This window comes from Vitis riparia, chromosome 12 (genome assembly GCF_004353265.1).
Source record: "Vitis riparia cultivar Riparia Gloire de Montpellier isolate 1030 chromosome 12, EGFV_Vit.rip_1.0, whole genome shotgun sequence".
NCBI classification, from domain to species: Eukaryota; Viridiplantae; Streptophyta; class Magnoliopsida; order Vitales; family Vitaceae; genus Vitis; species Vitis riparia.
In genome coordinates, this window is record NC_048442.1 from 1,939,468 (window position 1) to 2,011,556 (window position 72,089).

The following is a 72,089-nucleotide window of genomic DNA, read 5'->3' on the forward strand; positions in this document are numbered from 1 at the left end:
GTTATGTAAATCAATATAGATTTTATTCAAATATAATTATATTTAGCTTAAACTTGTAAAAAAAACATGTTGGGTTTGAGTCATGCTAGAAAATCGTATCAAACTTTGACACTCTTAATTTAAACTTATATTTGATGTAGTTAAAAATAAAATTTTATGTTTTGATTATCGTTGTTATATTATAATTTCATATTTTTACACTAAGACCATATTTGGTTGACTCTTTTTTTTCATCATTTTTACATGAGGTATGTTAATCTCATGTTAAAAAATAGGATATGCATATCTCATGTATCATAAATTTATTTATTTTTTTATCAATTTTTCATTTTTTTAATATTCATTTTACAAAATAAATTTTTATTATAAATTAAATATATGCTTAAAAAAGAAAAACTAAAAAAATATTTATAAAATAATATTAATATATGATATATAAATTTTTTTTATATATTGAATAACATAATGTAATTTTTTTATTTATACAATTCAAATATTTTTATCATGAATATTGTTAAATATAGGAGAAATGCCTTTTTTTTTTAATAAAAAATATTGGAATATGATATAATTTTTATTTTAAACATTGAAAATCATATATAGTCTATATTATTTTTTTATTCATTCCACATATTAAATATAAACATAATCTAATATAACATATCTCATCGGATATACTACCTTAAAATATCATATCTTATCGAAAATCATATCTTATGGTATGTATTTTCTATCTAATGAGATATAATATCCTATGATATACATATTCTATCCCATCCTACCGCCAACTAAATGTAGCTCAAGAGTAAAAGTTGTTATACAAATATTCTAGTTAACTACTAAAAATAAATTATAACTATATTCTAATTAAACCTATAATACATAAGTTGTTACACATGAAAGTCAAATGATAAATCAAGATTATAGTAAATGAAATAAATGGGACAAAAAATGACATGTGTTGGCAAGGCATGTAGGTACACATTGCTTTAAAGCCGCTATTCTCTCTTTGTGTGTGGGTACCAACAATTGATAACGACTCTAAGATACAACCACAATCGACTCACAATAGTGGAAGACTTTTTAAGTCATCCTCAATCAAGTTGTCTTATATATATACATACTCTTCGAATAAAGAGAAATTATTATCTTAGCGGAGTTACTTATTTAGATAAAGAATTATATTTTCATTGCATAGTACTTATACAAGCATACTTGTAAATTCAAAAATAATGGATACAATTAAAAATAAATATATAAAAGACTCTGAAAAAGAAAAGTAGATTACTAAGTGTAAAAGACAGAAAGGTTGATGTGATACTAAAACTTAATATCATAAAAAATAAAAAGGTTTCAAGTATACCATGAATTCGAGAAAGAGCGAAATTAAACAAATTTGAAGGTATAAAAAGCCACTTGATACTATATTATGAATTTTTTATTGCTATTTTTTTCATGGACATCATCGATTATTAATTTATATTTCCTTTGACACTTAAGGATTATATATTTTCTATTTAATAAAATTTAAATTTGAAAGCAATTGGAATTTTTAAAATCATTTAAGAATTAGAGTTTTGAAAATTAAATTGAGGAATTGGAACTTTAGAAATTAAATTTGAAAGAAATTAGCAAATTATTTGAGAATTAGAGTTTTGAAAATTAAATTATGAAAATTGAAAACTTGGAAATTATTTAAAAATGGAAGTTTTGAAAATTGGATTGAAGAATTATTTGAAGATGAGAATTTTTAAAAATAAATAAATAAATAAAATAATAGTAATAACGAAAATAATAATGATTAAATAAATAAATGTGAAAAATGGAATTTTGGAGTTTGGAAACTAGAATTTTGAGGAATTATTTTAAGATGGAGTTTTCAAAAATAAATAAATAAAATAATCATAACGAAAATAATAATGATTAAATAAACAAATGTGAAAATTGAAATTTTGGAAATTTAAAATTAAATTTGGAAATCGGAATTTCGGAGGATTATTTGAATGGAATTTTAAATAAAATGATAATAATAATAATAATAATAATAATAATAATAATTAAATAAATAAATGTGAAAAAAGGAATTTTGGAAATTGGAAATTAAATTTGGAAATCGGAATTTTGAGAAATTATTTAAAAATGGAACTTTAAAAATGAATGAATAAATAAATAAAATAGTAATAACAATAATGAAAGTAATAACGATTAAATAAATAAACGTGAAAAATGGGATTTTGAAGATTGTAAATTAAATTTGGAAATCGGAATTTCGAATAATTATTTAGAGATGGAATTTTAAAAATAAGTAAATAAATAAATCAACGAAATAATAATGATTAAATAAATAAATATGAAGATTGGAATTTTGAAAGTTAGAAATTAAATTTGGAAATCAGAATTCTGAAGAATTATTTAAAGACTAAATTTTAAAATAAATCAATAGAATAATAACAATAACAAAAATAATAATGATTAAATAAATAAATGTGGAAATTGAAATTTTGGAAATTGGAAATTAAATTTGAAAACCAAAAATTTTAAAGAATTATTTAAAGATGGAATTTTAAAAAAATAAACAAATAGAATAATAATAATAACGAAAATAATAATAATGATTAAATAAATGAATGTAAAAATTGAAATTTTGGTAATTGAAAATTAAATTTGGAAATCGGAATTTTGAAGAATTATTTAAAGATGGAATTTTAAAAATAAATAAATAAATAAAATAATAATAACTAAAATAATAATGATCAAATAAATAAATGTGAAAATTGGAATTTTGGGAATTGGAAATTAAATTAGGAAATTGGAATTTTGAAGAATTATTTAAAGATGGAATTTTTAAAAATTAAATTTGAAAATAATTAAAGTTCGGAAAGTTAAAATTCTGAAAATTAAACTTAAAAAATGGCATTTTGGAAAAATTAAATTAAAAATTGGAGTTTTGGAAAAATTTTGAAAATTGAAATCTTCAAAATTAAATTTAAAAATTGAAATTTTGATGAATTATTTGATGATGGAATTTAAATAAACAAAAAAAATAATAACGAAAATAATTATAATTGAATAAATAGATGTGAAGAATGGAGTTATGGAAAACTATCCTAAGATTAAAATTTTGAAATTTTTTTTTTTTTTTTTTATCAAAAGTTGGAGAAAACTAAGGAAATAATATATATATATATATATAAAGGACTTGGTCTAGGCACATTCACCACCATGCACGTTAAACCCCACAAACCCATTTTTATATGGAACACAAACACTACATGCTACCATCTCATCACCTAACCTCCATATTCACCACCATGCAAGTTAAACCCTTCCCTTTGTTTCAAACTTCTCCCCACCCTCTAGATTCCCTCACCTCCATTCCTGTGAACATGACTAAGAAATGGCTATACAAAGAAAAATGAAAACATGGGTGGTGACAAGCATGAGTGGATATGAAATATATGGATATCCTTGGTGGAATGGATAGTGGATTAGTGGGAGGCGGCAAGGGAAGTGGGTTTAATGAAGGATGGAAATATGACAGTGAGGGAAAATGGGTGTAGGGTTATGGGTATGAAATGGATAGAGGGTGACGGGTATGATAATGTAGAGGGAATGAAGGCATTGAGGATACGGGAATGGTGAGGAATGCATGGTTCGGGTGTGCATGAGTGTGAAATTGGTATGGTGGGTATGGGGATGTAGGCATGGTGACGGGTGCAATGGAATTTGAGGGATGGAATGAGATGGTGGAAACATTTGTAAGGGTTAGTGTGGCCATGCATGGCCATACAAACGCGCGAGGCATGAGTTTAATGAGCATTTGGAAAACGAATACGTGGTGTAGAGAGAGGAATGGGGATAGGTGAGAGATGAGGATGGCCATGCATGGAGGGAATGAGTGTTGAGTAGATGGTGGGTAGTGAGAGGAATGGGTAGTGAGTGAAAAATGGGTACGTGATGTAAAGAGAGAAAAGGGGATAGGTGAGAGAGATGAGGATGACCATGCATGGGGAAAATGAGTGTTGAGTAGAGGGCGGGTAGTGAGAGAAAGTGAGAGGAATGGGTACGTGGTGTAAAGAGAGAAACGGGTATGAAGATGTGAGTGGAAGTGTCCATGGGGGATGGCCATGCATGCATGATTCCCATGCATGTGGATAGATGACTTTGGGATGCCTGCTGCTTTGAACTCTTCCATGCAAAGTATCCGATGCAATCAAGTTTTGCTCAAGTTCCTGAAGCAGAGGCTCAATCCTTGAAGATGATGGCTCACCAACATACAAACCATCCCATAAGAAGCATTCTGAGACCATTGGATGACTCGAAATGTCCAAAAACACTAAGTACTAGACCGAAAACCTCTCATGGGCCCTCTTTCCATTTCTCCATTGTATCAATAAAATGACAAGCGCAATGAGGCAAAAATACAGCAGATGCGGAATGAGTGCATAGAACCGAGCACAAATGAAAGAAACACAAAGTGATAACCAAGTATCATACTAAGCCATGTTTCATGTTAAAATCAATGGGCTAAAGCATAGGTGAGTGAATCCGAAGTGGTCTTAAGGGAGAAACAGAGAATAAAACAAAGCTCACCATGAAACACAACGAACTAAAGGCAAAATCAGATTATGCGTAAAGGGGATCAGAGAAACGAGAGATGAAACAAATAACAATCCAAGAAATCAGCCGAGATGAATGTATGAACCTCTGATATTCATACCCAAAATCAACAAGCAGCATGTAGGCCTCCAATAGCCATACCCAAGCATACAACAAATTACATAAGTAGCAAATGAAAGAAACCAGTAAAGGAGAAGGGGTGTTACCGTGAAGAATTTACCTCCAGGAAAAATGTTGACAGATGAATCCTTTCTCCTCTCTTTCTCTCGACGCTCCTTTTCTCTCAATTGTTTTCTTTCTTTCGTTTTTTTTTCCCTCATTTTCTCTAGGTATCTCTCTAAGTGTCTCGCCTCCCAAAAACCTGTTTGCTCCTCATGTCCCCCCTGAAGCTCTTAGCTGGTATCCCGCTTTAGCTCGCTTCTCCTCCAAGCTATGTCTATCTCTAAGCTACCCCTAGACGATCACCTCAAGTTGCCACCATAGTCTTCTTTGGTTGCCCAAGAACTACTCCTCCTCAGTGTGGCAAAAAAAAAAAAAAAGAACCCATACTACCTAAAGGGGTCTACAACTATCTTAAAATATCATGTCCATAAGATATGTATATTTAAAAATATCATATCCTATTTGTTGTTACACAATCTGAGCAGGTAGTCTCGTCTAGTTGCCACGAGCTGGATGAAGGAGACGACCAACAATTCCATCTAAGTCCCTCAAGATGCAAACAACTATAATCCTTGCACAAAAGGTTGTCCTGGCATGCCCCTCTAATGCTAAAGTCAGTAAGTGGTTTAAGTAAGTAAAGGAATTTTGCAAAAAGAAAGTTCCTACCATTTGTAGAGTCCACATAGTTATTTATACATTTTAAGTTGTAACGTCTTTCCAAGTGTCTTAATAGCACCTTAATTGCGCTTGATTGGATTAATTGTGTTTGATTGTGCGATATTATGACATTGATTGCCAATGCATGACGTCTATGTTGTCATGATAAGCCGTTGAGAATAGAATGTTTTCCACAGTTAATATGGAGTATGCTTGGAGCATAATTTGTGCATTAATGAGTGTGTAAATGCATGATGGACAGTCAAGCCTTAATCATGTTATATCCATGTAGGATGTATCTATCTGACTTACTTTGAAACGGATCAGTTACTCGGCCTAAGGGTTGTTGGGTCATTTAGTTGAGGGTGGTTTCCCAAATGGCTCCTCTAACCAAATGATCGTGAAAGAGTGGTGGACTTCAGGACGACCTTGCATAGAGGGTCTCACACTATTGAAAATCATATCTTATAATATGTATTTCCTATTTAACGAGATATGATATCTCATAATATACATATATTTTTCTTATCTTGTATGTAGCTCAAAAGTAAAAGTTGTTGTACAAATATTCTATTTTAACATGGAACCAATTTTTTTGTTTTGTTTTGTTTTTTTGTTAAGAATAAGGAAATTTAAGTGAGTTATCATCTAGTTAACTACTAAAAATAAATTATAACTATATTCTAATTAAATCTATAATACATAAGTTGTTACACACGAAAGTCAAATGATAAATAAAAATTATAGTAAATGGAATAAATGGAAATTAAAAAAAAATTATTTCTTACACAGAAGCTAGGAACATCGAAATGGTGAAAGCTTGTATTACACTAAAACACTTTACAAAGCTAGAAAACTCTCAAATGCATGGTATCTTTTGACTAAATGAGGTTGTTTTCTAGTTATACGCTCATGGAATCCTAAAGTTTTTTCCATTAATTTAGAATTTTTTAGAATTCCTTACATAAATTCTATTTCCAAGTTATGCACAAGAGATTGTATAATTCACTAGAAATTTCTACATTTTCCATCTTCTTCCATTTATTTGTGAAGATGTGTGAATGTTTTCAAATTTCTCTAGAATTCTTTACATTTTTCCTCTAATAGAATTAGAGACATACACGTGACTCCAAATGTTTTATAAGCATTTGTTCCTTATAAAGGTTCAAGTAAGAGATTATTTGAATAGATAGTGTGAGATTGTGGTAAAGAAACCATTTCTATTTGAAACAGGAAAAGATAGAGAGAAGAATAAGAAAAAAAAAAGAAGAAAGAACATAACCTTGGTCCACATTGAGATAATAAAAAGTGAAAGGAGTACCATAAAGGGATGATTTAACATATCTAAATTCCTATAGAATCACATGCTTATTTTAAAATAAAGGGAGAATTATGTTTAAGGCGGTAGGGCTTGAAAATTGTTGTAAAGGGGTTACACTTTATATAATTAGTGTGGCAAGTTACAAGATGTTATAAAATTGTTGTAAAGGATGTAAGCCTAGTTTATTAGTAATAAATGCCCAAAATATCCTTAAAGCATTTTCTTTAGAAAATGTGCAATTAAGTACTCATGTCTTTTTTTAAAAACGACAATTAAGTACCCATGATAATTAATATATTAAAAATTTAAGAAAATTTTAAAATTAATAAATAAAATAAATTTATTTAACTACTAAAAATAAATTATAACTATATTCTAATTAAATCTATAATACATAAGTTGTTACACACGAAAGTCAAATGATAAATCAAGATTATAGTAAATGAAATAAATGGGAAAAAAAATGACGTGTGTTAGCAAGGCATGTAAGTACACATTGCTTTAAAGTCGTTATTCTCTCTTTGTGTGTGGGTACCAACAATTGATAACGACTCTAAGATACAACCACAATCGACTCACAATAGTGGAAGACTTTTTAAGTCATCCTCAATCAAGTTGTCTTATATCTATATATATATATATATACCTTTCGAATAAAGAGAAATTATTATCTTAGCGAAGTTATTGATTTATTAATAAATGAATATTTAGTAATTTAGATAAAGAATTATATTTTCACTGCATAGTATTTATACAAGCATACTTATAAATTAAAAAATAATAGATACGACTATGAAAGTAAATATTTAAAAGCTTAAAAGACTCTAAAAGATGAAAGTTGATTATTAATCGTAAAAGATAGAAAGACTGATGTGATGTTAAAACTTTAATGTCATAAAAAATAAAAAAGTTTCAAGGATGCCATGAATTTGAGAAAGAGTTAAATTGAGAAAAATTGAAGTTATAAAAAGCCACTTAATATTGCATTATGAATTTTTTTTTTTTTGCTATTTTTTCCATGGACTTCATCCATTATTAATTTATATTTCCTTGGGCTTTTAAGGATTTTTTAAAAAGTTATTATCTTAATTATCTAACAAGATTATTAATTTAATATACTAACATGAGCTACGACCAATGGCTTTTATTATTTAAGAGAAATTATTAATTTATCGAACAATTATTTTTTATGATTTCATTGTAAAATAGAAACAATAAAAGAGAAATTAGAAAACTTGGTTGGTGGTTGTTTTCAAAAATAGTTCTGAAAAATAGTTTTTAAGAACAATTTTTAAAAAATATTCTTTAATGTTTTGTAAAACAAAAGTCTATTTGGAAATTTAAAATGTTTTTAACATGTTTTTAATATTTTAAAATATGTTTTAAAAATAATTTTTATATCTAATGTTTTATTTTAAATTATTCTACATATTTGTATGATTATTTTTTAAAACAACATTTGGAAAACAAGTAAAAATAGTATAAAACAACTAGAATGATATTTTTCGAAAATACCATGTTTTCTATCCTTAAGACTAGAAAATTTAAAATTATTTTTAATTGTCAAATATATTTTTTTTTAACGAACAGAAAACTATTTTCAAAAACAGTTATCAAACAACCTCTAAATCTTTTTAATTTGTTAAGGAGAATAAGACCTAAATTTTTTAAAAATTTACAAGAGTCACCCCTTAAAACCCATCATAAAATCCCACCAAATGATTAGTAAACATATTTAGGATTTATAAACTCAAAGATGATTAACTAAATAAAATCTTCAACCAATGATTAGTAAGCGTATATAGGCTTTATAAACTCAAAGATGATTAAATAAATAAAATATTCAATTAAAATATCCTACTCATTAACATAGTATTTTCCAAACATTCAAATTCTAGTCACGGTCACTTCCAATGATGGGAAATTCTCCTACGTGGAAATGATTGCCCAATGCTTAAAAGTTAATCTCCAACAATAAGAAAAAAATAATAATTAAGACCCCTTTTAAAAATTTAAAAGTAATCTAGTGAAAACATAAATTTTAAAAATGTACCATTAAACCATTATAAAAAAAAATTTAGAGCCAAACTTTTTGAAACAATTTTTAAGGATTTTTTAAAAAGGTTTTCTTATATTTTATCGGAATAAAAGTTTATTTAAAAATTTAGAATATTATCTACGTATTTTTTATATTTTCAAATGTTTTTAAAGAATACCGATTTACTTTTAATAATTTTCCATGTTTGTACCATTATTATTGAAAAATAGTCCCTAAAAAATAAAATAAATCAAAATAATTAAAACATGTCATAAAAATATCATAATTGTAGAACAAGTTCTTAAAAACATATTTTTTTCTTTTCATTTTATTTAATTACCAAACATAATCCCCCATTTTGTTATGGTCAAATTCTAGCTTTTTTGAAATAACTTTTTTTAAAAAAAAAATATTAATTTCATAAATATTTGTCTATAATGTCTTGATATGTTAAAAGCATTACCAAAGAAAGGAAACATTTTCTTTAGATCATTACTTCTACAAGAAGCACTTGGACCCGCATGATCATTACTTTCACTAGGAGTAATTGGACCCACATGAAGATGCCGTTTGGCAAATTAAATATTTTAAATGACAAAAATGTTGGAAATCAAGCCCACGTCGCCTTCCATCCTGTGCGTTCCTCCCCATATTTAGCATCCTCTGTTTACTTCCCTAAATTAGTGAAATATACTACCTTTATTATAATTGATTTAGGAGTAATTCTAGCAAGGTAGTTTATTCACTTTCCATGTAAGAGTTTATTCTCTTTCCATGTAATAGTTTATTCACTTTCCATGTAAGAGTTTATTCTCTTTCCATGTAAGGGAAATTCCGTCCGGTGATAGTATACCAGTCCGAAATTGTCTCATATCTGTAGGCTATTTATTTATGCTTTCTTTCATTGTAATAAGAGTATCATAGAATGAATTGAGTCTATGTTCCTCCATAGTTAGTCTTCAAATTCTTCATGGTATCAGAGCATGTTTAATCCTGTCTCATCGTCTTCATCTTTAGTCAGTTTTTTTTCTACTCAATTCTATTCTTCTAGGTTATGCCTAAATACGGTCCAGCCTTTGGAATGGCTACCAACTCATCATCCTCTACTTCTGATATCATCATCTCATCGTCTTCATCCTCTCATCAAATGGAAACCTCTCATCTGCCAATCACAGCCCATAAACTGAATGGGCAAAATTATTTGCAATGGTCTCAATCCATATTAATGTTTATACGGGGAAAGGAGAAAGATGACTACATCACCGGAGCTTCGGCGGCACCAGAAACCACAGCATCAACCTACAAGAAGTGGATAGCAGAAAATAATATGGTCATGTCCTGGCTAGTCAACTCTATGACCCCTGACATTGGTGAAAATTTTCTGTCATTTGATACTGCCAAAGAAATCTGGGACATTGCAAAAGAAACTTTCTCAGACAAGGAAAACACATCAGAAATCATCCAGATTGAAGGCATCCTCCACGATTTGCGTCAAGGAAACCTTACGGTAACTGAATATTTCAATACTCTTACTCGTCTATGGCGTCAACTTGATACGTTTGAGGTTCATAACTGGAATTGTGTTACAGATGGTTTGTTGTATAAAAAGATTGTCGAAGGGAAACGTGTGTTTAAATTTTTGTTAGGTTTGAACAAAAATCTTGATGAAATCAGAGGAAGAATCATGGGAGTAAAACCTCTACCTAGCCTCAGAGAGGCATTCTCTGAAGTGCGTCGTGAAGAAAGTCGGAAAAATCTCATGATGGGATCCCATCAACAACTGAATATGGCAGAAAGCTCGGCTCTTAAGACTCAATTCGCTCCTTTTGACAACCGTCAAAAAATTAAAGGAGGTAGACCTTGGTGTGATCATTGCAGAAAGCCGGGACACTCAAGAGAAACTTGCTGGAAGATTCATGGAAAGCCAGTAGATTGGAAGCCACGTCAACCACTTGAGAAAGAAGGACGAGGCAATCATGTGGCTACCGATGAACAATCGCCACAACCTGAAGCTAGCCCTTTTAATAAGGAGCAAATGGAGATGCTTCAGAAACTACTGTCTCCTCTTTTGTCAGTACAGTCACAAACTGGCTCATCTTCCAACCAGCTCATTGGTTCCGGAACCTTGACTCACAAAGGTAATTTTTTGAGTGCCTTTACTGTTGGTAAGAAACGTAAAAAACCTTGGATCGTGGACTCAGGAGCATCTGATCATATGACGGGAGATGCGACAATTTTTGATACATATAGCTCATGTCCAAATAATTTAACAGTCCGAATAGCAGATGGTTCACTATCAAAGGTTGCCGGAACAGGTTCAGTTGTGCTATCAAGGGATCTTACTCTCAACTCTGTTCTCCTTGTTCCTAACTTGGACTGTAATCTATTGTCAATTAGTAAACTCACTAAGGAAAAGAGGTGTATTACTAATTTTTCCTCCACTCACTGTGAATTTCAGGATTTGGATTCGGGGAAGACGATTGGCAATGCTGAGGAATGCTCTGGACTCTACATCCTTAAGGAGCTCCATGATCCACAAGAACAACCTCAAATGGCAGTTGGTAGTAATTCTTTTTCGGTTTCATGTCAAAATAACGATAGTGCAATTATGTTGTGGCACTATCGCTTAGGTCATCCAAATGTTATGTATCTCAAGCATTTATTTCCTTCATTATTTCATAAAAATCCAAAATCCTTTGAGTGCGAAATCTGTCAATTATCAAAGCAAGTCCGGTCTCATTTTCCCATTCAACCCTATAAAGAGTCTAGTCCATTCTCAATGATTCATAGCGATATCTGGGGTCCGTCAAGAATAAAAGATGTAACTGGTACTAGGTGGTTTGTCTCATTCATAGATGATCACACTAGATTAACTTGGGTATTCCTCATGAAAGAAAAATCTGAAACGAGTCAAATTTTCAAAAATTTTAAAAATATGATTCAGACCCAATTCCAGTCAAAAATACAAATTCTAAAGTCTGATAATGCTAGGGATTATTTCAACTCCATTCTAGGAGAATTTCTAGCACAAGAAGGGATAGTTCACTTAAGTTCATGTGTTGATACCCCACAACAAAACGGAATCGCTGAAAGGAAAAATAGGCATTTGTTAGAGGTGGCTAGATCACTAATGTTCTCCATGAATGTTCCAAAATTATTCTGGGGGCAAGCTGTCCTTACGGCAGCCTACCTCATCAATAGGATGCCGTCTAGGGTACTAAAATTCCAAACACCTTGTCAAACACTCCTAAAATCCTTTCCGACTACTCGTCTCATCTCCACCGTCCCACCCAAAATTTTCGGGTGCTCTGTTTTTGTTCATATCAATCAACAACATCGAAGTAAACTTGATCCTAGGTCACTCAAGTGCATCTTTCTTGGGTATTCTTCAAATCAAAAAGGGTATAAGTGTTACTCTCCGGTCACAAGAAAATTCTACAATTCAATGGATGTCACATTTTTTGAAACCCAGCCTTACTATCCCAAAAACGATATTCAGGGGGAGAATTCAACTCAGGAATATCAATTTTGGGATCTTGAGTCATTCAGTGAGCCACCCATCATCACTGAAAATCACATTCCTCCAGAGTCATTTAATCAGCCCGAGTCCATTGTTGACTTGTGGGATAAGGAGCACATCCAAGAGGAAACGGAGGAAGGAGCACTTTCTCAACAAACCCATGAGGCTGAACCGGGTCCTAATCCAAGCAAACTTCCAGGTAACAACGCTCCTGATGGTACTGTTGATTCCGAGTTAGAAAATGATATTCTTAATATGCCCATAGCTTGGAGGAAAGGAATTCGATCATGCACTCAGCATCCCATTGGAAATTTTATTTCTTATGATAAGCTATCACCTACGTTTCGTGCATTCACTTCTAGCATCACAGAGATACAAGTTCCTCGGAATATTCAGGAAGCTTTCAAGTATCCTAAGTGGAAGGCGGCAGTCGATGAGGAAGTTCGGGCGCTGGAAAAGAATGGTACGTGGGAAATTACTGACCTCCCAAGAGGTAAGAAACTAGTTGGGTGTAAGTGGATTTTCACAGTAAAGTACAAGGCAGATGGTAATGTGGACAGGTATAAGGCTCGGTTGGTTGCCAAAGGATTCACCCAATCCTATGGCATTGACTATCAAGAAACTTTTGCTCCAGTTGCCAAGCTCAATACTGTTCGTGTACTTTTATCCTTGGCAGTTAATCTCGATTGGTCACTTCACCAACTTGATGTGAAGAATGCCTTCCTCAATGGTGACTTAGAGGAAGAAGTTTACATGGACATTCCTGCTGGACTTGAGACGACATCAAACTTCAACAAGGTTTGCAGACTCCGAAAATCCTTGTATGGTCTCAAACAATCTCCCAGGGCCTGGTTTGAACGGTTCACTAAGGTAGTGAAAGGGTACGGATTCGTTCAATGTCAATCTGATCACACATTATTTGTGAAACACTTCCCAGAAGGGAAGCTGGCAATTATCATTGTATATGTGGACGACATAATTTTGACAGGTGATCATGAAGAGAAAATTGACTTACTTAAAAAATTACTGACAAAGGAATTTGAGATCAAGGATCTTGGAAACCTCAAGTACTTTCTCGGAATGGAGATTGCTAGGTCAAAGAAAGGTATAGCAGTCTCACAACGCAAATACGTTCTGGACTTATTGAATGAAACAGGAATGCTAGGATGCAAGCCGGCAGAAACACCTGTGGATACAACTGTCAAACTGGAAGAAAGTGATGGAAGTACGCCAGTTGATAAAGGAAGATATCAACGTCTTGTGGGGAAACTCATCTATCTTTCTCATACAAGGCCAGACATCGGCTTCTCCGTTAGTGTGGTAAGTCAATTCATGAATAATCCAACCGAAAAACACATGACTGCTGTGATCAGAATATTGAGGTACCTCAAGATGACACCAGGAAAGGGTCTCTTCTTTCAAAGAACAACAAAGAAAGAGATTGAGATTTTTTCAGATGCAGATTGGGCAGGTTCAGTGACTGATCGGAGATCAACTTCAGGCTATTGTTCATTTGTTTGGGGGAACTTGGTTACATGGCGAAGCAAGAAACAGTCAGTGGTAGCTCGTAGCAGTGCTGAGGCAGAATTTCGTGCTATGGCACAAGGTATCTGCGAGGGAATCTGGTTGAACAGGCTGTTAGAAGAATTACGGGTTCCATTGAAGCATCCCATGATGTTATACTGCGACAATCAAGCTGCCATCAGTATCGCTAAGAATCCGGTTCATCATGATCGAACTAAACACGTGGAGATAGATCGACACTTTATCAAGGAAAAGATTGAAGAAGGAGTTTTCAAAGTCAGCTACACTCCGACAAACTGTCAAACGGCTGACATTCTCACAAAAGCTCTTGCTCGAGTTAACTTCGAAGATCTGACAGGAAAACTTGGAATGATCAACATCTACAACGCGGCTTGAGGGGGAGTGTTGGAAATCAAGCCCACGTCGCCTTCCATCCTGTGCGTTCCTCCCCATATTTAGCATCCTCTGTTTACTTCCCTAAATTAGTGAAATATACTACCTTTATTATAATTGATTTAGGAGTAATTCTAGCAAGGTAGTTTATTCACTTTCCATGTAAGAGTTTATTCTCTTTCCATGTAATAGTTTATTCACTTTCCATGTAAGAGTTTATTCTCTTTCCATGTAAGGGAAATTCCGTCCGGTGATAGTATACCAGTCCGAAATTGTCTCATATCTGTAGGCTATTTATTTATGCTTTCTTTCATTGTAATAAGAGTATCATAGAATGAATTGAGTCTATGTTCCTCCATAGTTAGTCTTCAAATTCTTCAAAAAATATTACAAATTTCAATATTTTTTTTCTTATTTTAATCATGAAAATTCATGAGATTATTTGTCTTTTCCAAATTTAATTATATGTTAGCCAAATGCTCTAAAATTTTAAAATCATTTTTCTTTTTTAAAATTAATTTATTAAAAAGAATAAAATAATTTCATGCTTTTACTTAAAAAATAATATATTTTGGACATAAATACCCTTTATCATTTTACATATTTACATATGAGTTTTAAAAAAAATGATTATTTTTACTAGAAAAAAAAATGAGCATTTTTTTTAAAAAAGATTTAAGAAAATGATGAAGGATTAAATTTTAAAATTTAGATTTTTAAATATCATTTTAATCAAATAACCTTTTAAAAAATAAATGTAATATTAATTTAGAATTACTAAAATATGACATTTTTATTCATATTTTTAGAAAAAAAAATTAAAAATATTAACATGACATTAAAAAAATATGTACTTTAAAATAAATATATTTCTAATAATTTAGAGCACGCTTTAGGGATATTCTCTTAAAAGTATATATAGTTTTTTTAATATTTGAAGAAAAAGACTTTTTACACATTATAAAAAAAAGTTAGAAATACTTTTTAAATTATCACCAAATTGTTACGGATTATTTGTAGACTTATAGTGGTTGTCACATGGGCCGTGTCGTAGCGATGGAACTCCGTAGTCGTGACAAAACACACCCTTCAACTATAATTTTATATTAAATTTATAATTTTCAAAAAATTTATTTTAATAGGTTACTTTCCAAGATTTTTTCCCTCATTAAATAAAAAATTAAAAAATTAAAAAATAAATATTTTTAATAATAAATTAAATAACACCACGAATAACCGCTTGGTCTTATAGCCGACTAAGATTTTAAAGATAAGTAACGGTGGGGTCCACTACGTCGTAGCCGTAGAGAGCGAGTACAATTTTTATTATACTCTCGAGGTTACACCCCCGCAACTCTGCCACGACGACCTACATCCTCCGTGTAAGTCGTCGACTCTCATTCGAGTAATTATCATCTACACGCGAGTCCATCTTCTTCTTACTATCACGCTTTAATGGGTTATACTTTTTAGACATTACTGTTACCCTTATGTAAGGTACCACTATGGAAAGAAGGGAATCTTTTGGAGGAGAAGCACTAGATTATGCCTTTCTTATAGTATCAGGTCATAAGCAACAAGCAATATCCAAACTGGCCTCTAAAGAATTTGTCCACTGTTTGGTGCGCCGGAAAATTTTTAAAATTTTCTTTCGCTTTCTTTTACTTTCTCGCTTTTTTCTTTGCTTCGATTTCCTTTCTTATTTTCTCTATTTAGCTTTTTGTTATCCCTTGCTTTATTCGCAGACTACTTGTGATTGAAAAAGTTACTCTTTTCGTTCTTCTTACCTTTTTGAGCTTCCCTCGGATGCTTTGGTGAAGATGAAGACACTGAGTTGTGTAAGCTCTCTCTCTTTTTTTTCCTCTCTCTATCTATCATCGGTTTTTCTCTCTAGATGTTATTCAAGTTTGGTTGAAAGTTCTTGGCTTTTGTGATGATTGCTTGTGTTTTTTTTTAATCAGTTTTGGAGTGGTTTTTCATGCTTTTTTCTGTTTGTTTGTTTGGATGAATTTGTATTTGGAAGACATGATTCTGATTGCTTCAGTTTGGAGTTTGTAACGGCATGTTGGCTCTGGTTCTGGAAATTGTTTCTCTGTTTCTATGAAACGAAGAGCTGGAAGTTGATTGGGAGGATTTTTTTTTTTTTTTCCGGGAAATGTTTTCTGGTTTTTGTTTTCGGAGATGAACTCGGCTTTTAGGTGAGAAATGGTGAGTTTGGTTTCAGTTTTCAGTTCGAGAAAGACGAAACGGCGGAAAACAGAGTGTTTTGAATGCTTCAGGTCACAGATTGAATTCCTTAGTTTGTCTGATGTTTTTCTATGGTAATTTTTAAATTTAAATTTAAATTATTTATTATTGCTATTATTATTTTTTAAAGGGCGTGTTTGGGGAAGCTTTGTCCTCTTTCTTTCTCCTTTCTGAAACGAAGAGATGAAAATTCTATTGGCGTTGATTTGGTTTGGTTTGATTTGATTTTTTTTTTTTTTTTGCAGATTTTCTGAAATTTGTTGTGGAAGTTTTCCGAAATCCAGACTGTCCTCCATGAAATTTGTTTTCTTCTTTTTCTTTTTTTAAAATTTTTTTATGTCTCTGTTAAAGGGAAATGAATATGAGTTTCTTTAGAAGACTGGTTGAACCCCATTTTAGAAAACAGTGCAAATATACTGTCTGTATTTGGTTGTTGAGAAATCAGAGGAGACGGAAACGAGTGTGGAATATGAAAATAAAATAGATAAATTGATTAAGACTTGTATCAATGATTTGGGCTTGCTCACTCGAGTTTTTTTGCTACTTCAAGTTGATTTTCCTTTTCTTCCGTAGTTTTCTCAGCAACCAAACAGTAGCATATTCTTCCAGGATGCTGAATTTCGTTTCTCAACTCTAAAGGTCATGGCGTTTTTTCATGTTGCAATTCCTTCTAAAGTCATCACCTAAGCCATTAATATCTCTACTTTCATGTTTGATATCCGGAATTTGGGATTATGCCATTTCCGAATTGGCCCCATCCTGTTAGAAACTCACTGTGGGTTTTGGGTAATTAAAATAATATGTTTATTTTATTTTATCAGAAATGAGTGGGTTTGACCATAAACATGTCTATTCCTTCATCATCAATATAATCAATTTTTAATCTTGGTCAATAAATGTTTTGTTGAATCTTATCTCAGTGTCATCTGAATTTTATATTTGATATGATTTGTTAGGATTGCAAGGATGATGATTAGAAGCATGAGCTGTGCAGATAAAATATGACTGGTCCTTCTAATACAATTTTACTTTTTTTTCTTCAGATTTCTCTGCCATCAGATCCGAAGAGTAGATCCTATCTCTGCAGTCTTTTCTTTGGAGCTTGTTTGTTTTGTGGTGTTTACTTCATTGCAAGTGAATTTACTGTCAAGGATTACAAAGAAGTACGTTTTTCTGTTTCCAAATGAAAGCATGTGATCTAAAGGTTCCTTATTTTGTTTCTTTCTTTCCCATTCATTTCTGGATGCATCCTTTGCCTTAAAGTTTTCACCAATGTCATAAATCATCTCATTTCTGCTGTCAATCGATTTTTTTGTCTCAATCAAAGCAATCATTTTTGTGGATTTAACATGGATTTCCTCCTAAACTAGAACTTGCAAGTAATACCAGAGAAGGGGAGAGGTTGAAAATGATGGAAAACTAAAAATTACTTTTCTTGTAAGTTTGTTCAATTCAATTAAGTACAGGATATTGCTGGAAGTCAAACATCAAATGATAGAGATTACTTTATGTAATCACCTTGGTGGACACATAATGGTCATTTGACCATGTGAATATGGTCTTGAAATTTGAAGTCCCATCTCAAGGTTGAGCATCTACTTCATTAAAATGGGCAATAGGATATCAGATGTCAAACATTCTCAACATTTTGGTGCTGTTGTAGATTCCCAACCTAAACCCCTTATCAGTAAACTAGAAGCATGAATCTGAGTTAATGAGCAAGTAGAAGACAAATAGACATATTTAAACCTAATACTATGTGCTTCATCCACCAAATTGATGTGTCGACAGCAAAATGGTTAACAAACTTGAAGATACAAGAAAATGGGCATCCCTTGAAACTTGCAGAATGATATTAAAACCCATGCAAGGGTGACTATTGAACTGAGATCCCACCCAACCAAGAGATCGGTCAAGAACTTCCCAAAATCTGAATAGGTCACCGTCACAATAATGATACTGAACTTGCTAAACATTAAGCTTGCCAAGAGTTGGGGAGAGAGGAGGGAGAAGAAAGAGAGAGAAGGGGGTGGGAGGTGGTGTTGAGGGGGTTGTGGACCTGAAGCTTCCACAACTGATGTTGTACTTTTTTAGAACTGTTGGAAATATTTTGCAGTCTTTATTATCCCTATGATCTCAACTCTGAGTGCTTATATTGAACAATTATGTAAATCATGTTTGCAGAGATCATCAAGATGGCAGATCAGTGTTTTTCAAAATGCACATTCTAATAGCATCCAGAATACTCAATCTAGTAAATGCAAGGTTTGTCTATTTAGAACATATATTGGCATATAACTTCACTTGAAATATTCTCTCTCTCTCTCTTTTATGCCTTTTGTGTTTATTCTTTTTTTCTTTTCTCTTAGAACCAGTGCAGGCCATCTGGGAGTGAGGCATTGCCAGAAGGAATTGTTGTCAAGACATCTAACCTGGAAGTGCAGCCCTTATGGGGTGCCACTCTGAATGGTGTATGTGAAGATTTCTAATTAGTGTTGCAATTTAAGCTACACTTTTTGCAGATAGTACCCAACTATTCTACATATAAAATTGATGGTTGTTTTCAACTTCAAGAAAATGAATAATGGTTTTCTATCACCAAATGTTCATCATTCTTTTCCTTTAGTGAGCCTTCATGAATTATCTTTACATGACATGAGTATTTTGTCAAGACAAACTAGTTCTGGAAAGAGTGTAGTCTCTATCAAATTTTCTTTTATGATTTTAAAAAGAAAACTACCTCTGTTTCATATACTTTTGACTTACAGTTACAAATTGGTATGTTGTAATCATCACATATGAATTTGTTTTTACAGTGCTAATGAGGTCAACCTCATTAAAGTAAGTCATAATTTGCGTGGTCCTTCCAATTTAATTATTTGATAATCGTTATATTTTTAATTGTATCATTTGAAATAAGCAACAGATGTTTACAAAAGAATTAAACTGATTTTGGGAAAGTCAGTGGCACTGGAAATGAAGCAAAAAAAAAGCTCAAGTTTACTTGCCAACATATTAGTTTCCATCAGTGGAAGAAAAAATTGTTTGTTGCTTCCACTAATCTCACAAAAAAAAAAAAAAAAAAAAATCTTAATGCCACTGCTCGCAGTATTGTCCACACTATTGAGGTAGTGTAATTTCTGTCACTACCTGTGATGACAGTTACACTTAGTCCAAGATTTGTATGTACACTTTCTTGCATTATTCTATTGATCTTAATGCCACTGCTTGCAGTATTGTCCATTATGATTGAGATTGGTGTAATTTCTGAGATGATAGTCACACTAATTTATAATAAAAAACCTGCATATACTTTCTTGCATTGCTCTGTTGATCTACTTGACTTTCTAGTGGATGTTTGCTTCCCTATGTTTTTGAATCAGGAAAAGTCAAGTCCTTCAAAGAGCTTGTTAGCTATGGCAGTTGGAATAAAGCAAAAAGAAATAGTGAACCAAATTGTAGAAAAGGTGATGAATGTACCACTTCTGTCCTCTTGTGTAGAGACCTTTTTCTGGCCATATGGTGATTAATATCTATGTTTTTTTGGCAGTTTATTTTAAGTAATTTCGTTGTTATGCTTTTCCATTATGATGGTGTCGTGGATGAATGGCGAGAGTTTGCATGGAGTGACCATGCCATACATGTGACTGTAGTGAATCAAACAAAATGGTAATGTATGATCCATTACAAGTTATTTTTGCCTCTGCCTGGAGTTATACATGTTTGACAATACAAGTTTTTGACATATGTGTGACAAAGAATACTCGATATAATGACACAGGTGGTTTGCAAAACGCTTCTTACATCCAGACATAGTTGCTGAATATAATTATATTTTCCTTTGGGATGAAGACCTTGGGGTTGAGAATTTTCATCCAGGACGGTAAGTATGATATCCATAAAACTTGGTTGATCAAGTTTCAAATTCATACTTCAAGCTTGGGAGTTGCCTCAAAAGCTTAAACTGTAGTATTCAAAACGTGGGACCTATTAATTGGGGAATAAACAGACAAGTGAGGTACAGGTTGGGTGCACAATCACTTAGGCTGCAGTGTTTTACTTTAGGAGTCTTCAGAATTAATGCTGGTGCTTCTTATCAACAATACCTGTTCACTGATTTCTTTGTAACTGGACATTTGTTTCTTCAACACTTCTATGAAAACAGTATGCCGACTTCTTTTAGAATATGTTGCCTCTACCTTTTTGGAACTCTTGAAAGTGCAATACTCAAGAAAATAAATTTTCAAAAGACAGACTAAGTAATGCAGATGGTCATGATTACTCAAGTCAGAGTTTATGTTTTGAACATATTAAATCCCTTGCAGATACGTATCTATTGTTGAAGATGAAGGACTTGAAATATCTCAGCCAGCCCTTGATCCTAAGAAGTCACGGGTTCATCATCAAATTACTGCACGTGTGAGGAATTCAAGAGTGCACAGGTTAGTGTTGTAACAATTTTCAGGACAAATGCAGCTTTGAACAAGGAAATTTCTTTCTGCACTTTTCTCTAGCTTACTCTATATGCATTACTTTCTTCTAGCTTAACATGTCTTGAGGATATCTATCATGCCCTTTTGGACAATTAGCATGACCAACAAAGGTCTTGTCTCTATTTTGAATTTCTTTACTATCTCATATGTTACTTATCTTGTAAAAATGGACAAATAAAAATCTCATATATTACATAAGTTGCTATTCTCTTTCTAGAGGATGTGTTCTGGTCCTTGATTTAAGCCACATATCCTAGTATTATGTGTTAGGTGGTTACTGAAACTTTTATAGTCCTTGTGGACACCTCCGCAAGAATTTTATTTTATTTCTTTTTGATATTTTTGTGTGCAACTTGATTGGTTTCTTCACTTTTTGATTTATATCTTTGGACAGAAGGACATATAAACATAGAGGCAGTGGAAGGTGTGATGACCAAAGCACAGCTCCTCCATGTGTAGGGTATGCGATCACCAGCTCTTAGCTTCTCTGTTGCTTTAGCATTTGCACTTGTTTTATTTTGTTCAATTTTTTATTTCCTGTAAAATTGCACTGTAAAAGAAGGCTCTATTATCACCAGCAATAGGAAGTTTTATTTATCAAGTTCATTAAATAAAATCTATTATGCAGTTGGGTGGAAATGATGGCACCTGTCTTCTCAAAGGCAGCCTGGCGATGTGTGTGGCATATGATCCAGGTATAGGACCTTCATTAAATTGAGTGCTCAAGTATTGTGTGGCTAATGGTTGAGGGATTTTTGCAAATTATAGCAAATGAACTAGAAGATAGTGAGGGTGGTGTTTTTCATCCCATTGATCTTATAAGGTTACATAATCAACTGATGCTAATGAGGTGTTTTAAGTTATCCCAACTCCTGGATGTCAGTTACATGGGCCTTTTTTGCCATATTAGGTTGACATCGGTCAATGTAAGTTCTTCTCTCCACAAATGAATGATCTCCACAACTTAATGATTGTTGTTATGATAATGTCCTTGTTTCCCAATATATGAGGTTTCCTACCCATATCATGAGTTGTTACCATGCTTCTCCATGTATGACAAGCTTTAATTCAACCTATTTTCAATTGAGTTAAAGTCTTGACTCTATTTGAAGTCTCAACCCTACTTGCCTAACCTTTTTGTCAACTAAAAAAGGGTGAGGGATATCTTAAATATTGTTTTGGAGGGTTAAAAATATTTAAGAAAATTTTTGAAAGGAATAATCAAGCTGATCATATTTAGGAGCCTAGTCTATCCCCCAAATGTGTGGTTGATGGGTCAATCTCAATCTGTATAAAGTGGGAGGTTCCAGGTCAGAAATTGCAATGTTTTCTGCCTTGAAGACAATTTAATCCTTCTCTAATTATTTCCACCCTTGCAGAATGAGTTGATACATGCATGGGGTGTGGATATGCAGCTTGGTTATTGTGCACAGGTAACTTGACAATTCTATAGCTTCGTTATTTAGCTCTCTTTGCCATACTGTTGACTTTTGGGCTATGATTTTTAGGGTGACCGGACAAAAAATGTTGGTGTGGTTGATTCAGAGTATGTAGTTCATTTGGCTCTCCCTACTCTTGGCGTCTTGGATGAAAACGAGGTATATTGTTCTTGTACCTATGTCAATGAGACATATCTATGGGTAGGGCTGATTTAACTGTCCAAAAGTCATGGTCGAGGTATTTAGTTTTGATGCCAGACATAAGAAAGCTTATATCTAGCTTAAATAATTGTCTATCTTGCCACTATTTGACTAAAAAATAAATCTTTTGTTATAACAAGTGTTAAGAGTGGGAAATAATACAGAGGCTTAAAGGTGGGAATCAACTTATGGTGTAATGCCTCCTTTTATATGTTCCTTCCAACTCAGACTTGGTGATGGGAAATTCTTGTGCATACGTTGTCGTGGCCCAGCAAGAGAATTAAGTTTGAAAGGGGAAGAACTGCATTACCTAAATGACATGGTTGTTTATTTGTTATGATGATGTGGGCGTGTGATTGTATATTTTTAATGCAAACAGGTTACTGAATTTAATTGAACATGGTGCTCCTGCCTGTAGTATTCATGTTGAATGTTTGGTTTGTCTCATTTTGAGCTGTCTGCTAATTCATGCAGTTACGTGGCGAAGGACATGATCATTCTTCTCAAAGGGAAAAGTTGCCAAAATCAGTAGCTTTAGTATGATTTCTGAACTTAAATTCCTTATCACTATGTTGTTTTCTCATTTAAATGAAAGCACGTCCTCTTTTAAATTTCAGGCACAATCTGAGTTCCACAAAGTTGATAATAGATCTGCAGTAAGTCCCTCAAATATTTTTATTCTGTGAAATGGTTTTTCACTAAGCACAATCTCTCTCTCTCTCTCTCTCTCTCTCTCTCTCATTCTCATTTTAAATCAGACACATCCAAATTTTATTGATGTTGTATGACTCGCATCCATGCAAGAAGTTTTACCCTTTCAGCCAGTGTTTTTACCCCCAATCACTGTCTGATTCACAGTCAGTCAGATTTATCCTTTCCATTACAATCTCACTTCTCGCAATTTGGTTTACCTGTCTCCAAATCTCTTGGGAACTATTTAGCAAGTGAATGTTGTTCTTCATGCAGGTGAGAAGAGAGTCCTTCATTGAAATGCAGATTTTCAGGAGTAGGTGGGCAAATGCAGTTAAGGAAGACAAATGTTGGGTCGATCCATATGCACAACCAGCAGAAGACATCAAACAATAGTTTCTATTTTATACAGCCTTTCCAACCAATTAAAGAGAGATCACTCTCATATACAAACCATAGAAATCTCAAATACACATCACTGTGCATACAATTTTTTTTGGGGTGGACTGCAACCTACCAAAGGAGCTGATGTCAAAAGGATCAAGTCTTACAGAGAGTCCAGTACATGAAAGAACTGACCATCACATTATGGGTAGTCATTACACTGAATATTTATTGTGCCCTAGCCAGGAATAACCACTTCGGTTTCACCTTGTAAGTATTCAATTCTTTCCCTAAATTATAGAAAGGAATTCTCCATCTACTGATGGGAAACAGTTGATATTACTGGGTTTGAGGAAACATTAGTTTAGTTTATTAATCACAGTTTTCACTGTTATAGAAGCTTCTTTTATAGCTAGGAAGTGTTGTATAATTCTTCCTCTCGGGTTTCTTAATGTATTTTGTGTATGCTGTATGTTCATGTTGCTATTCTATTTTTGGTGAAACATTTGCTTGGAACTGCCTTTGAGTTTTACAAATGGATTTTGGGTTTGATTGATGATCTCTAAAGTTAAGATTATCGCTGTTAATTTCCATAGCATTTCTGGTGAATCTTGAACTGCTATCTATGCTTTAAATTTCTTGTTTTCTGTCTTCCTGAAGTTTAGCTGAACATTATTATAGGACAAGCTACCTAAAAATTGACCCTAAAACCCTTACGACCACCAGAAAGTATAGCTGAAAATGAAGTAAACAAATAGTAATGGAAACTCTACCAAACTATCATATCCACCAACCTTCCTTTTGCTTAATCTGAAGTCTTAGCTGCTCTTTCGTTTTCTGCAATCACCCAGTGCTTTTTTCCTTTATTTCTAAGCATCACAACAGCAATCACCTCTCTTCATCTCAGCTCACTCCCTTCTTTCTGACAAAAACATAAATGTTATACATTAACCCCCAGATGCAAAGCTCCAAACTCCATCTTTCCCTTCCTCCTAGAATAGTGAAACAAGCTGCTGAATTCTCCAAACTCTCGTCCTTACCAACGACGGTTGAGGCTAGAAAACATGAGACCAAAACCTCATCGCCTCTCTAATCTTAAGATCCTCATCATTGGTGTCTTCGTCGCCTTTCTCCTCTTGTTTGTGCTGAGGTCGAGCTTTTCGTCTTCCAATTCAGATGCCTTTTTGCCGAAAGACTCAAAAATTGTAATAGGAAGAGCGGAGAATTGCTCACGAACCTGTGGAAAGATTCCTCCCTCGCTAGCCCAGGCTCTCATCCACTACACAACCTCAACGATCACGCCGCAACAAACACTCAAAGAGATCAAAGTAACCTCTAGGGTTCTACAGAAGAAGTCCCCATGCAACTTCCTGGTTTTCGGCCTAGGCCATGACAGCCTCATGTGGGCTGCACTCAACCATGGTGGCCGGACGATCTTTCTGGATGAAGACGCAGTTTGGATTGAGCAGATCAGGCGGCGGTTCCCCATGTTGGAGTCCTATCATGTAACCTATGATAGCAAGGTGAACCAGGCTGATGAGCTCATGGAGGCTGGCAAAGGACCAGAATGCACCGCCATTGTTGATGCTAGATATTCTATGTGCCAGCTTGGCCTGAAGGGCTTGCCTGGTGAGGTTTATGATATAAAATGGGACCTGATCATGGTCGATGCACCAACCGGGTACCATGATGAGGCACCGGGGAGGATGACTGCCATATACACAGCGGGGATGATGGCAAGGAACAGGGCGGACGGTGAGACCGATGTTTTTGTGCATGATGTGAATAGGGTGGTGGAGGACAAGTTTTCAAAGGAGTTTCTGTGTGATGGGTACATGAAGAAACAGGAGGGGAGGTTGAGGCACTTCACAATTCCAAGCCACAGGGATGGCATGGAGAGGCCCTTTTGCCCTTTGTGATATTTTTTCGCCTTTTTTATTGGCTATCTTTTTTTTTTTGGGTGCATGTGAGGGGGCTTGAGTGATTCATTTTTCCACGAAAATCTTGCTACTTCCAACAGGGGTGTGGGTTTTACTTTCTCTTCAACCAAACAGAAATATTTGCAGAAGGCATAAATAATTTGATTTTCATGGAAATAGAAAAACAAAACCCGAAGAAGATTAAAAAAAGTTGATTTCAGTTTAGGATTGCAACAAATAAATGGGAATGAAGGCACAAAACCGAAGAGTTGCTTATAAATGGATGGTGTAGGAAGAATGGAGACTCTGAAGTTATGTTTGGTTCAGTGAAAATGCAAATAAAGTATAATCTGGAGTGTCAAATCTTAAACAGATACAATCCCAAATAGCAAATCTCATACAAATAAAACATGCCATTTTTTAATTCTACATACAAACCTAGATTGAGGCAGTGACAAGAATCATCTCAATCAGTTTTACTATGAATTTGCTGCACTGAAGACGAAATCTGAGGAGTTAGCTGAGGATGCAAATGGAGTGTAGATTTTGTTTTATGGCATCATCTTCCCATACTAGCGCTTCCCACCATGACTGTTGTCCTTCGATGAATCTCAGTTTAAGTGCATTGGTATTACTGAAAGGCAATCTCTTCAACATGTGACATGTAGCTATCTGAATCCTTTGTAAAGAAGGCCACTCCAATGAATCATCGATCCAGATGCTTCTCAACCTTGGGAGATCAATGAGTACTAGAGTCTTCAGTCTTGGAAGTGCATTCACTTCTAGCTCAAGGTTCTCGGATTCCATTATTATTTCTTCAATTCGATTACATTCTTCCACCCTCAAGTGCTGCAGTTCAGGGAGCTGTTGAATCATGCCATTGGAAAATATCTTCTTCAACTCTGGGCATTTAGTTAATGTCAACGTGGTTAGCTGAGCTAGACTTCCATTGGGAATAGACCCTTGCCATATGCTTCTCAATTTCAAGACACTGTTGATGTGCAAAACTTCCAAGTTCTCTAGCACACTACTTGCCATTCTGTCACCACATACCATGGTTCTAATTTCATTGCATCCTTCCACTGAACAAACTAACATGTTTTTCATGTTGTTGACACCAAAATCTGATAGTGTTGAAACTCCCTTATGGTTAATTAATTTGAATGCATGTGTCATCCTTAGTACCTCCGCGATTACAGGATGCATTCCTTCACCATTGACCAATTTGAGGCAGTTATAGCTGGGATAATCAGAGGACTCGAGAATTTGAGAGTAGCTATTGCCCTGGTAACCAACACAAAATTGAAATGTGAAGCACGAATTCTTCTTCCATACTGGGCTTCTTTGAACAAACAACTTAAGGAAGTCCACTGTAGGGAAGCAAAACCGAAGAGAAGTCAACTTTTTCAAGGTAACCACCTCCTCCATGACAATCATTAAAAATTCATCCCAACATTGTTCGGATAGATCATCATCAACACAAAATTCTTCCAATGAAACAAACGCTGAGATGCTCCCCAATTGCCTTTGAGTTCGGATTCCCCTGAAAAAACTAGACAATGATATTCGCAAGCACTTCAACCATATTAAACTTCCAATTTGAAGTAAATTAAGTTTAGTTCCTCGAATATCAAGCACCTCAAGCTGCTCAAGTGCTCTCATGTTAGGTGGGAGTTGTATCAAGTGGGGGCAAGAATTTAAATAGAGCCCTCTAAGACAAATCAGATAGGATATAGATGAAGGTAATGATTCAATCCCAGTCCCATGCAAATCCAGAACTCGAAGACTACACATAGATTCAAAGAAGAACTCAGGAATAGCAATCAAACCATTATTCATCTGGAGCAACAGTGTTGAGAGATTGTGACAGTGTAGAAATTCTGGTAAAGTACATAGCTGGTTACCCATCAAAGAGATTCGACTTGCATCTTCCCACTCTTTCCTGTCTGGGAAATCTTGTAATCCCTCACATGGCTTCACCAAAAACTTGGAACCGTTGCTTTGTGATGAGATTTTAAGGGCCATTTTTCGAAGCACCTTGTTCATCTTAACACATTTCTTCTTGTCACTTCTCTCTAACAATGATACATCAATAAGAGCATCCAATATTGCATGCCCTTTGTCACGTGCATCTCTAAACACATTTGTATTGTCAACTAACTCATCTGCATCATGAATTAAACCTTCAGAATTCCAACATTCGAGCAGGTAATCAATATAAATCTCACATTCTTCAGGATACAATGCACCATACAAGAAACAATCTTTTTTATTTCCGTCCAATTCTTCGTAACAAAACTTTAAGAAATCAAGCACTTCATCCATGCCTTCAGTTTTGACACTCTCCCATCTTCGCAGACGGTTCAATCCATCCCTCCAAAGAGAAACATCTTTCCCCTTCTTTCTAAAGGTTCTCCCTATCCTGTCTATCAGCAGCGGCAAACCATCACATTCTTTAACCACTTGCTCAGCTATTGGTTTAATTAAAGGGGAAGAAATTGGATGACCGACTTTTTCCTGGAACATGTTCCAAGCATCAGCAGGTGACAATCGCTTCACATTGATCAGCTCATCAGCTTCCATTTCATAACAGACACATCTGTTTCTGCTTGCCAACACCACCTTGCTATCTTGGTTGTTGGGGATTCCCATAACTGCATTCAGATCAATATTCTCTTGGACTTCATCCAAAAGAACCAAATACTTCTTTTCCTTCAACTCTTCAGATATTCTCCGAGCATTTTCCTCAATGTCAGCAAAACGTTCCATGTCCAACTTTAGCCGGCGCATGATTGCATCTTGCAACTTTTCTATGCTCCACTCCTTTGAGACAGTCACCCAAATGACAATATCAAACATTTTAGCAATTTGTTCATGATTGTTCAAGTTTTGCATTATTGTGGTTTTCCCAGTTCCAACTGTTCCCCAGACTCCAATTCTTTGTATTTGTTCATCCTCCAAAAAGCTCAATATTTCTTGTACAGCCATGTGCAATGCTGAGTTCTCTTCAATTCTAGGTGCATGTCTTTTCCTGACAGGCTCCGGCAATTCTGCGTCGAGCTCTTCCCTTTTAAGATTTCCCTCCTCCCAAAGACTATGAACTTGGTTGTACTTCTCTGCCATGTCTGTGCTAAGTCTTGCATAAGCCCAAATACGAACCAATCTCCAAGGGTGCCCCATTTCATTTTTGTATTTGGTTTTTAGCTCTTTCACTTCACTTTCAATCATCTTCACCTTAGCAATCCATTCTCTTGTGGCTGGTGTTATCCGATCTTTGCTTATCTCTGTCTCTATAGCATCCCTTATGGCCTTGAGCTTTTTTGCTTCCTGTCTCAACCTCTTATAGTTCCCTTTTAGATCAATCCCACAAGCAACTATCTCGTATACCTTAAATAATGCTGCTGTAGCTGCTTCTTCCGTCATTCTTGTGATACCAACAATACACAATTCAGAGCATTAGTAGGAACTCAAAATGACAATTTATTGTCAATTATGTTATGGTTGGTCAAGAAGCTTGGAATGTTTGAGTATCCATTAAAGATTAGGTTGGCCGCAAGATATCTCAAGCAACAAACAAGATCGATCATCTTCTATCACTTTTACATAGATTGGGATGACACAGAATGTTTGAAGGAAGTATACAAAGGATATTAGAGTATTGAGTCTCTTTCCCCTTGACATCAAAAGATCAATTCTAACAGCCTGAAAAAAGCTTCACCATTAAAAAAAGTGCACAAGGGTAGTATCCATTTGGATACACTTCCTTCATGTTTTATTTTGTACGTGAAAAAAAATATAAATTTACCTTATGTCTTTAAAAATCATTTTAAGAATTATAAAATTTAAGGTAGTAAAATTTTTTTAATACCTCGGTTTTTTTAAACAATTTTTAAAACAATTACTTTTTCAATGTAAGCTTTTAAGAATTCTTGTATCTTATATAACAGTTAGTACTATTTTCTGATTTTAAAAACAGGAAACAGGAGGTGTATGCAAACAAACACGAACATTGTCTCCACAACTCAAGTGTCAAACACGCTTGAAAAGCTTGAAAAAATACAATTGTATTGCCCTAAGAAAATATACAATATTTGTTAACAAGCCTTCATGTCCGGTCTCTCTTCTTTATAAAGACCCATTCTAAATTTTAAGGTTTACAACTTTCCTACAATATCTACCATGTTGTTTCCTTAGGCTATGTTTGGTTCTTGGAAAGTTCTAGGAAAAGAAAAAAAATGTTAAAGGAAAATAGTTTTTTCATATTTGGTTTAGTCATGGAAAATGCAAAATAAAGTCAAATATAATTAAAATTAGTAAGAAAATTGTATATTTTTTAATCATTTAATCTTTATATAAAAGAGTTAAATAAGTGAAAAAAAAGTTTGAGTAGTATATAAAAATAATTTATTAACTCTAAATCTATTTTTTACTTTCCTTCTACTTTTTCTCTCTATTTTCTTTTCCTAGCATTTTCCTTCAAACTTTCCGATAACCAAACATTGCCTTGGTATTTCAAAAGACTTTCTACCATATCAATTCCATGTATAGTACCTACAATGTTGCCCCAATATTCTAGAGACTATTTTCTAGACAATTCCTAAACTATCTCTCTCTCTCTCTCTCTCTCTCTCTCTCTATATATATATATATATATATATATATATATATATGAGATTGCAATGGAGCAGTAAAAAACTTCAAAAAATAGTCCTTGGATCATATATATTTCCAGAGGCAGGTGCTAAAAAAAGTAGTGTTATGAAATCAAAGAAGCAACACTAGAATCAGAGCAAATAATTTCTACTTCATACCAATTTGGAAAAAGGAAAAAAATAAAATAAAATAAAATGAAATAAAAGATAGTTGTGAAAGATCCGAAGGAACCTGATTGGAGAGATGGAAATTAAGAGGGAGATATGTGGATGTAGAATCCAAATTCAGAGCATGAGATCTCGTCAATGGTGTTCCTTCCACTGCCCACCTCAACAGAGAAGAAAAGTGGGGGAGAAAGAGCAAACCCTGAGCTACATACAAGAGACGACTTTGACTTTAGGATGGCCAAAAATGCATCTCCACTATTATTTATTTATTAAATTTGTTTTTTCTGACTCGACATAAATAATAATAATAATAATAATAATAATAATAATAACCAAAATAAAATAAAATGTTCACCCTATTTAAAAATTGTTTTTACCATCAGGTTCTACTTTTTAAAACAGAAAAACACGTTTCACAATAAATAAATAAAAATTAATTTTTTTATTCTTAATAATAGAAAACATCATATTTTTAGAGAGTATATTTTAATTATTTTTATTTGTGTTTTTTTATGTAATAATTATACAAACATGTATAAAAATAAAATATAAAAAATTAGATATAAAAATTATTTTTAAAACATAAAAAACAGATTTAAAATATTTCACGTTTTCCAACAGACTTTTATTTTATAAAACATCATGTAATAATTTTTAAAAATTATTTTTAAAAATAAGAGTATTAGTTTTTTCTACGAGGTTTTGATGCTACTCTTTTTCCAAATTATTTTCCAAAATAACTCATTTCATTATGTGTATTATTATTATTATTATTTTTAAATTCATATCCTAAAGAGGTGACTTTAAACAATAATTTTAGAACATGTCTTGAACATATTAAACAATCATTTTAAAACTTGTCTCAAACTTATGTTATGTTAGTAAAAAAAGTCAATTTGATTTCAAAATTCGATTATTTTATCATGTGATGATCGGATGTGTCAAAAAATGATTAATATTTATTAAATATAATTTTTTTTATATCTTAATTTTTATATAAATCATCAAACCAAGTAAAAACGATTAGTTTGACCTCTCAATTAGCTTTTAGATAAATGCATTAATATCTTGATCCTAATATTATATTCCCTTATATATTTTTTTAATTGAAAGTTAATTAAAGAAAAATGTATTTTTCTTTTCTCCTCTCCTCATTGTCCTCCTCTCCCTTTATAATTTAATTGTTTTTTAATTGAAATTCAATTAAGAAAAATATTTTTTTATTCTCCTCTTCTTTCCGTCACTTTCCCTCCAACTTCCTCTATTTTCAATTTTTTTTTAAAAAAAATTAAAGTTAATTAAGACTTTTTCTTCTTATATCCTTCCCTTCACTTTCCCTTCATCTTTCTCTATAGTTCATATGCTTTTTTTTTTTAATCAAAAATCAATTAATAAAAATATTCTTTCTTTTTTTCTTATCTCTCTTTTCCTTCACTTCCCCTCCATCTTCCTCTATAATTCAATTGTTTTTTCCAATTAAATTCAATTAAAAAAATGCTCTGTTTTCTTCACTCCATCCCTCCACCTTCCTTTCATCTTCATCTATAATTAATTTTTTATTTTTTTTAATTGGAATTCAATTATTTAAAATATTTTTTTTCCTTCTCTTCTCTTCTCCTTCTTTAGACTTTCCATTACCCTTTTTATACCATTTAATTTTTTAAATTACAAGTAAATTAAGAAAAAGTATCAAAAGCAAGTGTGGCCCTCATTATCTTTTTTTGGTCTTTTTGTAATATCAATTGTAGTTATTGAAAAATAAAAAAATGTTAAACAAAAAAGAAAAGGAAAGTGGAAGAAAAAAAAATATTAAAGTGAAAATAAAGGGAAGTGGACAATAAAAAGTACTAACGTGGAAATAAAAGAAAGGAAAGGAAAGAAAAGTGGAAGAAAAAAAAATATTAAAATAAAAATAAAGAAAAGGAAAGGAAAGCAAAAGAAAAAGAAAAAACATACTAAAGTTAAAATGAAGGAAAGTGGAAAAAAAAAACTAAAAGAGAAAATAAAGGAAAGTGGACAATAAAAAATACTAACGTGAAAACAAAAGAAAAGAAAGTGGAAGTAAAAAAAACTAAAATGAAAATAAAGAAAAGGAAATGAAAGGAAAAGAAAAAAAAACATACTAAAGTTAAAATGAAGGAAAGTGGAAGAAAAAAAAAATTAAAGTGAAAATAAAGGAAAGTGGACAATAAAAACTAATGTGAAAATAAAAGAAAAGGAAAGGAAAGGAAAGTGGAAGAAAAAAAAAATATTAAAATGAAAATAAAGAAAAGGAAAGGAAAAAAAAAAGAAAAAAAAAACATACTAAAGTTAAAATAAAGGAAAGTGGAAGAAAAAAAAACTAAAGTGAAAATAAAGGAAAGTGGATAATAAAAAATACTAAAGTGAAAATAAAAGAAAAGAAAGTGGAAAAAAAATACCAAAATGAAAATAAAGAAAAGAAAAGGGAAGCAAAAGAAATAAAATAAAATAAAAACATACTTAAAATAAAGGAAAGTGGAAGAAAAAAAAAACTAAAGTGAAAATAAAAGAAAATGAAAGGAGAGGAAAGAGGAAGAAAAAAAATATTAAAATGAAAATAAAGAAAAGGAAAGGAAAGCAAAAGAAAAAAATACATACTAAAGTTAAAATAAAGAAAAGTGGAAGAAAAAAAAACTAAAGTGAAATAAAGGAAAGCGGATAATAAAAAATATTAAAGTGAAAAAATAAAAGAAAAGAAAGTGAAAAAAAAAAATACTAAAATGAAAATAAAGAAAAAAAAAAGGAAAGTAAAAAAAAAAAAAAAACACATACTAAAGTTAAAGTTAAAATAAAAGAAAGTGGAAGGAAAAAAAAAAAACTAAAGCGGAAAGTGGAAGAAAAAAAAACTAAAATGAAACCGTTTTTTTTTTTTTTTTTTTTTGGCCCTTTACAAAGAGGAAAGGGGCTCCAACCTAATCCCTCCAAATAAGGGCAATCACCACTATGCCAATTCTTGAAGTTTTATAATTTTCATGCATTAAATGTATTTGTCATCTAGACATATACCAATTACTAAAACCAAATAATTATTGGATAAAATTATAATGTTAATGCCATTGTTTAGTTGTTGTTCTTTGATAAATAATTTTTAAAAACAAAATAATAAGTTTAATAATTTTTAAAATTAATTACTAGTAATTATTATTTAGTTTTAATAAAATAAATTAATTATGCTTTTATAAGGTATTAATATCCATATTTTTATAATATTTATAAAAAAAATATAATTTATGTTTGTATTATAATATTATTTATTTTTTAATTTATTTATAATTATAAACTTACTTTTATTTTTAATAAGATTTGAATTAAATTGATTTGATATTATACAAATTGAATTTATAATTTAATTTTTACAAAATTAAAATAAAAAAATATTTTTAAAAACATCTTCTTGAACGGAGGCTTATTACATTTATCTATAAGATTATAATCAATAACAAAATAATAATAAATTAATAATATTAATAATAATATATTTTAAATCATTTATACAAATTTATTAGATTTTGAAGCCGAGTTGGTATGATGCTAACTAGAGTAGAAGGGGTGAGAAGGTAAAGTTTTGACTTGGGAGTTGACCCATATGCCCATAAATGAAATAGAACAACATATACATTTGTGGGGTCAAAAAAGAGATTTACTACTGATATAGACAAAAATTATTTTTTTTATTTCTAAAAGGACCAAGATGCCCCTCTTAGAAATCTTCAAAATGTAGGGAGTCCAATGATACGTGGGTGTCAAAAAGGGGATTCGACCTCGGAACAAACACTTTATCGTCTCTGACACTTGCACTCCACTCCACTCCACTCCACTCACAGCTTCTGGAGCAGTGAGCCATGGAAACGAAGCGGAGGAGGACAGAACAGTTTCCGGCGGAGGGTTCTGGGGCTTTCGGTGCCATGGATTCTACGGAACTCAGCGTCGATGGTGGATATATCAGCGATATTTATTCGAATTCTGATGATGAGGACCTAGATGACGTTGGGTGAGTATTGCTTTTAAAAGATCTCTGATATTTTCTCAGCAGCCAAACACACATCAACATCGATGACCACTTCACGCACTCTCACTTTCATTCACCATTTTTTTTAAAGCTTGAAACACCTTCAGTTTTAATCACTGATAAGATCTAATTATACTTAATGAACCTCTTCATTTCCCATGAATTAAGATAATGGGAAAGATTATGATGAAAGTATTCGGGCTTTTACTATTCTGTTTAGTGTTTGATATGACCAACAAGAGAGAAAAAAAGGGCTGTGATAATTACGGCAAATGTTTTAAAAGATAGTTAACAAGAGAGAAAAAAAGGGTTGTGATAATTACGGCAAATGTTTTAAAAGATAATTCTAAAAAATAATTTTTAAAAATTATTCTTTCATATTTTATTGGAGAATAATATGTTAGAATTTGAAATATTTTTAACTTATTTTTAATATTTTTAAAAACAAATTTTATACCTCTAATTTTTTGTAATTATTCTACGTATTTATATAATTATTTTATAAAACAAAAAATAAGTAAAAATAATAAAAAAAATAAATTAAAAATATTTTTTAAAAATATTATCAAAAAATAATTTTTGATTATTAAATATATATGTTTTTTATATTTTTTGTTATGGATAGATAATGATTATGAAACATGTGTATGTTCTTTTATGAAAAGTGCTAACCCAATAAATATATATATAATATTAAGAAAAATTAGGTTTATCAATTTAAAAATATTTTATAATACATGTATTATTCTATGAATAATATAATTATTTCATAAAAAAAAAATAATATTTTTATTTATCATATTAATAATATCTATACATTAACAACATCGGTAAATGGACTCCTCAATGTAGATGTTTATGTTTGTTTATTTATTTTACTTTTTAATCACAAAAGACTTAATTTGATATTTTCTTTACTTTTAAATCACAAAAGATTAGATTTGATATTCTCTCTCAATTAATGAAAGACTTGATTTAATATTTTATTTATGTATTTATTTATTTTTAATTTTCTAATATCATATTGGGATATTGATGTAGTTTAAAGAATGTGGGTATTTAGCGTTGAGTTGTTGTAACAATGGAAACTTGTATATAAATATTTTATAAGTATACTTTATGCTTTTTAAAATTTCAAGTTATTATATCTTACGTATAAATTATAATTATTTTTTATTTTAAAAATAGAATATCGGAAGCGGTTCCACGTGAAGTTGCTGGCGTTAAGCCTAGCACCAATGCCAAGGAGGTGCATTTGAAACCGGAGGTGCCTGTCATAGGCCATGGGATAAGACAATGGGCATGGAGGAAAAACGCCACTGAGATCCGGGATCCTAGGAGGGCGAGGCTTTCTTGGCTTGGAATTTCTGATACGGCAAAGACAGCTGCCAAGGCGTATGACAACGCCGCTTGGGATTTTCACGGCACCAAGGTCAATACCAACTTTCCTATGGAGATCAACACGGAGAATAAGGCAGACCATTACCATTCTACGTAAGTATATATAATTTTAAAGATTTAATAACTCTCAATTTGTTTTTAAGCATATTTCATAATTCTAAATTTATACTATTTATCATCTAGTCGTGTTTGTTTTTTATTGAATAAAAATGTATGAAATACATAAGACGGTTCATTGAGCTGGACCAAACTGGAAAGTTCACCGATCGGCCGGTCCGGTCCGATTTTTAATACATTGATTTTTTCTACTTAGTTCAAAAGAAAAATACTAATCTTAATCTTTTGCCAAAAATTAAGAGCCAATTTGTTAAATTTCTTGATCCCACTCGTTCCATTTTATTTTTTATATTATGTTGGAGTAAAATCCAAAATATGTAGATTAGTTTTTTAATATAAGTTTTTACGTATTTTTACATTTTATATAAAAATAACTTCATTTTATGATTTTAAAAACAGACAACAGGAAACGTGTCGAAGTGAAATTACTGATGATTTTGAAAAAGAGGCGTGTTTCAAAGGCGTTAAGAAGAGACTGATGTGGAGATACGATGCAGTGATAACAGATCCTAAGACTAATAGGCGTGTTCAGCTTGGAACTTTTGATACAGCAGAGGAAGCCGCCAAAATGTACGACATCGCCGCCAGGAAGTTTCAGGGCCCCAAGGCCAAGACCAACTTTCCTATGGTGATCAATGTGGAGAATAAGGTCGACGATTACCATACCATGTAAGTATCTATGATTTTTAAAAATGGATGAGTCTCAATTTCATTCTAGGCATATTTTTTATAATTCTAATTTATGTTATTTATCACTTAATTTTTTTGTAAAAAATTAAGAGTCAATTTGTTAAATTTTTTCAACTAAGTAGATATTTGATAAACCAACTTAATAATTTAAAGTAATTTAATAATTTAGTTATTAAATAAATTAAGAGTGTATTTGATAATGATTTTAAAAAGTATTTTTAATATTTCAAACACTTGAAAATTTTTATTTTTCAAATATTATAAATACTATAAACACTTTTCAAAATTTTTGTCAAATATACTCTAGGTATGTTGAATAAAATAATTTAATAATGTGACTTAAAGTAAAAAAAATCTTTTAAATAATAAATAAAAATAAATAACTTATTTTTAATTTCATATCTTCATTATCTTTTTACTCTTATTTACCCTAATTACCTTCACGATTTTTTTTTACTACTTATGACCTTCATTGTTATTTAATCTTCTTTGCCCTACTTATAATTTATGATGATCAATATGTTAATTTTATAGTTTAGACTAAGTTTTGAGTTATTTTTTTCGAACAACCTTAATACTTAAAATAAAAATTAAATTATAAGTTTTAAGTTAAATAACTTAAGTATAACTTAACTTAAAGTCAACTTAATTCATTAAGTAATGAGTATTAAGTCTTACCAAACACCTTCTAACTTGATTCCATTTTATTAGAAATTTAATTGATATTTTTTATCATTATAGAATAAAAACCCCAAATATCTAGAATTAGGCACATAAATTTAAAAAATATTAATAATATTATTGGAATATCCAAGTTCAGGGACTTTAAATGTGACCCTATTAGACAAAAACAACTTTTATCAACTTTTGTTGATTGAAGTTGTGTCTAAAATATCTGGAAATGAAGTTTGATTTTTGTTTGAAATTTATATTATTTTTTCCAACAAATATCTTTTAGAAAGCATTTCAAAGAATAATGTTTTTTTGGATATTTTTACCATTGTTCTAATCTAGTCTCTAATATTTTTTACTTTAAGCAATGTTACCTTAAATTATGGCTAAATATTTAGTAGGTCATTTTGTTAAACCATGTGAGAAGCTCATACATATTGTCATTAGTTTTTATATGATATGTTTGGATATGCTTAGTTTATCCATGTGCTTGTCTAATTATGTATATGATTTCATGAGTTCAAATTTGAGTATTGAAATCAAACCAAATATAACTAATCAATTCTCGTAAACTAATCAATTCTCGTATGTTAAGAATTGAATAATTTTTATTTTTAGTTTTATTTTTTTTCTGAAACATAAATTCATTAATACCAAGTTTGAAATACATGAGAAGGATGAGAAATCTTTCTCAAATATACAAACTATAAACTTGATGTATAAAATTCCTCCTATGCATCTACAAAAGGAGGCCGAAGCTTTACGCCAAGATTTGTTGTATAAAATTTTTTATATACACACTAACTTCTAATAGAGCAAAATAACACTAACAGGAGTGCCCTTGAAATATGAAGTTGTTGAGGCTTAAAAAGAGGAATAGAAGTAGATTTTGTCCCATATCGATTCTATGCTTCTCCACTTATCCTCGAAAATCCTTTCATTTCTCTCCCACCATATTATCCAAATCAAAGTGAGGCAAATAACTCTTTTAAGGGTTTTGCCTCTACCTGTACTCCTGAGGCCTTTGAAGGACATGATCATCATGTCACTTGTGTTCCTAGGAGGAACCCGATCTAACCTAACTGTACTATATAATTTATATTAAAGCACCATAGTAGTTAGACATATAAAAGAGATGATCAATTGTCTTGCCACTCATCATACACATAAAGCAAATGTCATGACTGGCTTTGTGAAACTTTGTCACTTGTAGCAAGTCATTGGTGTTGACGTTTTTATTGGCCAATGGCTAAGCGAAGGTCTTGACATTAGATGAGATTTTAGATTGCAAAACGAATTTTGTTGGAGAGAGATAAACGATCGGTAGATTGGACAAGAATAAAATGAAAGATTTTTACTGAAAATATACTTGAAGAAGATAAAGACGATGCTCCTTTGTTAAGAATAGACATAATCAAGTACACATGAAAGATAGAAGACAATAATCTTGCCACATCCTCAATCTCCTATCAGTGAGATTACAATGAAAGATAAGGTTTTAAAAAAAGGATAGGAGGTTTCAAGAATGGATGAGATAGAGGAGTTTTTGATTGTCACAACTCTGAAAAAGATTTAGAACTTGAGAGCACAGAGGTTGATCTCCCACCATAAGTCTTCTTAGAAGTGGATCCTTGTCCCATCCCTCATCACAAAACAAGTATCACAAGAGAAATCTTGGAAAACTTAAGCAATGGCCTCCTAAAGGGATTGATGCGATCACCTAACTAGAATATTGACAACTTAACCATTTAGATGAGTCTCATAGATACTCAGAATTGCCTTATGCAATTATGCCAAAGAGTGTCTCTTTCCTAGAGAAACTTTCAAAGTCATTTCCCTAAGAGTGTTTTATTCCTTAAAGAAATTTAATCTATAAAAAAAAGTAGAAAATAAATAAAAAAATTCTTAAAAGAAATCTTCTCAAACCTCAAACCTCCTTCCATCTTAAGCTTGCACACTAAGTCTTAACTTATGAGATAATCTCTCTCTCCCTCCCCTACCCTTGACCATATGAAATTCCTTTGTAATTTTTCAATCTTTGTTTCTAATGCTAATGAAATCTTGTATAATGAAAGGAAATAATTAGGAATGTGAGACAAATAAGATTGGATTATGGTAATTTATCCACCTAAAGATAAAAACTCCATTTTTTTTTTCCGATCTAACCTCCACAAAATTTTGTCTACTACTAGATCCTAAAAAACACTTGCTTTTGGATTCCTCTCTAGTGAAAGACTTAAATGGTTGAAGGTCACTCAAAAACCTTACATTCAAGCATCGAAGCCATCCTAAAGTTGATACAAGATAAAGTGCTCTTGTCTAAATTGATCTTAAGACTCGAAATATATCCAAAAAATCAACATTATTAGTTTAAGGTTTTGCAAATCTTCCATCTTGGCACTTTGAGGAAAAAATTGTATCATCTGAAAATTGCAAGTGAAGCACCCTTATTCTACTCCTCCCAACTAGCTAGAAAACCTTCCAAGATACCGCTTTCCTTTGCTTTCAATATCATCCTGCTTAAAACATCAATTACTATTGTAAAGAGAAAATGAGAAAGTGGGTCTCCTTGTTTAAGCCCTTTGGTTTCTTTAGTTACCATTCACTAAGGTCATAAAGCTTTTTGAATACAAATAACCTCTCATCCACAACCTCCGTCTAGTGCTAAACCATTTCCTTTCTATTGCTAACTTGATCCAAAAAGTCCCAATCCACATAATCATAGGCCTTTTTAAAATCAATTTTGAAGAGTACTCCCTCCTATCCCAAAAGGCTTTTCTCATCCACCATTTCATTAACTATCATTACCGCATCTAAAATTAGCCTCCCCTTTACAAAAGCTCCTTGAGATAAATGAATGGTTTCATCACAAACTCTTCGGATGCAGCCTAATAAGACTTTGGCTATAATCTTAAACAAACTTGTAACTAAATTGATTGATTTGAAGTCTAAAACTTTGATAGTTCAACTCCTCTTCAGCACTAAAGCTAAGAAGGTGGCATCATAACCTGGTTAATCATCCCACTATTGTGAAACTCCATGAAGACTCTTAGTGAGTTCTTTTTAACCACATCCCAACACTCCTAAAACACGACTATGGAGAAACCATTGGGTCTCGACACCTTTTTCTTATCCTATTGAAAGGCAACTCTAGGGACTCCTTCAGTAAAAGGGCAATCCAACAGCCTGACACTCTCTACTGAAATGGGCGACCAATCTAACCCTTTTATCCTCTAGGAGTCTCTAGGGAGTATAGTATACAATTTTCATATTGATTGATTAAGTTTAATAACCATAATCGAACTAAATTGGTTTGTTTCATTTGTTTCCTTTCAAGATTAATAATGAACTTTTTTTTTTGGTTAATTTGGGTCAAAACGAAAAAGTTTAAATTGGATACTATGGACCAAAAAACTTGAATAAACTTTTATAACAAGTTGTCGTGAGGATTGTTCAAATCATTTGATTCCAATTCATTTTAGATCATAATATTGTAACGTAATAAAATGAATAACAATCGTTATAACATATGTTAGCTGTCCTAAATAGCCTAATCATACAAAAAAATAGCTATATAGGTGTGGATTTGGATCTATTGAATGTGAAAGATTTGCGCCTAATTAGTAATGTAACCTATAAGTATTGCATATCATGTGCATGTATTTATGTATATATTTGGGAAACCATGGACTAAATTGGTCTAGTTTGGTTTTATGTTTAGAAAACCAAAATATTATTATTATTAAGAAAACCAAATTATTATTATTATTATAAATGATGGGTTTTTCTGTTTATTTCAGTTGGTTATTATTATTATTATTCTCAATGATGGTTGATTAGTTTCGATTGGTGTAGTTGGTTTTATTAGTTTAATCGATTTTTTGAACACACTAATGATTGTGATATGAGTTACTTAATGAGTCAAGGTTGACGTCATTTTTAAAAATTTAAGAGTTATATCAAGAGATGGGTAGGATTACATGGATGAATTTTTTAATTTATATATAAAAAAAATGGCGTCACTTTTAATCATTTTTCCTTTGTCTACACATGCAGAATCAGGGAATTGAACAGAAAGAAAGATATTGTGTGCCTTATTTTGTCATATCCTCCTTTGAACTTGGTGAGCAGAGAGAGACACAAAGGCTGGATTATGGATGTTTTGGTAATAACTCACAAAGTAAGACAATTGAAAGCGTCTTCTAAGGAGAAAGAGGTAAATCTTCCAGGGCTGGTTTCTGACATCACTAGACTACTTTACCATTCATTCCATGATATTGAAGCTTACATTCCACATGATATGATGGAGGAGATGTGTAAGGAGACTATAGTGGGTAGAACGCCTAAAAAGGAAGCGCTTAATCTGACTATTGATTTTGCTATTCGCCAAATTTTAGAATACATAGAAATTCCCGAATTTCGAAGGATTGAGATTTCAGGAGTAGATGATATAAGGTTTGTGTCAAGATTGAAGAATATGCCATCGATAAGGAACATGTTTGATATCATTATTCTTGTTAGTGCCTCTAATTGTAGGACCATTGAAGAAATTGAAGATGGCATCGCAAGAGAATTGGGTCTCTCAACATTGAGCACACAACAAGAAGTAGATGAATTACTGAAAAACAAGAACTTCTTAATCCTTCTGCATGACATAGATTGTTCGATAAAATTGAATGACGTGAGGACAAACTTGTGGACCTTGAAGAACATTCAGAAGATAGTTTCTACATCTAGATTTCCCAGAGTTAATCACATACAAGTGGATCTGGAGATCAGGTTGAAGGATCATCTACTATCATGGGAATTGTTTTATAGGAATGTTGAAGAAGTGCATTCTTTGAGTATCGATATCCAACATCAAGCCATATATGTGTTGAAACAGTGTTGTGGCCATTTACTTGCCACAGTTCTAATGGCACGAGCCTTGAAAGGTGTCAACAATGTTCGCATCTGGGAATATTCATCTCATGCACTGCAGTTGCTACCACCATCACAAACGGAAGATAGAATTTTGTTTAATGCATTAGCATTCATTTGGGGGCTTTTAGCTTCAGCAGATCAGAAATGTGTAAAATACTGTGTATCTTACTTGGAGAGGGAAGAGACAGACAATGTTGATTTGATTGGAAGGTGGATCAAAGGCGGCTTAATTGGATCGATTGATGAAGGAGATGGGATCATTCGAAATCTTGTCAATGCCTTGCTATTGGAGAGTTGTCAGAATGGAAATTCAGTGCGAATGCGAGACGAAATCTACAGAGAGTTAGTAAAATTGTTTAAAATTGAAATGAACCCAATGCTTCTTGAACTAGGTGGGATGGAACTAAGGGAGGCACCAGTAGAGGAGGCATGGAAGGAAGCTGGTCGTATTCTCTTGATGGATAATAAAATATCTAAGCTACCGAAGAATCCACATTGCCCAAAACTCAACATATTATTCTTACAAGTCAATCATCATTTGAGAGTCATTCCTCCATTTTTTTTCGAATGCATGCCCATCCTTCAAATCCTAGACTTGTCCTATACTAGGATAAGATGTTTGCCACAATCTCTTTATAAGTTGGTCCAACTTCGAAAATTATTTTTAAAAGGTTGTGAACTTTTCATGGACCTCTCGCCTGAAGTTGGAGAACTGAGTCATCTGGAGGTGCTTGATCTTGAAGGGACTGAAATCATAAATTTACCTGCTACAGTTGGGAAATTGATCAATTTGAGATGCTTGAAAGTGTCATTTTATGGGTATGATTACAACAGTAGAAAATACCACCGGCTGGATAGAGTTATTCCTAAGAATGTGATAGCCAATCTGCTTCAATTGGAAGAGTTAAGCATAGATGTGAATCCAGATGATGAGCGATGGAATGTGACTGTCGAAGATATTGTAAAGGAAATTTGCAACTTAAATCATTTGGAGGCTCTTAAATTTTACTTGCCAAAAGTTGTACTTTTGAATGACTTGATGAATGCTGGTTTAAACTTGTCACTAATGCACTTCAGATTTACTATTGGCAGCCATATGAAGCGCATAATATCTCGATTACCACTTGAAGCTTCGGTCAAATTTAAAGAAGAAGAAAGATGCTTGAAGTATGTGAATGGTGAAGGTGTCCCAACTGAAGTCAAGGCGCTACTCCAGCACGCTACTGCATTGTTCCTAGATCGCCATTTAACTCTTACCAGTTTATCAGAATTTGGGATTGGAAATATGAAGAATCTAAAATTTTGTGTATTAGGGGAATGTGATGAGATTGGCACTATTGTAGATGCAAACAATAGAGATTTAGTACTTGAATCACTTGAGTACCTAAGTCTTTATTATATGAAGAATTTAAGGAGCATCTGGAGGGAGCCACTTGGTTGGAATTCTCTATCTAATCTAAAAGTTTTGGCACTGTATTCCTGTCCCCAATTGACTACCATTTTGACCATACGTGTACTTAAGAATGTCTACAACTTAGAGGAGCTTGTGGTTGAAGACTGCCCTGAAGTCAATAGCATACTGACTCATGAAGTTTCAGCTGAAGATTTACCATTGTTGATGGGTTGCCTTCCAAACTTGAAGAAGATATCACTTCATTACATGCCTAAATTGGTCACAATTTTTGGTGGTGTACTGATTGCACCGAGCTTAGAATGGTTAAGCTTGTATGATTGCCCAAACCTCAAATCTCTTTCCCATGAGGAAGTTGGAAGTAATAATTTAAAGGTGATAACAGGAGGGGCAGACTGGTGGAGCACATTGAGGTGGGAAAAATCGGAAAGTTTTCAGCCTTCTAAACTGGATTCCATCTTTTTTCCAATTGAAAGAGACACTGATTTCACGACAAGGTTAGCAGAAATCAATGATCAACTTCCAGCCCTGATGCAAGAGTCAAAGCCTTCTCAACAGTGAGGTAGTTTTTCCATTTCTCTTTCTTTTGTTTCTGTGAAACAAGAGTGGGAAAGCACTAATTTCCTCCAACATTTTTATTATGTGTCCAAATTTCCAAATCCATGTACATTTCTTTTCCTACTATCTCATATTTGGTATTCTCGTTGGCCATAATTGTCTATTAGAGACAGGTTCTGGAACAAGCTCAGATCAGAAGCTTAGAATTATGAATTAATGCAGTGCTGGTTAAGCTTGAGCTACCATGGAACTGCTGCTTCTTCTAGCTGAAAAAAAGAAAGGGCCAGTACTTGGGCATCTTTTGGTGAACGGCCACTCTTTGGACGGCAACCTGCTCATTCAAGCTTGATGAATGTATGGAAATTACGCCTCAACTTGAAACTTTTCCAGACCACTTGTGATTGTGTGATATATTGATGCTTGTTTCTTTAATTCTTTGATGTTCTGCTTGGTTGTGAAGAAAAGGAAACTCAGAACGTCACAACTATGTTATATTTCTATGATCTCTTTGAGTAACTTGTGATATAAATTTGCTGTGTGCTTCTGAGTTCAGATTTCAGAAGTGATATCCCTCAGTTTGATTTGTATTGAAGTGACAATGGGCTTGTTTTATGTCATGTGCATCTTTGAGTTTGATTAGTATTGAAGTGAGAAATTGTTTGTGTTCTGTGTCATTTGCTCTTGTTCTAGCAGTGCCACACAATGGCCCTTCTTTTGCTAGGAATGTTGATTTGAAAAGTTACATTTTCAAAATGTTGTCAGAAAATTAGACCCTTGAATGCCCATGCAATTGAGGTTGGAATAACCAAGAAGCACAAGTTAGTCTTAATATGAGAACAGTTTTTGAAAACTATTATATGATATTTTGTAGAACAAAAGTTCATTTGGCTAAAATGTTTTTAATGTGTTTTTAGTATTTTTATATTATGTTTTAAAAATGATTTTTATATCTAGTATTTTATTTTTAATCATTTCTATATGTTCATATAATTTTTTAAAACAATTTTTAGAAAATAAGTTAAAATAATAGAAAACAATTAAAAGATGTTATTTGAAGATGTTCTTAAAAACATAAAATAAAAAACAGTTTTTTATTAGCAAACGTGTTTTCTTGGTTTTTTGTTCTGTAGAATAGAAAACTATTTTTAAAAATAATTACCAAACAGATCCTAACCCTCCATCATTTTTTAACTTAGTTTTATAAAAGTATTTTTTTTTTTATTTAGTAACAGTAATTCTTTCTTTTAAAACATGTATATAAATACTTAAAATAGTCAAACATATTTATGTCAAAAAAGAGTTACTCTTCAAACAAAACATTGAAGGGATTAAATTCATGAATATAGAGATTATTTAATCCATTTTAACCTATTAATTCTTTCATCAGTAATCACATTTGTTATTTATAAGTCGGATAGTTTTATTATATCAAGACTATACATAAATTGTTTTTCACATAATAATAAAATGGAAATACAATGTATCACTAGTGTTTTCCCAAAACAAAGGCTAAAGATTGAGATGGAAATTTATCATCGCAAAAATACAAGAATAGGAAGAGAATGGAAAGATTACACGAGAGGAATTTTATTAAAAGTGTTGATAGGAGAATCCCCACATTCTCCTTCAACTTCCAAAAGAATGCCTAAAAAAACAATCATTATTTTCTTCTCTTTTTTTTTTTTGTTCCACCATATACTACTTTCAGTTTTCAGAGCATCCTAAAAGATTCCCTAGATGGTGCCTGTATTTGGGTTTTAGAAACACCTAAAATCAAATTGCCTAATATATGGGCTTAAAAAACTTCTCATGAGTTGGATAAACCTAGTCCAACATTAGTTTTTAGATGAGACGACTAATGTCTTAATCCCTACAAGTGATATTAGCATTTGGTCATATGAGTTCAAGTTCTTGGAGTCCTCCTAGGAAAATGATTACTACTATAAACCTCAGGATGAGTTCAGACCTCGAGTCGGGATAGGTGTACTGTGTGGGAAGGGTCAAGTGTGACATCAAAATGACTAATGTCTTGATCCTAATATTATCTTCCTCTACAATTTATTTATTTTTTTAATTGAATGTTAATTAAGAAAAATGTTATTTTCTCCAATTTTTCTTTTTCTTTTCTCTTCTCTTTTTCTTCCTCTTCTTTTATAACTCAATTGTTTTTTCCTATTGTAATTCAATTAAAAATATTTTTTTTCTTTTCTCTTCTCCTTTTCTTCCTCCTTTTTTCAATTCTATTGTTTTCTTAATTGAAATTCAATTAAGAATATTTTTTTTCTTCTCCCCATTCCCCTCCCACTTCCCTTCATTTTCCTCTATAATTCACTTGTTTTATTAAATTGGAAGTCAATTAGTAAAAATATATATATATATATATATATATATATATATATATATATATATATATATATATTTTCTTTTCCTCTCTTTCCCTTACTCTTCCAATACAATATAGTTTTTAAATCAAAAGTCAATTAAGAAAAAGAGGTAAGCAAGAAGGCCCCTTTCCCTTCATCTTCCTCTCTAATTCATTTGTTTCATTAAATGGGAAGTCAATTAGTAAATTTTTTTTCTTCTCTCTTTCCTTTCACTTTCCCTTATACTTCCGATATAATTCAATTTTTAAATCGAAAGTCAATTAAGAAAAAGGAGGAAAACAAGAAGGTGTTTACTAAAACTTAATATTTATTACTTAATAATTTAAGTTATTAAGTTAAAACTTATTACTTAATTTTTATTTTAACCATTAATGTTGTTTGATAAAATTAACTTAAAATTTATTTTAAATTATCAAATTAACATATTTAACCTTATTAATTTAACTAAATTTTAAGTTATAAATTTATTTGTTAAACATTGTATTGTGGATATATTGTTGACAATCAAGAGTAATTGTCTCCAAGTTGGCTCTCCAATATTCACGTCCTAATTTGTCTCCACTGCTAGCTGTACAGATATACTAGAATTCCTGTAAATATACAACAACTATAGTTTCCGTGTAGTTAGTCAATCAGTTCTAAACTATAGGATCTAAAACCTTGTATAATGGCTATTTATGCCCAGTGAGTAATAGAAAAAAGTATTAGAGTCTTCTCCTCATATTTTTAACTTGGTATCAGAGCTTGTCTTATTATTTGTTCTCTGTCACAGCCTGAATTCGTATACCTCTGCATCATGACTACTGACAAACCTGAATCATCCTCTGTACCAGTTATCCATGTTCAATCAGAAAACCCCAATTTCACAACTAATGTTATCCTTACCGAAACCAATTATGATGTCTGGTCTCAAATCATGGAAATGTAGATTGCAGGGCGTGAGAAGCTTGAATATCTTACGAGTACTACATCCCCGAAGGTTACTGATACTTCCTATGCGAAGTGGTATGCTGAAAATCAAAAGGTTAAAGGATGGTTGCTGACCTTTATGTCACCAGAGATTATGAAACGCTATCTTAGATTGCTTACTGCACGTAAAATCTGGATTGCTCTTGCCAAAGCATTCTATGATGGGGCAGATGAATCACGACTCTTTGCACTGAATCAACGAGCATTCTCTACTAAATATGTTGGTCGCCCTCTTTCTACCTATTACGGTGATTTGATAGAAATCTTTCAAGAGCTAGATCATCGTGATAAAATTGTCATGAAGGATCCCGAGGATGTTATCGCCTATAAAAAATCTATTGAGAGACTGCGGGTGCATATTTTTCTGAATGGACTTGATGCTGAATTTGAACAAATTCGAGGTGAGATTCTCAGAAGAGATCCTGCACTGGATCTTGAAGAGACTTATGCATATGTTCGTCGTGATTCTGTTCGTCAAGCTGCACTGAATGGTGAACCTGAACTGTTAGAGTCATCTGCTATGGTAGCTCACCGAGCTAATCGAGCCAAGAATCAACAATCGCAAACAAACTTGAAACCAGATCGAGCCCCTGGTCCACCAAACCATGATCATAATCAGTCAGTTGGCAAACCAGAATGCTTGTGTACTCATTGTGGTGAAACAGGACACACTAAGTCACGGTGCTATGACATTATTGGATATCCAGAATGGTGGGATTTTCCCAAGGCACCTCGTAAACGAAATTCAAAGTCAAATCATCATGCTTCTGTTGCTGTGGTCGAACCTAATCATGCTCCCACTAGTAATCCTGAGAAAGCCTCCTCTTTCATTGCTACTTCTAGGATTGTGGGTAAGGCTCTTCATACTTCTACTTCTGTTAGTCATAGTGAATGGATAATTGATTCAGGTGCCACACATCACATGACCTTTGACAATAATCATATTCAGTCCATGAAATCCTCAAACCAACATATTGTGTCCACAGCCAATGGTACTCCCTCTCCCGTGATAAGAGAAGGTTTAATTGCTCTTACAAAAAATTTGAATTTGGATTCAGTTCTGGTTGTTCCTTCTCTTAATCACAGCTTATTATCTGTTGCTCAAATAACCTTGGTTTTAAATTGTGTTGTGATTTTTTGGCCTAATCTTTGTGTCTTTAAGGATATTCGGACTCAGAAGACAATTGGTTATGGTACTAGAAAAGGGAAGCTATATTATCTAGATCTACTGCCAGCAAGCTCAAATCAGTTGGCCCAAGTTCTTTCCGCTGATACACCTGATAAATGCCAAAGTTCAGAAATCTGGTTGTGGCACAAACGTTTAGGCCATGCATCTTTTGGATATTTACAGAAATTGTTTCCAAAGTTGTTTTCACAATTGACTGTTTCAGATTCTAAATGTGACATTTGTGCACTAGCCAAAAGTCATCGTGTTCCATTTCCCATTAGCATGAATAAAAGTCTTGTACCTTTTATGGTTATTCACTCCGATGTATGGGGGCCTGCAAATACTTCTTCTTTGAATGGAGCACATTGGTTTGTTTCATTTATTGATGATCACACTCGCATGACTTGGATCTACTTAATGAAATCAAAGAATGAAGTGAGTTCTTTGTTTCAACAATTTCACAAAATGATAGCAACTCAATATAAATCCAATATTCAAGTTATCCGTATAGATAATGGAGGTGAGTTTGTCAATCAAGACTTGAAACAATATCTGAATCTACATGGCATTGTTCATCAGACTACTTGTCCTTACACTCCTCAACAAAACGGGGTAGTCGAACGAAAAAATCGTCACCTTCTTGAGGTTGTTTGTGCTTCCTTGTTTGGAGCTCACATGCCCACCAATTATCGGGGTGAAGCTGTCACTGCTGCAGCCTATCTCATCAACCGTATGCCCTCTAGTTCCCTGCATTTTCAGACTCCCTTTGATGTCCTTCATCACACTGTAAGTGCTCCTACCATACCGAATTTGTCCCCTAAAGTTTTTGGATGTGAAACCTTTGTGCATCTTCAGAAAGGCCTGAGAACTAAGTTGGAACCTCGGGCACTTCGATGTGTATTTGTTGGCTATGCCTTGCATTAAAAAGGCTATCGATGTTATTATCCCCCTTCTCGAAAGCTTTATGTTACCCTTGATGTGGTCTTTCATGAAAATGATATGTATTATTCTGCATCTGAGTCTTCACTTCAGGAGGAGAATGGAAATGAAGTGCAGACTTTACAACATCCTCTGGACAACTTGGATTTTATAAGTGGTGATAACTTGGAAACTAGTGGTGAATGTCCAAGTGATGGTAACAGGAAGGAGTATCCAGGCGAAAACGAAACTAGTGGTGATGGTTTAGAAGGTCCAAAATTTTTTGATGATAAGAATCAGGGAAAATAGAAGTTCAGGATCAAATTGGGGTGTTGTCAGTCCCCCACGATGTACCTACTAACCAATTGTCTTTTCCAGCCGATTTCATGCCTGAGTCTCATTCTCTAGCTGATTCCTTGCATGAATCTCATGTAAATTCTGAATTTGAACCTCGCCTAAAAGTGTTACCCAATCGAGTCACAAAAGGGAAACCCAAAGTTAGCTATGAACCAGTCCTCAACTCTAAATCTAAGTATCTCATAAATAACTATGTATCCTACCATAGATTGTCAAAGGAAAGTATGACATTTGTGAATCAATTATCTGTTGTATCTATTCCTAACAATGTACAGGAAGCCTTGAAAGATTCCAGATGGAGGGAAGCAATGAATGAAGAGATGAAGGCACTTCAAAAGAACTCAACGTGGGAAGTTGTTGACTTGCCTGAAGGGAAGATACCCGTTGGATGTATGTGGGTCTTCACCATTAAATACAAAGCCGATGGAACTATCGAACGATGCAAAGCAAGACTCGTCGCCAAGGGATATACTCAAACATATGGAATTGATTATATGGAGACATTCGCACCAGTGGCCAAAATTAATACTGTCCGTATTCTATTATCTTTGGCGGTGAATCTCGATTGGCCTTTACACCAGTTCAATGGAAAAAATGCATTTTTGCATGGAAATCTCCAAGAAGAAGTGTATATGGAGTTGCCTCTTGGCTGTAATCGACAGACTGAAGGTAATAAACAGGTCTGTAGGTTGAGAAAATCACTATATGGTTTGAAGTAGTCTCCTAGAGCTTGGTTTGGAAGGTTCACAAGTTTTATGAAGTCTATTGGTTACAATCAAAGCAACTCAGATCACACTCTATTCTTGAAGTATAATGAAGACCGAATCACAACTTTTATTGTGTATGTTGATGATATGATAATGACTGGAAATGATTCTGAAGAAAGGAAAACATTGCAGAAGCATCTTGCCCGTGAGTTTGAGATGAAGGACCTTAGTGAATTGAAATATTTTCTCGAAATTGAAGTGTCAAGATTGAAGAAAGGTATTTTTCTATCACAAAGAAAATATGGCTTAGACTTATTGAATGAAACGGGTATGACAACATGTAGTCCAACTAGCACTCCTATGGAAGAAAATCTGAAACTATGCATGCATTCAAATCAAGTTCTTGCTAATAAGGAATGTTATCAGAGACTGGTTGGAAGATTAATGTATCTTGCACATACTCGGCCTGATTTAGCTTATGCGCTGAGTGTGGTTAGTCAGTTCATGCACTCCCCAAGCGAAGAACATATGAATGCTGTCATCCGTATCTTACGCTACTTGAAGTCATCTCCAGGAAAGGGAATTTTATTCACAAAAAGAGATAGTTTGGATATTAAAAGTTATACATATGCTAATTGGGCTGGGTCAATTCAAGATAGACGTTCTACATCTGGCTATTTCACATTTGTGGGAGGAAATTTGGTTACTTGGCGAAGTAAGAAACAGGAGATAGTTGCTAGATCCAGTGCTGAAGCTGAATACAGAGGAATGGCTAAGGCAATATGTGAATTGTTGTGGATCAGAAATCTAATGCAAGATTTACATATCAAGCAAATCAGCCCTATGAAATTATATTGTGATAACAAGGCAACGTGTGATATTGCCCATAATCCTGTCCAACATGATCGAACTAAACATGTTGAGGTTGATAGGCATTTTATCAAGGAGAAACTGGAAGCAAAATTGATTGAAGTTCCTCATGTTCGATCTCAAGATCAGCTTGCTAACGTGCTGACCAAAGCAGTGTCAAGTCAAGCATTTAATGGTTGTCTCGAACGTTTAGGCATGAACGACATCTACGCACCAACTTGAGGGGGAGTGTTGACAATCAAGAGTAATTGTCTTCAAGTTGGCTCTCCAATATTCACGTCTTAATTTGTCTCCACTGCTAGCCGTACAGATAGACTAGAATTCCTGTAAATATACAACAACTATAGTTTCCTTATAGTTAGTCAATCAGTCCTAAACTATAGGATCTAAAACCTTGTACAATGGCTATTTATGCCCAGTGAGTAATAAAAAAAAGTATTGGAGTCTTCTCCTCATATTTTTAACTTATATAAGATAATTAAAAAATATTTATGATAAAAAATGAGTTGTGAATGCGACGAAGTCATGGTTGCTAAATTTTTTAAGTAAACATGGGCACATAGGGTAAAAGAGATTTGAGATTTAGAATAAATGGGTGTTTGATATATAAACTTAATGATTTAATATGATTTAATGACTTAATTTAAATCATTAAGTAAATTAAACATGTTTGACAAAATAAGTTAATATCGTAACTTAACATCAAAAATAATTTTAAATATTAAGTCAAAATAGTTAACTTATTCTTAATTTCAAATCTTTGTTATCTTATTTACTCATATTCAGTGAAAATATATTTTACAATTGTATACATTCAAAACTCATCTTTTATAATAAATATTTTTTTAGTTATTTCGTGTTTCCATGATACTTTGAATATGAATGTGTAACAAATATTATTTTTTTACTTAAAATTAATGAAAATATAAATATTATTTAAAATTAATGAGAGTGAATACATTAATTTGGTGATTTAGAATAAAATTTAATTTACCAAACAATCTTAATAAAGTAAAAAATAAATAATAAATTTTAATTCAACAACTTAAAAACAATTTAGCATAAATTAACTTAAGTCAGTAAGTAATAAGTATTAAATTTTATCAAACACCTAATAAATAAATTATTTTGACTTAATATTTAAAAATATTTTTTACTTTAAGTTATAATATTAAGTTATTTTATTAAAAATGATGTGTGTGGTAAAATTTAAAAAACATTTTTAAAAATTGAAAATCGAATAAAACTTGGCCACCTCAACACACCCATGGAAGAAAATATCGGTAATCACGGATATATCGGTACTTCGATTTTACGGATATATCGGATATATCGGAGATATATCGGCGGATATTTTGGAAAAAAATATCGGTAGGCTTAAAATCGTTAAAAACTCATGGAAATGTAAAGAAAACTTCATAATAATATAATTAGAAGTATAATATACATTTTAAAGTTGTTTTGTAGAAAATTTTGATATACATATGATATAATTTGCGATATTAAATGTAATTATATCATGTCGATTTATAAGAAATGTTAATTTTGTAATTGTTCTCATTATAAAGTCACATAAAATACTTCATTTCATAAATAACAATAATTTGTACACATTACATTACAATGTCCCTTTAGTACCAAAATGAGGATCGATGTGGTTCAATGGGATTGATAGATGAAGGAACGTCGTCTTGCTGTTGGAGACAATATTGGTACCAACTCAATGAGCCTCGATAATATTGGTTAAAAATTCTAACATGCCATGCATATATCTCTTGAGTCCTGCCCACTGCCTCTACATGGATAGGATACTCAAAGTTCACCCATGTGTTAATGCCCAATCCTCCTTCCATCTAATATGGAACTTGGTAAGGCATTTGTCTAGAAGGTGAATAACGTGACATACCATACTCTTCATCTGTTGAACTTGAAGGTTGACCATAACTCATCACATGAGGAGGGTAGACATTAGTCTCATTCGAGGAGTCACTAAATTGAGTTCCTATACTCATAGATTCAAAACTCCCTGAAAGTAACTCCTCATTATATGGTTCCATCATTCGTTCTCTTCCTCTATAAGGCTTCCCAATAGCTCCTATGCCTGGACCAGCTCTTCTAGAGCCATGGTCTTCATCCTGTGTGCAGTGTGTGAAAGTATTTTCACAGGTGAATTGGCTGACTGGATATTGACTATGTTGACGTTCATTAATATCTCCTCCCGCATTATCACCGCCATCATCAGTTCCACCTCTTGAACCATCGTAACCAGAAGCAGAAGTACCTGCAGCACTAGGTCTACTACTATGGCCAGCACTTGTGGAGTCAATCTCTTGGTGGGAATCATCAGTATCTTTGCTAAAACTTTCAGAGTGAACTTCTTCAGACAACACACGTTCAACATTAACTCCAAATTCTCGAGCATGAGCGGCAATTCGTGGATCGGGATTTCCAACTTCGTCATCCAAGTGTATAGGCCTCACCCATTGGAACAATTGATTATCTTCTTCTTCACCCACTTCGGCTGAAATGTCAAGAAGATCAAGATAATTTTTTTCAGCAACTCGATCATTTTCTGCCTCCATATCGCGTAACTTTAGCCTCATATTATAGTAACAAAAAACTAATTGCTCCAATCGAGAGTAAGCCAAACGATTTCGTTGCTTTGTGTGGATGAGAGCAAACGTGCTCCAATTTCTCTCACAGGCAGTAGATGACGCAGTTTGTGAGAGAACTTTGATGGCTAACTTTCTCAATGTAGGTGTTTGATTCCCATACATAAACCACCATTCAGCTGCAACCAATTTGATAATCATATAAATACTTATGTGGTGAATTTACAATAATGATAATCAATTTTTTCCTATAAAGACTCACCGGGCACCATGGTTGACCTTGCTGCAATTGCCGCTCGATCACCGAATCCTCTTTTTGCATCTCGAAAAAGCACAAGCTATGTATTCAACATTTAATTTGTTAATATCATATTTGTAAGTAAACATTCAAATAAATTGATGAATGAAATTATTGTTTTATAGACAAATAACAGTTTTTTATTTACCTCATTTCCAAATTGACCAAGTGATTCAGTAGTTGGATCTAATTTTGCAAAAACATCATGGACCGCTTGAAGTAGTTCCGGATCACTACCAACTCCACGCCTATATTGAAATCTTGGATTCAAGAAGTATGCTACAATAAAATTAAGTAGAGTTAGTATTTTTTAAAACAAAATTAAATACAGAGTAAAAACTTATAAAGATATATAGTACTTAAGTACCTGCTGCATGAAGTGGATGTTTTAGTGTTTTCTCCCAACGATCTTGTATTATTTTGAACATCCAATCTCCAGCTCCTTGATGCGTAAGGTTCTTTTTCATCACGTGCATAAGCTCATACACAAATGGCATTGTGGGAACAACTTCAGAATCCATAAGTCGAAGCACCACGTATAATGGCTCATATAATGAAACTATATTTGTCATTCTGTCCCAATACGCATGGTCAAACAATAATTGCTCCAACTCTCGTCCATGTTTTGTTCGACTCAGCTTGTGTTGTGCCCAATCATCACTCATAAACAATTTTTTCAAATCGACCCTTTTTTTAAGAAGACTGTCAAGAGCAATATAATTGGTAGCAAACCTTGTAGCTCCTGGTCGAACAATGTCTCCACCACAATACAGTCTCATTTGTGCTAGTAACCAACCATGATTGTAAATGAAGTTAGTTATCTTGCGAGCATTGTTTATCACCTCGATAACACTGGGTCTTTTACCAATGTCTTCAAAGATTAAGTCGATGCAATGCGCCGCACACGGAGTCCAGTATAAATTATACTTCTTCATCAATTGTTTCCCTGCTTTCATGAACGCCGACCCATTATCTGTGACAATTTGGACCACATTTTCTTTACCGACTTCTTTGATAACAGTCTTCAATAGGTCGTATATATACTTGTGGTCTTTGATATGGTTCGATGCATCAACTGACTTAAGGAAGACCGTGCTCCCTTTAGAATAAACCATGAAATTAATAATACTTAATTTCGTGGGCCCTGTCCATCCATCTGACATTATTGTGCACCCATATGTCTTCCATTTATCTCTTTGTTGGTTCACATAAGCTTCCATTTCTCTGTATTCCATTTCCAAGTACTTGTTCTTTATGTCAAATGGAGATGGAGGTTCGATTCCCATTCCTACACTTCATATAAAAAAAATATGTAAAACATGTCACAAAAGACTATATTTACTAAAAGTATAGCACAATATAACATTTCAAAAATTAGTAATTACCAGCTTGTTGTGCACCAATAATCATATTCTTGAAGTGATGAGACTTTGCTTTTGCGGGTGCGACGCTCTCATAAATGAAGAATTTGCTAATTAAGCGTCCCATCGTTTCTTTAATTGCACCACCCTTGAATATATCTTTGATATTTTTTTGTTTTGCTGCAGAAGACTTGTAAAGCGAAGGGGCAATAGGGGGTGATTGTTGCGAATGTCGCATACTATGTGATTTTCGCATCATCGACGGTAATCCAGTAGACTGTGAAGACTCCCCCATTTTGCGTTTGCTTCCTACAATATTCTCATATTGTTCACGTTCCCATTCTGATGCTTTCGAGGCATGAACTGCAGATCGATACGCATCCCGCTCATCTGGGTGCATATCTGCCGGATACATATACACATCTTCATTCTCAACATCTTCATCATCATCTTCGTCTACCAAATGTGTATGATGAGTCCCCATTGTGCCACGTAATTCAGCACGAATGTTTTCAATATCAGCATTTTTCTTTGCTTTTGCTTTTGTTTTGTCACGCACTAGGAATCGTATCTCTTCTTTCACTTCGGGCGGCACACTCGGACACTTTTTGGTGTTGTTATGCGGGTCGTTATGCATTAAATGGAACTTGAATCGCGTGATGCCTCCACTTTTCATCACCAACCCACAGAAATTACAAATTGTTCCATTTCGGTTACCCTCAATTGGTAAACAATACTTCCAAGTCGGATCTCGCCCTGGCAGGGCAGAACCACCTTCACTAGCCATGCTAAATCTATTGCAATAAAAATACACTTGAATGTGATTTCAATGTAAACAAAAATCAAGTCAATATTTAAATTTAAATATATGAGAAATGTACAAAATAATGATAAAGAATGAACATAGTTGATATTCCATATATTTAATTAAACTAATTAAATAATTTAGCTAAGTTAATTTTTTAAATCTAGATCTAATTCTATGAAAAATTTACTAAATTAAAAATTAATCATAATTGGATATGAAACTAAATCATGATAATCATAAAAATTGAACATATTTAATATTCCATATATAGTAGTTCATGTTAATTAAACTAATTAAATAATTTAGCTAAGTTAATTTTTTAAATCTAAATCTAATTCTATGAAAAATTTACTAAATTAAAAATTAATCATAATTGGATATGAAACTAAATCATGATAATCATAAAAATTGAACATATTTAATATTCCATATATAGTAGTTCATGTTAATTAAACTAATTAAATAATTTAGCTAAGTTAATTTTTTAAATCTAAATCTAATTCTATGAAAAATTTACTAAATTAAAAATTAATCATAATTGGATATGAAACTAAATCATGATAATCATAAAAATTGAACATATTTAATATTCCATATATAGTAGTTCATGTTAATTAAACTAATTAAATAATTTAGCTAAGTTAATTTTTTAAATCTAAATCTAATTCTATGAAAAATTTACTAAATTAAAAATTAATCATAATTGGATATGAAACTAAATCATGATAATCATAAAAATTGAACATATTTAATATTCCATATATAGTAGTTCATGTTAATTAAACTAATTAAATAATTTAGCTAAGTTAATTTTTTAAATCTAGATCTAATTCTATGAAAAATTTACTAAATTAAAAATTAATCATAATTGGATATGAAACTAAATCATGATAATCATAAAAATTGAACATATTTAATATTCCATATATAGTAGTTCATGTTAATTAAACTAATTAAATAATTTAACTAAGTTAATTTTTTAAATCTAAATCTAATTCTATGAAAAATTTACTAAATTAAAAATTAATCATAATTGGATATGAAACTAAATCATGATAATCATAAAAATTGAACATATTTAATATTCCATATATAGTAGTTCATGTTAATTAAACTAATTAAATAATTTAGCTAAGTTAATTTTTTAAATCTAAATATAATCTATGAAAAATTTACTAAATTAAAAATTAATCATAATTGGATATGAAACTAAATCATGATAATCATAAAAATTGAACATATTTAATATTCCATATATAGTAGTTCATGTTAATTAAACTAATTAAATAATTTAGCTAAGTTAATTTTTTAAATCTAGATCTAATTCTATGATAAATTTACTAAATTAAAAACTAATCATAATTGCATATGAAAAAAAATCCCAATAATCATAAAAATGAACATATTTCATATTCAAAATATACTAGTTCATGTTAATTAAATTAATTAAATGTGAAACTAAATCACAAATAATTATCTAAAATAAACTTATCAATTTATAATTAAATGATCAAATTAACCTAAGTCAATTTAATAAAAATATACAAATTAATTACTATTGAATATAAAAATAACATTAAATCATACCTTAAGATTGAATAATTGAGCAACCTTGAGAGAGCAAATGAAGAATGAAAGCAAAAATGGGTGAAATTGATGGATAAATAGCTATTTATAGAAGCAATTTGGGCCAAAATAGCCGTTGGAACACCAATTTACCGTTGAAATTCAAATCTGGCCGTTGGATCACAAGCTGGGACAAATCTGGCCGTTAGATCACATTCAGAACGTTGGAATCGCATCTGGGCCCTTGGATCAACGCGGGTGTGATCTGGGCCGTCAGATCGCGCTGGAGAGAGGGGGAGAAAAATCGCCAAAAGTCGGCGATTTATCGCCGAAATATCGCCGATTTATCGACGATTTTCCACGGCCTTAGGTGATTTCAGCAAAAAATCGCCGATTTATCGGTTTTCACCGATATATCGCCGATTTATCGGTTTTCACCGATATATCGCCGATTTATCGGCGATTTATTGCCGATTTTTTCCGAAAAATCGTCGGGCGATATTTCTCCTCCAAATGTCGTGTCGCCGCCGTCCGATACACGATATATCGGCGATATTTCGCGATATTTTCCTCCATGATTTGAAATGAATTTTTAAAGGATTTTTTTTAATTTTATTTTAATTTAAAATACAAAGTCTTTCGAAATCCTTTTAAAACTCATACGTTTAGTTTTTTTGAACATATTGAGAGAGACTTAGGTGGTGTATGTTTTTTTACTTAATTTTAAATAGAATTTTAATGCTTAATAGCGTTAAATATTAGGTTGTTTATTTTTATAGTATTTTATTTCTATTAAGTATTAAAAAGTAAAAAAAATCAATATGTTATTTTTTCTATTTAGAAAAAATTATATATTTTAACTTTTTTTAAATATAAAAAATATTATATTGATTTTTTTACTTTTTAATACTTAATTGAAATAAAATACTATAAAAATAAATAATCTAATATTTAACACTATTAAGCATTAACATTTTATTTAAAATTAAGTAAAAAAATAAACACTACCTTAATCTATCATCCTCAATCTCCGAAGAAGTATTCCAATTGTTAAATAAGTATTTCAATCGTCAAAAAAGTGTTTTGCTCATCAGGTAATAACTGTGATATTTTTATCTCCAGTGTCGGGGTTTTTCATATAAAACTATTCATGTGTCCCTCGCATATCTCACGTGCTAAAATTAAGTTATAATATTCAAATAGTATATTATAATCTTTTTAATTACATCCTTTCACCCATCTCATATTAGCCTATTGCATATTGATTTTTCAATTTCGATTATTTAGATGTAACTTGTAAGTCATTGTTTGACTTTCAGGAGGCAAATATGACCCGTAAAATATTCTTCACAAAAAGTAGAGCCTAAGGATTTGTGTCCACCCACAGCTTCCGGTGGCAGTGAGCCATGGACCCGAAGCGGAGGAAGACAGAGTTTCCGGAGGAGATTGCACGCGATTTCGGTGCCGTGGATTCTATGGAACTCAGCGTCGATAGTGAAGATGATGCGAGTGATCTCAGCGATAATTCCTATGCTGAGGACTCAGATGGCGACTATCGGTGAGTGTTGCTCTACAAAAATCTCTGATATTTTCTCCGCAACCAAACACGCATTGAACATGGATGCCCACTTCAGAATTTAACTCTCACTTTCATGCCATGAGACACTCTCGGTCTTAATGACCGCTAAGATCTGATTATATTCAATTAACCTCTTAATTACTCTAATTAACATCTGATGATGATCAAAGTGTTGTTAGTTTGTAGAGCTTTTACAAAGAATTAGTTAATGTTTCTGTGTGTTTTTTTCCTCCTTATTTGGCCAAAACGGTGTCATTTTGAGTCCAATTTTATCTTTGAGACAGCCTAAAATGACCTTGTTCAGCCTTTGAAAAAACAAAAAAGGCCCAAAATTAGGGCTCAATAGAGAGTAGAGACTGAGAAGAGAAGAAGAGGAGAAGAAGAAGATATATTATCTATTTATTTATGATAATGAATGATCTATTTATTATGGTAATGAAGTGAATATATCATGTAATATTTTTATTTTATTTATCTATCTTTTTATTATAATAAATGAGACTAATGTGATAACTAATGTGACAATGGAGATGATAATTTTGTGGATTTGGAGGATGAATGATAATTGATTTTTATTGGGAACTCAGGTAAATTTTATGACTAGATATATTTTTTGAATTTTGCATTGTGGACAAGTGTTTTCATGTTAACAATTTTATGTATTTGCATTTTATTTTTTTGGATATGGACCATGAATTCTTAGTTTACATAACTCAAGTGTTTTAATGTTTTTTTTGTTGATTAAATTGAAATTTTGGATATCATCAATGTCTTCAACAAATTTTTGCATGTTAATCTATTGTATTGTAAAAAATTATATGGGTGACCTAGGGTGTGTCTCAAGAGTCCAGTAGCCTAAAACATCACTAGCTTACACTCTCACCCGAGTAGCATGGGGCACATGGAATCCTGTGTGAATCAACAAGGACCACCTTGCAAGGCCAAATACCATGGAATAAGGTTTGATCCTATTCATGGTGATTCCGTAAATATTCCATTCCAAAAATATCATGCAATTACTTATTCATGATCTGGCATATACAGAACTTGATTCTATGAGAATTTTTATGAAAGTATTTCATTTATTCATAGGAGAGACAAATACTCATATTTTTTTTATGCGAATTTGACATGCCATGGGAGAAACCACTCTTTATATTTATAATTGAAAGGGGGTTCCGCACTTCACTAAGGCACACACCTTGGACTGCGCCTTGTGCCTAGGCCCTATGACGACTTTGCCCTTAAGTGTGTGTGCCTTGCTCTTTTTAAAATTATGGCAGTAAATAAGTTTCCCATGTAAAGTAAACTTCCATCATTTACCGCTTCATATGAAGTAAAAAGACTATGCTCTTTGCTTACATGTTTTGTTATACATGAATTTATCCACTTGCTTGGTTATCTTCGAGAACATTAATCTTAGATATCATGGCCGTGAAATTTAATGTGGATTATTCCTTTTTGTTTCTTTAGGAGACAACATTCTCTCCTATAATGACCAGGCTTTCCACATTGGTGGCATGCATGCTTTTTCTTTTGATAGTTTTGATCCTTATTAGAATCAAATTTTCTCTTTTGGTTGCTTTTCTTAGGTTTATGAGGCTGCTTAAACTCCTTTTCTTCCTCTATCATATTAATAGTAGAGGACATTATGTTATAGTCCTCAAGGGTATTAAGTTTATACTCTGCCTCAATTTGAAGGTGTTGGACTAACTCTTCAAGGGTAATGTCCTCTTTGCGCTTAACAATTTTTTTAGTCTTTCTAGGAGGAAGTTTATCAATAATAGAAAATATAATAATTGACACATCCATTTACATATTGTGTTGATAAAATTGAATAAAATATGCATGATCTCATGAAAAATCCCTCAATAAACTATGTTTATTTGCAGTTGTGGGCTGATAAAAAAAAACCCCAAATACCCTTAAAATGTAATAAACCTGTCAAGAATCTATTTATTGTTTAATTTTACCCGTTGGCCCTATTTATGGATTTCAAGGCACCCTTTAATTTTAGGGTTGCATCCTTTGGACACTGCCATTCAATTTGGGTTGCATAACTTCACCATGTGCAAACTCATTTATGTAGAGTTCTACCTTTTGAAAAGGTATTTTTTTAACTTATATATATATTTTCATTTGAAAATATTTTTGACATTTTGAACCTCCAAAAATCATTCTCAATGGGCTCTTATTATTCTAAAGTTGCTCGCTTTGAGCATTTTATGAAAATTTGGCATAAACCACCTTCCTCTGACATAACCTGTAAAACAAAGTTTAACTTAGAGATTTTCACTAGGAAAGACCCATCATCATTCCCCTTCTTTTGAATAAAGCTTCCTTTATTTGTATTATTATTTTCCTACATTGTGGAGTGTATAATGAGATGAGATATATTCAAATTAAATTGTTAAGGTGATATTTGGATATATTTACTATTTTTTGTTTCTAAAAACAGAAAATAATAGGAAGTCTTGTGTAAAAATATAGGAGTACTTTTGTATATAGGCGGAGGGTATACGAATATGGTTGATTTCATAGATTGGTTGGGATTGGGATAAGGGTGGGAGTATTTTTTGTGTTTTCCCTCTTTCCTTTTTTTGCCAATTGTACTTTGTATACATCCTGTGTACTCTTGTGTGCTTTTAGTACCTATTAATACACTCTCTTACTTATCAAAAAAAAATATAGGAGTACTTTTATGCTAAAAGTAGGGATCTATCTCAAGTTCTTAAAAACTGATATCAAAGTATTTCCATTTTTTTAAAACTATTATCTTCTTCAGATAGGTCTCTACCATATGTAATTGTAAATTCATACTATTTTCTATTAATAATAATAAAAAAAGTAGGGTATATAAACATCATCACCTAAGTGACTATCCTTTCAGATAATCTGATCAATAGATTTAAAGGTAATGGGGTTAATGTGGGTGCTCAATATCACAAGCACTACTCCATGCTCTACTGTGCCTAGTTTGAGCTTCTAGGTGCAATAGTATGGTTGGCAAGCTCCACCTTGCTTGAGTCAAATTCATCATCTATTCTTAATACACTCAAGTAGGATTATCAAAATATCTCTAGGCGAAGATTTAGGATTTCATACACATATACCTCTACTACCCCTCAAGTATACAAAGGGTGCCAGAAGACTATTAGAAAACATATAATTAATGGACCCTATATAATCAATATAGTGGAACAAAGAGAAAACACCAGTACCCAAACAACCTCTACATCAGAAATTCAGAGAGTGAATAAATGCATCTTTTGAAGGTTGAGTCAATCATTCTAGCCCTCAAAAGTTGTATGGTTCTGTTCTTAACATGGTAAATATGTTATGTGATTTTTTAAATGGGTTGCTTTCTTTCAGCCTCCAAATATTATAAGGAAAAGCAGGTGTTGCCAACTTTCTTATAAAAATTGCTTGATATTGCTATAGAGAAACGTCCATGGAAGTGCAAAAAGGATTGATTATGTGCTTACTGTAACAATCTGAATTTACAATTGCACTGTCAACTCATTCAACTAATTTTTCCCTGTATTTCTGCAGATACTCCTGCATCAATGCACTGCTTAAGACATTGAACAAGATGAAAGACAATGTGTGCTTTATTTTATCATATCATCCTATCAACTCCATGAACGAAGAGAGACACATAGGCTGGATACAAGATGTTTTGGAGATAAATCAGAGTAAGAGAACTGAAACATCTTCCAAGAAGAAAGAGAAAAATGTTTTAAAAGTACTACCTTCTGAGATCACTAGATTGCTGGATCATTCAGTCAGTGACATTAAAGCTCGTGTCCCAGAAGACAACATTTGGACCATAAGTAGGAGTGGTCCAATGTTTTTAACAGCTTATAAAAGGAACTTGCTTAATTTGGTCACTGCTATTCGCCAACTTTTAGAATATATAGAACTTGTGGAATTTCAGAGCATTGCTATTTCTGTAATAGATTATACAAGCCTCATGTCAAGATTGGAGAATCTACCACGAATCAGGGAAATGTTTAATATTGTCATTCAAGTTAATGCCTCATCTTATTCAAACATTGAAGGTATTGAACATAGCATCTCGAGAGGATTGGGTCTATCAACATCGAGCAGACAGGAAGTAGATGAATTTTTGAAGAGCACAAGCTTCTTAATCCTTCTTAATGATGTTGACCGAAGGATAAAACTGGATAATGTAGGGACCAACTAGTGGGACTCAAAGAACAATCAAAAGATAATTTTTGGACTTGGGCCTTGGGATGATGGCTATATGATAGTGGATCTGTATATCATAATGCAGGATCATCTATCATCATGGAATTTATTTTGCAGTATTGTTGGAGAAGCTATGGGTTCTTGGAGGATAGCCAAACATGTGTTTAAGCGTTGCTGTGGCCATTTACTTGCCATTGTTCTAATGGCTAGAGCCCTGAGAGGTGTTGAAAGTGTTCAGATCTGGAAACATGCATCTCATGCACTAGACTTGCTACCAACATCACAAACGGAAGATAGAATTTTGTTTAATGCATTGGCATTCATTTTGCCGCTTTTAGGTATAGCAGATGAATGTGTAAAATACTGTGCATTTTATCTGGACAGTGAAGGGACCTACAGAGTTGATTTGATTGAGAATTGGATGAAACACAAGTTCATTAGAACATTTGATGAAGGAAAAAAGATTGTGCAAAAACTTGTCAATGCCTTCTTGTTGGAAAGTTGTGGAAATGGAGATTTAGTCAGGATGCGAGATGAGATGCGTAAGGAATTTCTGAATTTGTTTAAAACTAAAATGAATCCAATGCTTCTTGAGCTAGGCGGAAGAGGACTGATGGAGGTACCAAAAAATGTGGCATGGGAGAAAGTCAGTGAGATTCACTTGATGAATAATAAAATCTCTAAGCTGCCAGATAATCCAAATTGCCCTACACTCAAAAGTATTATTTTTACAAGTCAACCATCACCTGAGTCATTTCTCCATATTTTTTTGAATGCATGTCTATCCTCCAATGCTAGACTTGTCCCAAACTAGAATAAGATCTTTACCACAATCTATTTTTAAGTTGGTCCAACTCCGACGACTTTTTTTATAAGGTTGTGAACTCTTCATGGAGCTCCCTCCTAAAATTGGAGGACTTAGTCATCTTGAGGTGCTTGATCTTGAAGGGACTGAGATCATAGATTTACCTGCTACCATCGGAAAATTGACAAATTTGAGATGCTTGAAAGTGTCATTTTATGGGTATAATAATAGCAGTAGAAAAAACCACCATTCGGATAAAGTCATTACCTAGAATGTGATATCCAGTCTTCTTCAATTGGAAGAGTTGAGCGTAGATGTGAATCCAAATGATGAGCGATGGGATGTGGCTGTCAAAGATATTATAGGGGAAGTTTGTAGCTTAAACCGGTTGGATTCTGTTAAGCTTTACTTGCCAGAAACTGTACTTTTGAATGACTTGAGGAATGAATCATCACAAATAAACCTGTCATGGATGCAATTTAGATTTACTGTTGGCAGCCATATGAAGTGCATTATATCTCAAGTGCCACCTGAACCTGCAGCTAAATTTGAAGAGCAAGAAAGCTGCTTGAAATATGTGAATGGTAAAGGTCTCCCAACCGAAATTAAGGAGATACTCCAACATGCTATTGCATTTTTCCTAGATCGCCATATAATTGTTACCAGTTTATCAGAATTCGGGATTGAAAATATGAAGAATCTAAAATTTTGCATATTAGGGGAATGTAATGAGATTCAAACCATTGGAGATGTAGATGATAAAGTTGTTGTACTTGGATCATTGGAGTACTTGAACCTTTATTACATGAAGAATTTAAGGAACATCTGGAATGGGTCATATGGTTGTGGTTTTTTGTATAGTCTAAAAGCTTTGGAAGTGTGTTCTTGCCCTCAGTTGACTACCATTTTTACTTTGGAATTGGTTAAGAATCTCAAAAACTTAGAGGAGCTTGTGGTTGAAGACTTCCTTGAAATCAATAGCATAGTGACTTATGAAGTTTCTGTTGTAGATGTAAGGGCATGGACAATGTATCTTCCAAAGTTGAAGAAGATATCGCTTCATTACATGCCTAAATTGGTTAGCATTTTTGGTGGTTTATGGATTGCACCAAGTTTAGAATGGCTAAGCTTCTATGATTGCCCAAGCCTCAAAACTCTTTACCCAGAGGAAGTTAACAGTGGCGAATTAAAAGTTGTAATTGGTGAGGCAGACTGGTGGTGCGCATTAAATTGGAATCAATCAAATTCTATTAGAGTATTTTATCCAAAAATGAATTTTGATAAAATGTCTACTCTCTAATAAAAATTCTTCTTCTTCACACAATTCCAATTAATAAATATTTTATCTAGGAAATATTTTTAAAGAAATTTATTTCCATCAAATTACTAAATATCCATCAAATTACTAAATATCCATCAAATTACTAAATATCATTTTGGTAATAACCTTTAATGATAAATTATTTCTAATGAAAATTTTCATAAAATATTTATTATCAATAAAATTTTGAAAACTTGAGAGCACCTTATCCAATTAGGAAAAATTTAATTCTCTAAGGATTCTCAAAAATAAATTTAAGGAAGATATTTTTAATCCTTAAGAATAAATTTAGAAAGGAACTTTAGCTCCCATATTCAAAATTTGTCATAAATTTAATTTTCTCAATCATACACCTTTCCAATTTAATAAATATTCTTAAATATAGAATCTAATTTTCATAATAATCTATTCCATTAAAATTACTAAAAATAAAACTTTTAGTAATTCCTTTGATGATAAGTTATCCATCTTGAAAATTTTCAAATACAAATATTTACTCTCCAAATAAAGGATTAGTGTAATAAGAAAGTTTCCAAAAAACTTAAAAAATAAAAACTAGAGAGTACTTTATCCAAGGGAAACTTTATTGTATAAGAATTCTCATCAAAATAATTTTAAAGAAAATAATTTAGAATCTTTTAGAATAATTTAGAAAATGAAACTTTGCGCTCTAATTTATTTTCACAAGTTTTATTTTCTTAATCTACACTATTCCAAAATTAAGTAAATAACATGCTTTGGAATCTAATTTAAAAAAAAAAAAATTATATCCATTAAAATTACTAAGAGTTTCATACAATATTCATAAGAAGTTTTCAATAATTTTTGTGACCTTCTTAAAATAAATTATCTATCATGAGAATTTCCAAAAACTTTATTTATTCAGTAAATTGAAATACTTGTACTTATAAGGAATATCCAATTTTATAAAGATTTTAAAATAAGATAATCTTCCCTTAATATAGAAACTCAAGTCCTTGAAGATTTCAAAATTAGAAAACTTGAAAAAAGGAATCTTCTAAGGATTTTTAGAAAAGGAAATTAGATTCTCTCACAAATTTTAAAAAATATTTCCATAAAAAAAATTCCTTAATAGTAGCATCATTCCTATTTTGAATAAAACTTTAATTTGGAAATAACCTTCTCATGAAAATTTATTTTCCATAAGAAAATCCAAAATTAGAAACTTTGAAAGCACTTCTCATCACATGCAATATGACAATATGCATAAAAAGGAAATATTCAAAAAGAGATCCCATGGCCAAAGGATATTTTTCACAACTTTCTAATTGTGAACCAAAGCCAATTATTTTCAACTTGACATAAATATTTGGCAACAAAACTTGCCAAAAGAAGCTCCTGTATAGCTGCCACAATTCAACAACTTTCAAGCCCAACAAGTGGCCTAAAAGATGAGCCCAAATAAGCAAAAAGAATTGGACTTGTATGCAATCTCGTAACAGCATACCCTCTGCACAGCTTTGGGTCAAACAACCATATCTCCCTTGTTTCAATTCCAAATCACAAACTATTTATCGTGTTAGATTCTTGACTTCCTAAGCTTCAAAAACTTATGCAACTTGCTCCAAGAAACTCATAGAAGGCAGCCCCAATTTTGAGTCAAAGTAAATGTTTTTGTGCAACCATGGATCTCAAAAAAAGAAAAAAGAAAAAAAAGAACCTTTCTCCTGTCTTTTTTTTTTTTATTCTTTATTCAATCAAAGGAAGAGTTCAACATTTCTTCCACAACCATTAAAATCCTTGAATCTTCATAGATGATGCTCCAATAAAGATTGGATCTTTATTGACATCAATCATGAAATCTGCTCTTGTAGCCCTCCATAGATGATAAAAAAAAAAGACATTACATCATAAAATAAAATCTTATGCTCCTATAATGGAGCTTACAACCCAATTTATAGAAAAGATTAAAACGTTACAAGAGAAAAAGAAAACTATGCTCCTTTAATGGAGCTTACAACCAAATCTATGAAGAAACAAAGAAAGAAAACAAATTATGCTATTCAATCATCACAAGCAATAATAAAAAGGAACGTACATGTGTCTCTTCGCCATGACATAATATCAAGGTTGCAAAAAGATGTTAGCACACCCTAAATAAAGATCTAAGCATGCTTATAACTGTATGCTTTGATACCAATTATTGACATCTTAGATCTAAGCAACGAAAGCAATACCAATTTTTTTTTAAATTGATATTTTAGGGTTAAAGTATTAACCTTTAGGTTTGGGAACATACAAGGAAAAAATGAGACAATGATAGAGAAAAAAAGTCATCTTTTTTAATGATGATTATTCTAAAAAGCGTCATCTTTTTGGCAGTCATCAATTGGGAGGGTCATATGTTGACTATTGTTTCAAGTCATTTTTTCTTAAAGATGCCTATTTTTCCCAGTAATCTTTTGTTAATAATGCCCATTTTCAATTGTCATTATTTCATTTGTTAATTGTTTATTTTGGTCATATTTTCTTAATAATGTTTATTTCTTTCTATAGTCTACTCTTACTAATGTCTATTTTGATATGTTATTATTATTCATTTACAACTATTTTCATGTTCCTGCAATATTTTTTCTCAATCATTAGAATTATACAATGACTATTTTGAAAATAGTCATCTGTACTTTTGTTTTATGCATTTGTTAATAACTATGAAAAAAATATGATAAAAATGTTAATTATAAATAAAAATGCTATCAGAACCTATTGCAATGTTGTTGGAGACTTGTTACAATGCTATTGCAAAATTGTTTTCAACTATGGTAGATTACTCCTAATTTTAATTTAACTAAATATGATATGATGATGAGAGGAAAAAATAATTAATTATTGAACATTGAAAAACTTTAAAACAAATAAAACATATGTATGAGTAAATAATAATAAATTTACAAAATCTGAAGCTCATGGTTTGGAATTATAGTATTTTGAATGTACAAAACACATTCATGCATAACAAAAGGATTGATCTATAAACAAAATAATTTTTTTATAAAAAAAATTCTCTTGTAGCCCATGATTTTGCTTGGTAAACAATCTACTTTGAATGACATGAAACCTGTGACTTTCAACAACACCAACAATTTGCTAGGTAATTCTTTGCATTATCAAGGAAGTATTGTAATTTAAAACAATAATAAAGGAAAAAAATAGCATTATCAATGATATAAAAGCAAAAAATTAATAGAAAACTCACCAAGTTTTTTGCAATGAGGACAAAACTTTCATTACAGTCTTCAGTCTGTTATATATAACAATCTAGAACACAAATTAAAGTTTTATATCAAAGAGAAAAAGTAATGCTTTTAAACCAATCAAAAAATTTCAACCTCCAACCCTTGTTATTATAATGAATGTAGACCTGTCCTTATCACCTTCCTATGTCACTTCGCCTTCCCGGACCACCACCTTCGTCTCTTCTTCCACAACTTCAACGTCAACAACTTTTAAAATAATTTTTATTATTTTAAAATTCTTAGAAATATGGTAAATTATTTTGTATCAAAGAAGAATTAATTTAAAATTTTTTTTAATGCATTAAGATGATGATTTCTAGCACATGAAAAAATAACAAGTTAATATTTAATACTATTAAACATTACTTAGTCTTAATTTAAATTAAATCCTATTTAGAATTAAGTTAAAAATAAAAAAATACACACCACATAAGATTCAAGGGGCTTATTTGAGATAGTTTTGTGTTTTTGGTTTTAATTGAAGTTGAATTAATGTTAAAGTATAACAATTTATTAAATATGAAATAACTTCATATATATAAACTAAAATAGAGATTTTATAAATTTTTATAATTTTTTAAAACTTGTAATTGTTTTTAACAAGATTAACTAAATAAATATAAAAACTTTTATTTTCCTAAAAAAAATGACTTGTGAAAGTAGATGCAAAGGCATGAAAGTCAAGAACTATGATCAATGGCTATTGGGTATGACTTGAGGAATGGTCTACCATGTAAACCCAACCCAAAGGCAAGTCAATCCAAAAAATTGCTTACAAGTCTAATAAGAAAAAGTTTGGTCCATAGATAACTAAGGCCCACATCCTTCCTTTTGAACATGACAACACCATGATAAGGGTTTTGAATGAGACAGAAGATATTTAAGTTATGCTTGGTATCAGAGAATTTGAGATAAAATGTAAAGGAAAGAAAATAGAAAGAAAAATACAAGAAAAGAAAAAAAAAAGATTTAAAGTTAATAAATTACTTTCATATTTTATTTCAAACTTATTTAACTTATTTTACTATTTCTATGAAAAGATTAAATAATTTAAAAATGCATAAATTTTTAAATAATTTTGATTATATTTGATTTTATTTCATATTTTCCATGGTGAAATCAAACATTAAGAAAATTATTTTCGTTAATTTTTTTCCTTTTCTTAGTACTTTTGTTTTATTAGGTTGAATTATTAAACCCACTATCTCAAACATGTTAATTAATCAATTTTCTTTTAGTCGTTTAGCTAATATAAGAAACCCTTCTAGATCATGTTTTAAAAATATTAAAATATTATTTTGTAATTAAGATTTTTTTTTTTTAAGAAATTTGCAAAATGCCATTTTTCATCCTATATCATGACCATAGGTTTCTCATTTCTCATTTCTTTGGGCCAATCGCAATTGGACTTGACCTAGTCCAATTTGGTTTACAACCAAAGGTAACAAATAGTAAGGAAAATAATACAATTTCTTCTATCTTATTTTGATTTGTAAGAAGTTGGTTAATGATTGGGTATGCTATAAAATATTAATGAAAGATAATTAAATTGAAGTATTTACAAATTCAAATATTTGAACAAAAATCCATTCTGTAATGAATATATATATGTATGTATGTATGTATGTATGTATGTATGTATGTATGTATGGGTATTCTAATTTAGTGAATGAAATTCTTGCTCAATTTCTTTGTCGAAGAAGTCGTTCATTCTAATATGTTTTCTACAAATGTTTTATTTCTTTTCAGTTTTTGATCTTGAGTTATTTTTTCTAAATAATTTGGTTTTTAGATAGATCATTTTTTATATCATTCTTATTTTAAATAAAACAAGTTTCCAATGAGGAATTTTTTAAGAGTTTTTAATTTGAAATTTTCTAAATTTTTTTCTTTTTGTCATAATTTTTTCTTTTATTTATATTTTTTTACAAAGTGAAAGAGATAAGGTAAAATAATAACTAATTTAAAATAAGGTAAGCAATTTGAACCACACAACTACACAAATGCAAGTAAAGGTAGAAATTCTTTGTCTGGTCAAATGAGAGGACTTATAAAGATATTTTTTAGAAATAAGTAAACACATTTATAGGATGATATAAGAATTGGTAAAGAAATTTGTTAAATATAATAGAGAAATTTCTTAAATGAATTGATAAAGAAATTTGTTGGATATAATAGAGAAATTTCTTAGATGGCCTCACAATTGGTAGGTAGAAATTTTTTTTGGATAACCACAATAATTGAATGTGAATAGGTAAAGAAATTTCTTAGATGGTTAGATGAATTGGTAGGTAGAGAATTTTATTGGATGACCAAAATAATTGAATGTGAATAGGTGGTAGAGAATTTTCTATGATGACCACCGTAATTGAATGTGAATAGATAGAGAAATTTCTTAGATTGTCACATGAATTGGTAGGTAGAGAATTTTCTTGGATGATCACAATAATTAAATGTGAATTGTTGGAGAAATTTCTTAAAAGGTGACAAAAATTGGCAAAAAAATTTTCAAGTAAGTTTGAGAAATTTCTCCCATGGTAACAAGAATTGATGGAGAAGTTTCTTGAAGGTGGATAATTAGGTTAAGAAATTTTTTGGATGACAACAAGAATTGGTGAAGAAATATTTTGGATGGTTAAAGGAAACTGCGTACCATTCTATTTGTTT

At 32.1% G+C, this 72,089-nt stretch overlaps 4 protein-coding genes across 7 annotated transcripts; 3 read left to right on the top strand and 1 right to left on the bottom strand.

Moving 5' to 3' along the window:
* Window positions 1-15,912: 15,912 nt before the first annotated feature.
* LOC117925868 lies at window positions 15,913-24,165 on the top strand. 3 transcript variants are annotated; one of them, XM_034844977.1, is made up of 15 exons: window positions 15,914-16,073; window positions 17,526-17,645; window positions 18,667-18,747; window positions 18,852-18,953; window positions 19,866-19,949; window positions 20,033-20,151; window positions 20,264-20,365; window positions 20,808-20,924; window positions 21,370-21,435; window positions 21,604-21,670; window positions 22,355-22,408; window positions 22,484-22,573; window positions 23,090-23,152; window positions 23,233-23,271; window positions 23,582-24,165. In XM_034844977.1, the coding sequence occupies exons 1-15, from the start codon at window positions 16,056-16,058 to the stop codon at window positions 23,699-23,701; spliced, it is 1,242 nt and encodes a 413-aa protein (XP_034700868.1). In that variant the 5' UTR covers window positions 15,914-16,055; the 3' UTR covers window positions 23,702-24,165. The 3 variants fall into 3 exon arrangements, with proteins under 3 accessions (XP_034700870.1, XP_034700868.1, XP_034700869.1); XM_034844978.1 differs by lacking the exon at window positions 15,914-16,073 and adding an exon at window positions 16,197-16,514; XM_034844979.1 differs by lacking the exon at window positions 23,233-23,271 and having other exon boundaries at window positions 15,913-16,073.
* Window positions 24,166-24,318: 153 nt separating this feature from the next.
* LOC117925870 (glucuronoxylan 4-O-methyltransferase 1-like) lies at window positions 24,319-25,754 on the top strand. Its single transcript, XM_034844980.1, has one exon. The coding sequence runs from the start codon at window positions 24,754-24,756 to the stop codon at window positions 25,606-25,608; it is 855 nt and encodes a 284-aa protein (XP_034700871.1). The 5' UTR covers window positions 24,319-24,753; the 3' UTR covers window positions 25,609-25,754.
* Window positions 25,755-25,899: 145 nt separating this feature from the next.
* Window positions 25,900-30,645, bottom strand: LOC117925867 (disease resistance protein RPS2-like). Its single transcript, XM_034844976.1, has 2 exons — window positions 30,493-30,645; window positions 25,900-29,032 (listed from the first exon to the last, which is right to left on the bottom strand). The coding sequence occupies exon 2, from the start codon at window positions 29,029-29,031 to the stop codon at window positions 26,125-26,127; it is 2,907 nt and encodes a 968-aa protein (XP_034700867.1). The 5' UTR covers window position 29,032; window positions 30,493-30,645; the 3' UTR covers window positions 25,900-26,124.
* A 3,612-nt stretch (window positions 30,646-34,257) lies between these two features.
* Window positions 34,258-44,904, top strand: LOC117927234 (probable disease resistance protein At4g27220). Of its 2 annotated transcripts, XM_034846685.1 has the most exons (5): window positions 34,258-34,440; window positions 35,647-35,952; window positions 36,376-36,645; window positions 41,395-44,234; window positions 44,400-44,904. In XM_034846685.1, the coding sequence occupies exons 1-4, from the start codon at window positions 34,292-34,294 to the stop codon at window positions 44,231-44,233; spliced, it is 3,564 nt and encodes a 1,187-aa protein (XP_034702576.1). In that variant the 5' UTR covers window positions 34,258-34,291; the 3' UTR covers window position 44,234; window positions 44,400-44,904. The 2 variants fall into 2 exon arrangements, with proteins under 2 accessions (XP_034702576.1, XP_034702575.1); XM_034846684.1 differs by having other exon boundaries at window positions 41,395-44,904.
* The last annotated feature ends 27,185 nt before the right edge of the window (window positions 44,905-72,089 follow it).

Bases quoted from the DNA above. Each gene is read 5' to 3' on its own strand.
- LOC117925867 (XM_034844976.1), bottom strand. From the start codon at position 29,031: ATGACGGAAGAAGCAGCTACAGCAGCATTATTTAAGGTATACGAGATA.
- LOC117927234 (XM_034846684.1), top strand. From the start codon at position 34,292: ATGGAAACGAAGCGGAGGAGGACAGAACAGTTTCCGGCGGAGGGTTCT. The intron at 34,441-35,646 runs GTGAGTATTGCT...TTTTAAAAATAG, and splicing joins GAGGACCTAGATGACGTTGG to AATATCGGAAGCGGTTCCAC. The intron at 36,646-41,394 runs GTAAGTATCTAT...CTACACATGCAG, and splicing joins GTCGACGATTACCATACCAT to AATCAGGGAATTGAACAGAA.
- LOC117925868 (XM_034844977.1), top strand. The intron at 21,436-21,603 runs GTATGCGATCAC...TCTATTATGCAG, and splicing joins ACAGCTCCTCCATGTGTAGG to TTGGGTGGAAATGATGGCAC. The intron at 23,153-23,232 runs GTATGATTTCTG...TTTAAATTTCAG, and splicing joins TGCCAAAATCAGTAGCTTTA to GCACAATCTGAGTTCCACAA.
- LOC117925870 (XM_034844980.1), top strand. From the start codon at position 24,754: ATGAGACCAAAACCTCATCGCCTCTCTAATCTTAAGATCCTCATCATT.